At 43.0% G+C, this 71582-nt stretch overlaps 5 protein-coding genes across 7 annotated transcripts in view; 3 read left to right on the top strand and 2 right to left on the bottom strand.

Moving 5' to 3' along the window:
* Positions 1 to 17813: 17813 nt before the first annotated feature.
* On the top strand, positions 17814 to 23302 carry ccdc137 (coiled-coil domain containing 137). Of its 3 annotated transcripts, none has more exons than XM_076982123.1 (6): positions 17814 to 17972; positions 19530 to 19666; positions 21185 to 21407; positions 21517 to 21599; positions 21706 to 21785; positions 22083 to 23302. In XM_076982123.1, exons 1-6 carry the CDS (start codon positions 17905 to 17907, stop codon positions 22281 to 22283), a joined length of 792 nt encoding a protein of 263 aa, XP_076838238.1. In that variant the 5' UTR covers positions 17814 to 17904; the 3' UTR covers positions 22284 to 23302. The 3 variants fall into 3 exon arrangements, with proteins under 3 accessions (XP_076838238.1, XP_076838245.1, XP_076838255.1); XM_076982130.1 differs by having other exon boundaries at positions 17849 to 17972; positions 18555 to 19666; XM_076982140.1 differs by having other exon boundaries at positions 17955 to 17972; positions 18560 to 19666.
* Positions 23303 to 39421: 16119 nt separating this feature from the next.
* btbd17b (BTB (POZ) domain containing 17b) lies at positions 39422 to 47171 on the top strand. Its single transcript, XM_076982112.1, has 3 exons — positions 39422 to 39951; positions 40987 to 41272; positions 44262 to 47171. The coding sequence occupies exons 1-3, from the start codon at positions 39891 to 39893 to the stop codon at positions 45334 to 45336; spliced, it is 1422 nt and encodes a 473-aa protein (XP_076838227.1). The 5' UTR covers positions 39422 to 39890; the 3' UTR covers positions 45337 to 47171.
* A 13148-nt stretch (positions 47172 to 60319) lies between these two features.
* Positions 60320 to 65972, top strand: kcnj2b (potassium inwardly rectifying channel subfamily J member 2b). The gene has a single exon (XM_076982101.1). The coding sequence runs from the start codon at positions 60342 to 60344 to the stop codon at positions 61239 to 61241; it is 900 nt and encodes a 299-aa protein (XP_076838216.1). The 5' UTR covers positions 60320 to 60341; the 3' UTR covers positions 61242 to 65972.
* zp3f.2 (zona pellucida glycoprotein 3f, tandem duplicate 2) lies at positions 65556 to 67962 on the bottom strand. Its single transcript, XM_076982093.1, has 10 exons — positions 67804 to 67962; positions 67477 to 67661; positions 67281 to 67384; positions 67114 to 67202; positions 66836 to 67016; positions 66631 to 66736; positions 66157 to 66245; positions 65974 to 66062; positions 65776 to 65863; positions 65556 to 65679 (listed from the first exon to the last, which is right to left on the bottom strand). The coding sequence occupies exons 1-9, from the start codon at positions 67868 to 67870 to the stop codon at positions 65778 to 65780; spliced, it is 996 nt and encodes a 331-aa protein (XP_076838208.1). The 5' UTR covers positions 67871 to 67962; the 3' UTR covers positions 65556 to 65679; positions 65776 to 65777.
* Positions 67963 to 70997: 3035 nt separating this feature from the next.
* LOC143483256 (cytochrome P450 2K1-like) overlaps positions 70998 to 71582 on the bottom strand; it is a 5306-nt gene continuing 4721 nt past the window's right edge. Inside the window, exon 9 of the mRNA XM_076982083.1 lies at positions 70998 to 71400. Coding sequence (XP_076838198.1) covers positions 71213 to 71400 — 188 coding nt within the window. The 3' untranslated portion in view covers positions 70998 to 71212. The remainder of the gene's footprint in view (positions 71401 to 71582) is intronic.

Here is a 71582-nt window from a genome sequence, read left to right as displayed (position 1 = left end):
TTTGGCATCATGGAGGCCTGTCTGAAACGGACTAACAAAACACTTTAGCACCTCAGCCCAGCAATGCAGTGCTGGTTTTGGCTGAAAAGCCTGGTTTTGCTCTCTTTCACATGCGTACACTGGCTCTGTCCCTGGAACCAGCATGGACATGTACCGGTGTCGGTACAGTAACGAGAACGTGAGGCCGGCGGCTGGACGACTGGACGGCTGGACGACTGGACGGCTGGACGGCTGGACGACTGGACGACTGGACGGCTGGACGGCTGGACGACTGGACGGCTGGACGGCTGGACGACTGCCAACTCCAGCCCTCCTGAGATCCATGTGTCGTGGCTGAACGCCACCAGACGTCTCTTATCATCCAACGTATATCCCAACGAAACATAATTAAATAACACAGAACACCTTTAGTGATAATGGGCACTTTAAAACCGAAAATCTGAATTTACATATTTAAGTGTTCGGGGTTCACACTGGATGAAGACAACATGAGATGGGGATAATAGTTCACAGACCGAACCCAGTTCTCGTCTCGGTTGCAGCTCAACTGCCAAAGACCTAAAATCATTTCATGGCAGTAGTGTGTGCCGCTGAACCCAAAGCCCTGTGGGGATGGCTCTTTACCCAGAGGACTTGGAGTGCATCTTTGGCATAATGCCCAGACACTTGAATACATCAAATTCCTGCTTTCAGGGGCAGGCTTCCCAAGTCACTGTTCAAAGAAGCCCAGCTTTGGAGAACCCTGGCCATGGCCACATCACACTACAGACAGCCTCTTTCTTCTGAACAGACCTGCCTGAACAAGCACTCCAGCCACAAGCTGATCTCAGTCCACCTCTCCTGCCCCAGTTAACGAGAGGAAGAGAAGTGGTTTAAGAAAGAATGACGGCAGATAAAATGGAGAGAACAGGAAACTATGTGGGATTTTCCCATTTTATTGGCTGCACAATTGGAGAGTAGCCAGTGGAAAATTCTGCTGGAAAAACTCAAGTCAACTTTACAATTAGTTTACAACTTTATAATTGGTTTATTGTGAAAGTGGTAGGTATGTAATGTCTGAATTCACAGTGATTAAGTTTAATTGAATCTAAATAGCTTAGTAGGCATTTGTATGCCTTTGTGAGTGTTTCTTCACTCTCTCTCACTCTCTCACACTCTCTCACTGTCCTACTCTCTCACACACACTCTCTCTCACACTCTCTCTCTTACTCTCTCACACACTCTCCCTCTCTTACTCTCTTTCATGTCAGGGACTGACCAGTTGCACTGTTTCCGGAGCTTTTCTAATACCACCATTGTTTCACTCCATGTCATTCTCGGGACAGAAACTCCAAAACTTCATTATGAGTCTGGGCCACTCTGGTCAGCCCATACTCCACAACCATAAGCCTGGCACATGGGCTGTTTTAGGCTGTGGTTGTTGGCTGCTGGTTAATTCTTGCAATAGCCTGTAATGATATGTGGAATGGAACATTATTAGGCAAGGTTTCTAAATTACTGTACATTAATTCTAGCTCATCTCCTAACTATTTGAGACCAGTCAGTACTCAGTAGCTCAGCTATACCAGAGGCTCTCTAAGTCCAGTCCAGAAGTCCATGCTCCAGGGATTTTGGGTCTCTCATCCCGCCCCTCCCTGGCCCAGCCCACAGATAATTACCCACACCTGTAGCTCATTCACGGACTCGTTCATGCACATACGCTGACAGGTTGCCAGAGTGTGGTGAAGTCTTACTTATGTGTCATGGCATCTCAGCCTGCAGCTTCTCTGTCGTTATGACAACACACTGCACATAGGGCTGTAGATAGGGGACACCTAGTGCCAAGGTCAGCTGACCTTTCACCCTGTCAAACAGCCACACAAATAGGAAGCAAGAAATATATAAAATATGCTGGTTGGCACGCCTTTAACAGGCCCTGTCTGTCTGCAGATGAACTCTGAAAAGGTGAAGGAATATTGGCACTGTGTACACAAACGTCTCATCAGCGAAACAAGGGCATGTCTTGTTTCAAGAGTACAAAAATGTAAATGAAATGTGTGATATGTTCTGAGTTCCAGCTGTAAGGAGCGGAGTGTGTTCGTTTAGAGAGAGAGGAGTGTGTTTGTTTAGAGAGAGAGGAGTGTGATTGTTTAGAGAGAGGAGTGTGTTCGTTTAGAGAGAGAGGAGTGTGATTGTTTAGAGAGAGAGGAGTGTGATTGTTTAGAGAGCGGAGTGTGTTCGTTTAGAGAGAGAAGTGTGTTCGTTTAGAGAGAGAGGAGTGTGTTCGTTTAGAGAGAGAGGAGTGTGTTCGTTTAGAGAGAGAGGAGTGTGTTCGTTTAGAGAGAGGAGTGTGTTCGTTTAGAGAGAAGAGTGTGTTCGTTTAGAGCAGGGATAATCAATTAAATCTTTCCGCGGTCCATTTTTGGCAGATAGCTCAGACCTTAGGTCCGGGTCCGCGGTGGCGAACGAAAGTTGTTGAGCGGGGGGGGGGGGGGGGGGGGGGGGGGGGGGGGGCGCGAACGAAAGTTGTTTGGGGGGGGGGGGGGGGGGGGGGGGGGGGCGGCGAACGTAACACTCAAATGGGTGGTGAACGTAACACGTAAATTCTCCGGTTTAAAATATAGTCTCCCGTTACATTTTTTTTGGCATTTTGGTCTGTATCCAGTTAATCAGGAATGTGATTGGGTCCGGACAGGACGGCGTTCGGGTCCGGATCCGGACCGCGGTCCGCCATTTGGTGATACCTGGTTTAGAGAGAGGAGTGTGATTGTTTAGAGAGAGGAGTGTGTTTGTTTAGAGAGAGGAGTGTGTTTGTTTAGAAAGAGTAGTGTATTCATTTAGAGGGGAGTGTGTTTGTTTAGAAAAAGAATATGTTTGTTTAGAAAGAGGAGTGTGTTTGTTTATAGAGAGGAGTGTGTTCATTTAGAGAGAGCGGAGTGTGTTCGTTTAGAGAGCGGAGTGTGTTCGTTTAGAGAGCGGAGTATGTTCGTTTAGAGAGAGGAGTGTATTCATTTAGAGAGAGGAGTGTGTTTGTTTAGAGAGAGGAGTGTATTTGTTTAGAAAGGGATGTTTGTTTAGAAAGAGGAGTCTATTCATTTAGAGAGGAGTGTGTTTGTTTAGAAAGAGAACATGTTTGTTTAGAGAGCGGAGTGTGTTCGTTTAGAGAGCAGAGTGTGTTTGTTTAGAGAGAGGAGTGTATTCATTTAGAGAGATGAGTGTTTGTTTAGAGAGAGGAGTGTGTTTGTTTAGAGAGAGGACTGTGTTTGTTTAGAAAAAGGAGTGTCATGCTTTTCATATTTTGTGTATGAAATACACATGCATGCAGCAATAATCTACTTACAAGTGACGGTTGTTTGACAGTCATAAAGAATTCATACCAAAAGCAGTATGGGTAATACTCATGCCCCTAACACTGGACAGTATGGGTAATACTCATGCCCATAACACTGGGCAGTATGGGTAATACTCATGCCCCTAACACTGGACAGTATGGGTAATACTCATGCCCCTAACACTGGACAGTATGGGTAATACTCATGCCCCTAACACTGGACAGTATGGGTAATACTCATGCCCCTAACACTGGACAGTATGGGTAATACTCATGCTCCTAACACTGGGCAGTATGGGTAATACTCATGCCCCTAACACTGGGCAGTATGGGTAATACTCATGCCCCTAACACTGGACAGTATGGGTAATACTCATGCCCATAACACTGGACAGTATGGGTAATACTCATGCCCCTAACACTGGGCAGTATGGGTAATACTCATGCCCCTAACACTGGGCAGTATGGGTAAGACTCATGCCCTTAACACTGGGCAGTATGGGTAATACTCATGCCCTTAACACTGGGCAGTATGGGTAATACTCATGCCCTTAACACTGGGCAGTATGGGTAATACTCATGCCCATAACACTGGGCAGTATGGGTAATACTCATGCCCCTAACACTGGGCAGTATGGGTAATACTCATGCCCATAACACTGGACAGTATGGGTAATACTCATGCCCATAACACTGGGCAGTATGGGTAATACTCATGCCCATAACACTGGACAGTATGGGTAATACTCATGCCCCTAACACTGGGCAGTATGGGTAATACTCATGCCCCTAACACTGGGCAGTATGGGTAATACTCATGCCCATAACACTGGACAGTATGGGTAATACTCATGCCCCTAACACTGGACAGTATGGGTAATACTCATGCCCATAACACTGGGCAGTATGGGTAATACTCATGCCCATAACACTGGACAGTATGGGTAATACTCATGCCCCTAACACTGGGCAGTATGGGTAATACTCATGCCCCTAACACTGGGCAGTATGGGTAATACTCATGCCCATAACACTGGACAGTATGGGTAATACTCATGCCCCTAACACTGGACAGTATGGGTAATACTCATGCCCATAACACTGGGCAGTATGGGTAATACTCATGCCCATAACACTGGACAGTATGGGTAATACTCATGCCCCTAACACTGGGCAGTATGGGTAATACTCATGCCCCTAACACTGGGCAGTATGGGTAATACTCATGCCCATAACACTGGGAAGCACGCCAGTGTGGCCAAGGTTGCTGCCTGGACTAACAGGGACACCCAGGCCAGTAGTCAGCTCATTAGCAAAGGTGTTCCTTAAACCATTACCTTTACATTTACCCTTACAGCGTTTAACATGCGCTCTTACCTGGACTGACTTACAAATGTGCTTTGTCGTCTACTAAAGGAATGTGTCATGACCAATTAGTGTCCAAGATCCCATTGAAGTAGGTTAAAGATGTACAAAGATCAATGAGCACAAATTCCTGGGAAGAAGAAACTCGGTAGTGCAGTTCAGAACGTTTCAATAAGAGCAGAGTTAGTGGATGTTTACATCACACACAGATGAGTCTTTCACTCGGCTCTGAGATGTTCATCATCCTGAAACCAAGAGGGAGAACTGTCTTCATGCTCGTCGTCCATGAGACTTGAAGAATGAAGTCCAAAGTGCTCGACTGGAGGGGCTTGCTGGCTCGATGTATGACGTTTCGCGCTGGGTCCCGTGTGTCCTGAGGACACAGCAGAGACAAGGTCGTGAAGGTCAAAAGGACTGACTCTGTAGGACACAGAAAATGAAAGTTGCTCATCAGAGTGACTGTGAGAAGAGGGAGGAAGAAGTCTCCTGTGTCACTGCTAAGATTAGAAAGCCGAGGCTGTGGACATGTACGACAGGAAGGAGTGATGGCCTCAGGACTGAGACACTTCAGTCACGCTAGTGTCAATTAACAGGGTCCACGCTGATTTGCCAGACTGGAATGTTCAGTTTACCTTTACTTCCAACTTTCTTTTCTCTTAAAGCACAGATTTGTGGTGAGTGTTTACCTTGAGTCAAGTACATGTGCTCATCAAACTTCGATGAGTTTGAACTTTTCGAGTTTTCAAATCATTGCTCCTTTACTTGTATGTTTGTGAGGAAAGGAATCTACATTTTAGCTTCATTCAGACATTTTCATGTAGTTCCTAAACGTTTTTGTTTTCTTTGTCTTTTACCAACACCACCCAGGCTGCTTTAGCACTTGCTCATTCCTCTCACATTCAAGTTTTATCATTTTATATGCCAAAAACATCACAATGACAAACTTTAAAAAGGCATGTTCTACTACTAGATAGGCTGCATTAATATGGCACCGTGCGATTCTACAGAATTGTAGAATTGTTCCTCTATAGTATTGAAGTAGATTTTTAAATTTAGTTCAGTTTTACTCGGTCTGCTAGCTCGAGTGAGTCAGTATTATGTAATACCTATGAGAGCTGCTGGACACACATCTCACCACTGCTCTTTGGCCTGTTAAGGAGGATTTGGTTGTTTGTGATCCAGTGGGATTTGGCCTAATGCAGGGCTCCGATAACATCTGACCAAGCGCTACTTAGCTAGCATATCAGCAGGGGCCGTACGAGCAGCTGATTCCTGCCAACCAAAATGGTCCAGCACTAAAGCTTTGCTTAATCTCATTCCACGACTTCTTCTGCTGGGGCACAAGAAGGCAGCAATTACATCTTACTTCAAAGGTGCGGCTTAGTAAAAGAGAGTATTCATGCCTCCACCTCAGCCACGTTCATCTTCCACCTCCACCCGCCTCCGTCCATAACCTCCACGTTTACTTAGATGAACGAAACAAGTGTAAAGTGCGAATAATGTTTTGCTTGGCGTGTTTCATGACTCTATTGACACGGAATGGACCGAAATATCGCATCAAATGTATTTTTATAGCCTGGTTTTGGGAAAATTGTTGGGGGTGTGTTGGGGGGGGGGGGGTGGGGGTGTAGGACTCATATGAGTAAGGACTGTAGTTCTACTGAGTGTGCATACCACTGAATCTGCAAAATGGGCCTCTAGACCAGTCCCAAAATAAACCCAATGAGAGATGCCCTGCTCTGAGTTATCTGATGTATGCTAACTATTAGATGTTCAATTAACAGAGTAACCGATAGTTTGCCATGTCAACAGTAAGCCGTGTCATCAGGCTGTGCGTACGCTTCTCTCTGTGCAGGCCTCTGTAACCACAGAGCAGTCTCGGGTCAACTGCTGAAGACAAATTTAGTGAAGTGTATATGCTTAGACATTTTAGTTCTGTTTTATGAGGTCCGTTTGATCTTCCAGTAGAATAAGAATATTGTATAAGTTATGATATTTGAAAAAAATAGCAATCTTATTTTAGGATAAATCTCCAGCGTCTAATGTCCTGGGAAATGTTCTGGGGAAACTGCGGTGTACAGTTTTGAATGAACATCTGTTGTAATTTTCCTTTACAGTTTGTTCTAACAGTATTGCATGGACATTAAATGATCATATTTCTGGACAGGCATGCTTTCCCCATCTGCTAAAGAGGGTTCACTGTCTGGTGAGCCCTCAGCTTTAAATCCAACCCAAAATACAGACTTGCCATCACCACTCTTGTAACTTCATCAGGCCTTCAGTTACCAAGGAACTCGGGCTATAAACAGTTTGTGTGTGAGTGTGTGGTAGAATTAATAGTGTGTATAGAAGTACGTCCAAGTGTGTTTTTGGAGCGAACCTGACACTTCACGGCCCTACACTACCACACACACACACACACACACACAGCTCCATAGTCTAGAATCAGAAGTGTCCCAGTGGAAGCGACAGAGGCAGGCAGCACCGTGACTAATTCCGCAGGTTATGTCGGTACTCTCTGCAGTACTGGTGTTACAGTGTATCTCAGGTGTCTCCAGCCATTTCATCCTACATGGCACAGACGGTGCCACCCCCACAAGAGCAAACAGTCTCAGACCCACAGCAAGCACCACCCCTACACGCCCCAACACTCCCCAACACGCCCCAACACGCCCCAACACTCCCCAACACTCCCCAACACGCCCCAACACGCCCCAACACGCCCCAACACTCCCCAACACTCCCCAACACGCCCCAACACTCCCCTACACTCCCCTACACGCCCCAACACTCCCCAACACTCCCCTACACGCCCCAACACTCCCCAACACTCCCCAGGGTCCTGCAGATTACACTGGGTGGCTGTGAATTCTTCCCCTCGTTAAATATGAGAATACATCACTAAATCACGCTTGTGCTGCCCATGGACTCTTCCTTTCTCTCCCTTTGTCTTTCTCTCTCTCTCTCTCACACACACACACACACACACACACACACACACATAAAACACAAACACACCTGCCAAAACATTTCTGAATATAAAGCTGTCACTTGTATGTACAGATGGTTGAGAGTATGAAATTGTTAAAGCATCTATTTCACATTTAGCTATGTTGTGAAATTCTTGCTTACAGTATAATTCATTCCAGTATATAAAAGACATTCCTCTGTTGTAGTCACAGGTTCACTAACCGATGTGTCCACAGGACAATATTCAGATGGTAGTGTACTGAGTCCACGGTCAGGCTCACTGAGCTGCTTTCATAAGCTCACAGAGAATAATCACAGGGAAGAATCACAGAGGACAATCACAGGGGACAACCACAGGGGAGAATCACAGGGGACAAACACAGGGGACAGCCACAGAGAATAATCACAGGGGACAAACACAGGGGACAACCACAGGGAAGAATCACAGGGGACAACCACAGAGGAGAATCACAGGGGACAGCCACAGAGAATAATCACAGGGGACAGCCACAGAGAATAATCACAGGGGACAAACACAGGGGACAGCCACAGGGAAGAATCACAGAGGACAACCACAGGGGACAACCACAGGGGAGAATCACAGGGGACAGCCACAGGGAAGAATCACAGAGGACAACCACAGGGGAGAATCACAGGGGACAGCCACAGAGAATAATCACAGGGGACAATCACAGGGGACAGCCACAGAGAATAATCACAGGGGAAAAACACAGGGGACAGCCACAGGGAAGAATCACAGGGGACAACCACAGGGGAGAATCACAGGGGACAGCCACAGGGAAGAATCACAGAGGACAACCACGGGGGACAATCACAGAGAATAATCACAGGGGACAATCACAGGGGACAACCACAGGGGACAACCACAGGGGACAACCACAGGGGACAACCACAGGGAAGAATCACAGGGGACAATCACAGGGGACAATCACAGGGGACAACCACAGAGAATAATCACAGGGGATAGTCACAGAGGATAAATAATTTTGCTGTGGAATAAAGTGTACACACACATGTTCTCTTATATTCGAAAATATACTTTAATTGCTGAACAATTGTCTATAGAAAACAATCGTAAATGTCAATTCTGGTGTAGTTCCCCTGTGCCTTCCTGACTGTACAGGGTAAACACTGCACTGTCCCTGAAGATCTCAGAGACTTTACACAAGACACATTACTCTGATAATCACAAATTAATGTGTTTTCTGTTTACTGACTACTAATGCTGCTAAATCCACCAGTTTGATCATTATAATAATTTTATAATTAGATAATAATTGTGTTGTCCTGGAAATATGTGTAGAGTAACTCAACCAATGTCCATCCAGAGGACACAACATCGTCTTTCCACAGGACTTTTCCAGCCTTCAAATGATGTTGGAGAAGTGTAGCGCTAACCTGCACCTGCCACAGGGGAAGATCTTCCTGTGATGAGCAGTACCAGACACCAATCAGCACTGGCCAACCGCAACAGAGAGGAAGTGTTCACCTCATAGGGGGTTGGATTAACGAGTGCCCTCCCCCTTCCCTTGACCCACCTCTCCCATTCCATTCTGATAGTGAGGGCACACTTGTGCACGCCATGACATAACATTCTCTCCTTCTCTATGAGTCATGCCCAAGTGGTGACACGTAGCACCCATGTGGTTAGTGGGCGGAGCATGGTAGACAAGAACCAGTGAGTCCAGGGCGGCGAAAGGAAGATGCGTGAATGTGGCCCCAGAAAGGACTGATTCACAGGCCCCTGTGCCCTTTGACTGTGTTCACATGCCCCTGTGCCATTTGACTGTGTTCACAGGCCCCTGTGCCCTTTGACTGTGTTCACAGGCCCCTGTGCCCTTTAGTTGTGTTCACATGCCCTTGTGTCCTTTGACTGTGTTCACATGCCCCTGTGCCCTTTGACTGTGTTCACAGGCCCCTGTGCCCTTTGACTGTGTTCACAGGCCCCTGTACCCTTTGACTGTGTTCACAGGCCCATGTGCCCTTTGACTGTGTTCACATGCCCCTGTGCCCTTTAACTCTGTTCACATGCCCCTGTGCCCTTTGACTGTGTTCACAGGCCCATGTGCCCTTTGACTGTGTTCACATGCCCCTGTGCCCTTTGACTGTGTTCACAGGCCCCTGTGCCCTTTGACTGTGTTCACAGGCCCCTGTACCCTTTGACTGTGTTCACAGGCCCCTGTGCCCTTTGACTGTGTTCACTGGCCCCTGTACACTTTGACTGTGTTCACAGGCCCCTGTGCCCTTTGACTGTGTTCACATGCCCCTGTGCCCCCACAACCAGGATGTGAACACCACCAGCCACTGTAAACCCACTGTAGACCACACTCAACCTCCTTCATTTGTTCAGAACAAAACAAAAATAAAACTGCACTTAAAAAGTAAAAAAAAATTATCTGTTTAACTGTGATGAAGAAACAGAAGAACAAACACAGAAGCCATCTGTGTATTATTGTCATCAATGCCTCTTTATGGATTTGTAAACGTGTGTATTCGTATGCATTAGCCTGGGCCCCAGATAAGGAAAGACTTAATGTTGCAGATAAATGTGAAGCAGTATTTGCCCTTCGAAGGTCAGTTTATAAATATATCTGTGGAGAGAGAGAGAGAGAAAGGAGTGAGTGAGGGGGGGCAAAAGAGAGGAGCAAGAAGAAAGGTAAACCTGGGAAACGCTGGTGAGGATGACTGCTGAGTTCTGTCAGAGCCCGTTGTCCTCTGTGGGCCTGGGTTTGGCTTTCTCATTCACTCTTTACCCCCTCTGTGTTTCGCGTTTACACTCTCTTACCACAAGTTCCTCGCTTTAGTGCATGTCAATATTAGCTCAGGATTATTTTAAGGATGACCAGGGGACAAAATCCTGTTATGGCCTCTATGCAAATACCAAGTGATCCACCCAATCAAAGCAGAAAACCACTAATGAATATTTATTATTTGCACAGAAATTGAGGATGATTCACTTCAGGCATTTCTGGGGACTTCTAAACATGGAGCGTTTTGCTAACCCTTAGTCTGGAATAGCAGGACAGTGGCTCAGTGAGAAAGTCGCTGACATTTCCATATTCAGAAGAGAAACAGATGCACAGATATCTGGGGGAAACCTCAAAGAATCAGAAGGTGTGGTTTGGCAAAGATCTGAGGAAAAAGCTGTTACATCACCTTCTGGCTAAGGGGCAGAAGAGGAGATGATGGACATTTGGAGACTCAGATGTTCAGGCACTAGCCTCTAAAACAGGTTACACTTTGTAGTGTAGGAAGTGTCTTGCCCCAGAAATGTCCTCTTTTCTGTTTGATCTTTGAATGTTGGCAACGGGTTAGTATGAATAATAGACCGGCAGCAAAAATATCCGAATTTAAATTGTGCCACCTGCTGGCTGACATGCATAAAAGAATTAAGTCTCAGCTGATACTCACTGCGCCCAGATTCACCTAAACCAGAATAATGAAGGGACAGGATAGAAAAACAGGAAATGAGTCTCAATGTAGATGTTTAGAAGAAGAGACAGGAGCCATGGTTCCACCACACAGTCCAGACAGAGCAGAACAGAAGTGTTTACAGCAATCTGCCCACTGCAAATACAGAAAACACATCTCCACACCCAATTGCAAACACAATCCAAAATGAAATGAAAAACGCTGCTTCCTCTGAATGTTTGCCCAGGGGGCTGGCATTGGCCCTCTGGCTTCTTTGGGTCTCTCAGAACACGGGGGGGGGGGTGTTGGGCCTATCACTCACCTCGCCAGGTCCACTCAGTAATCCCGCATGGCCGTCAGCTGATCTGTAGCGCCTTCCTGGTCATCTGGGGTTTTGATAATGGAGCTAGCAAACTGTTTTTGAGTGGGAAGTCAAGATCTTCTGGGAAAATATGGCATTAGATTATGCTTGTAAAGAGATGCTATTGTTAGATTAAGGTTGTTCTCCTTTGGCTCAGTGTTCCTGATCTGTGAGGCTACGATTACGACACCTCCAACCCTGACATGCTTGGGTACACACGGCCCATCACAGATCATCTGATCATCTGAATTGAATGGTGTTGGGAATTGTCTTCTACCAAAAACACGTTTGCTTACTTCCTGTGCTTATATGGCAAAGCAGGTGCCATTGATGGAAAGAGTCAAATTCCTGGAAAGCTGGGAGAGTTCGTACCTGTGCAGGTACTTCCTGGATGTTGTCCAGCTGACCTCTCAAGTGCTGGACCATGTGGCTGACCCAGACTGTCAAATGTGGCTGGTCTGTGAGGCAACGTTAAGTGATAAACCAGTCAATCAAAGCAAACAATCTGACCAAATACATTCACTCAGACGTACCTCCGAAAGGTGGCCTCTGAGTGTAGCCATGGCTACGAAGATAAACATTGACAATCTGTATGTTTACCTAAGTGACCGAGTTTATTTAGATACACTATATTGCCAAACGTATTCGCTCACCCATCCAAATTATCGGAATCAGGTGTTCCAAACATTTCCATGGCCAAAGATGTATAAAATTAACAAACATTAGTGAAAGAACGGGTCACTCTCAGGAGCTCAGTGAATTCCAGCATGGAACTGTGATGCCATCTGTGCAACAAATCCAGTCGTGAAATTTCCTCACTCCTAAATATTCCAGTCAGCTGTATTATAAGAAAGTGGAAGTGTTTGGAAACAACAGCATCTCAGCCATGAAGTGGTAGGACACGCAAACTGACAAAACGGGGTCAGTGGATTCTGAAGCTCATAGTCCTAAGATGTCACCAATTTTCTGCAGTCAATCACTACAGACATCCAAACTTCATGTGGCCTTCAGCTTAGCTCATGTGGCCTTCGGATAATACTGTATTCAAATAAAGACAGACAAGGCATCACTAGTTTCAGTACACAGGATTCATGTCTTGTTGCACTATAGCAGCTATATTACACTTTAAGGAATAGTCACATAGTTGTAGCTGTATAATGTAATGTAATGTAATTGTGTAACACTGTAATGTGAAAAAACGTATAATTTCATAACGACAATGAAAAACTCTTTAATTAACATAAGACATCTTGTCATTCAAATATGATTAAATTGACTGAAATTCAAATACCATTTGATACATGAGGCTCTAGAATCCATTCCGCCCCTTGTCTTCACAGCATCAATGAGTGAAGCAAGAAATGTTCCGCCATGCTTGACCAATGAGAGGCCGTTGTTCAGATCAGGGGCGGTTCATTCTCGCCTTCCCACCAATCAGCATCCTTATCCCCCAAGGCCCAGTGCAATCGCTTCCCCCTCAAAGCAGGCAGGAACCAGCACACGTCTGACAGCAGCTGGTGGAACAACTGTGTAGTGCCACTTCACTGGAGCAAAACCCTGCAGTCCCACCAGCCCACTGAGGATAAGAGTCCCTGCCTCTGCTTAATCCTGCAAAAAAGGATGAAAAAATGAAATTTGTTTCATTTGTCCATAAGCACTACAACCACAACTTTATAAACAACTTGACCTGTCTATTTTAGATGCTTTTTAAGTGGTCTGTATGAGGTTATGAACTTTCTCCTGATTCCAGTGTGTTAACACTTGACACAATGACGCCTTCAGACTTCTTCTCACATGTTCTCTTTGCCTGAGAGTGTTTTTCTCTCAGTTATTGATGTATTTGAGCTCAGCTGTTCGCTGTGGCACTGACTCTTAACGATTTTGTCACATTTCATAGTTTTTTTCCCCATCAACCAAATGGCCTGCTTTAGTGGTTCTGAAATATCTTCCGTCCTTATGTTAGGCAGCCACTGCAACAGATCCTAGTTGAAAATGCAGAATCTAGAACCAGCTGAGAAGGAGACCTCTAAATTCAGCTCTAGAACATTTGTTAACGCTCCTTCCCGACATAATCACTTAACACCAGACAGCTTGTGATAGAACAACTGAGCCACTCACTTTATAATAATTTTGTTTGTTTATTTACATATTTATTTATAGACAGCTTAAAGTCAGCAGACTATGTACAAAAGGGGCAGTACATGGTTCCACTGACACGGGCACACAAGGCCTCAAAATAAAACTGGCAGTCTACACTACAGAGTCATTGTTACATTTCAAAGCCCATGTCCTGGAGAAGAAACCAATGTCCTGGGAAAGTGATTGCACCAAATTTATTCTAACCCCTTGCCTCTCTGCCCCTGTGGAAAATGCCCTACCTACTCCTCAGGGATCAACGTCTCCGTTCATCGGCACAAATGACCCCACCTCCAGCTTCCAGCCTCTCTTAGAAAAGCAGACGGGTTGAGAGGGGGGTTTGCTTGTGTGAACACTGCTGTGGTCCACAGCCCATATTTCCTTGAGTGGAAAAACCCTACACAGTAGCAGTCAGTGTACCTAGCTAGAACTCTCCCACACTGTTTCCAAGAGTGTCCACCTCCACCTGACCAGTCTTCCATAGACACTCCACCTACACCCAAACTGCTTGCTTTCCATTCAGGGCTTTTCTTAATCCCCCATGGAATAACCTCCACAGTTTATGGCATCAAATAGTTCAACTCTGTAATAATCTTGTTTGCACACTGGGCATGACAGACAGTTTTAGGAATTAAGATACCATCCATCCTCATTAGCCACAAATCAAAAGTCAACACAGCAACCCATTAACAATATTACATTAAGTGGTATTATGCAAAATATCTGCTTAAAGATTGACAGTCTGGTTATGACTCTGGCTTTCATTCAGTTTCATTCGGGTTCGCGCGTCTGGTGCTTTTTTAACCATAGACAATGTCACAAACCAGCCTCGCTGAAATCCCCTACCACAAGGTCGCCAAAGGCAACAGCGGCGAAGAAAACTCCCTAAGACAACATGAGGAGGAAACCTTGAGCGAAGCCAAGACTTGATGGGGAAACCTCTCCTCATCTGGGAGGCACCACATTATAAATCACACAGAAACTTCGCAAAAGCTGGAGAAAACGTCTCATGGACCTCACAACTCTCACAGAGCCTCCGCAAGAGACAGCGGGCAGCCTTCAGGAATATATCTATCGGTGTCAAAACACTGAAGATTACCAGTGGGCTGTTTCTGAGCACAGGACTACTGTTGTGGAAGAAAAGTCATGTCAGGAGAGGCGAAGCAAGCACACCACGGGCCTAGACCACATCTCCTCTCTCATGTACAGTTAGGGAGGGAGGCCTGTGGAAGGGGTCAGATCCAAAAGACACGGTGATGTCACTTCATTACTGGCACCTCTTCGTCTGAGGCCCAAGTGGGTGCAGTAGGTTTTTGGCATCATTCGGTTTATTTATAATATGCAAAGGATAATGAAACTTCCTGGGCCGTTCCATTCCTGGTCTCGCAGGGGAGGAGACCGAGAATTAAAATAGACGACTGCAGGTGTCACTGGAGACTGACAAACTTAAGAATTTATTGGGCTTCCACACTGCTGACCAAATGTGACTTGGATGGCAGACGGTGTGGTGGTAGCAGCGTGGTCCTGGGGGACGGGGTCCTGTATCAGGTGCAGCAGTATCTCTGGAGCCACCGCTAACACGAGGTTGTTTCCCACCCAAAAGCAGCGGGCCTGCGGTCAGAAACCCACCACTGATGCAGAGTTGAAGGATGGCCACCATAAACTGCCCATGGCAAGGAACGGAGTATCCTCCCTAGCTGGGCACCTACGAGGTGATTCTGTTAAATAAGTGTTTCTAATAAAGTTGGTGAGTGTACAGTGTGTTCTTTGTGGGACAAATTAATGACCCACCTTTACCCATCAGTTCCTGCCCATCCCAGTCAGATATTAAATTTGATACAGGAGAGCCATAAATGCACAAATGAGGCCATATAAGGCCAAATCCATAAATCATTTGTGCTGAACTGAGCTGCCATGGCCTGAATGAAAAATTATAGATGGATTTCAAGGTAAGGCTTTAAGTTTTTTTGTTTTTTATTCTGAGCTCATCTAAGTATCCTCAGAGAGACATGAGAATAGGGAATGACTCAGAGGGCCAGAAGTGGAGCGCTGTATGAGACCGATTAGGACACCAGGAGGGATCAGGGAGACAAAAGAAAATGTGTCCACGTGTCTGAAAATGAGCCGGAATAGGAGGTGAGACTCGTGGAGACACACAGGAAGAGGACTGTCAGGACAGTTTCAAAACTTTGAAGCACCAAAATAATAATAATAATAATATTATTATGGAGCATAGTTTAAATGTAGAAATTACAACCAACTACAAAGGTAGAAACGGCAACTCAGATATTGAGGGACAGTGCGATATCTTTGAATATTCATGAAAGAATATTCATGAAGGAGTATTCATGAATACAGTCTCATATAGTGTCATATATAGGAATATGTATTGTACAGAAGTCACTTTGTAAGACAGGTTTTTCCTCACTGTGACCAGTGGCAGTGACAGTACAGATTCCTCTTATGGTGCCTTTTAAATGGAAACAGAAAAATCTAAAGAGCAGCCAGAACTTTAGGTGCATATTAATGTTAGTTATGAATGTTAATGATATGAATGTTAATGTTACACGTGGACCCCCGGAACCAGGTTTAAAGCGTTTGGCGTAGTGGATTTTGCAGAAACAATAAACAGAATACGAATTCCACCCCTTCCTTCATGTATCATTTGTAGGAAAACAGTCATAATCCTCCTTCCTTTCATAAAATAAGGAATTCATACAATTCTCAATTCTACTGGCACTGAAATGCTGAGTCACTTGGCCCCAGAAATGTCCAGTAATTTACAGACTCTCCACGTGCAGTCTAAATGAAGGAGCCCGGCTGGACCCACCCTGTCCTGCTGAGCCCAGGATCTTGGATCAACCTTTCCTCGGGCTTCGGCAGGTTCTGTGCTGAAATGCGTCTACTCAGACATGGTCTAAAAATTCCAGCAACACTTCTGAGCATTATGACCCATACAAATACGGGCAAAATGGTGACACAGAAAGTTAAACATGTCACAGAGGGGATGGTGTGGTGACCGAGGCCACCCCTGCTCGTTTGGGAGTGCAACTCAGTCTGGACCTCATGAGTCAGGCCTCTCTCACAGCCTCAATGGCCGGCCTGTCTGCCAGCTACAAACCCCTTGTTGTTCCCCGAACTGGCGCACAATCATTATCTGGGTGTCCCTCTCCGGCCAGCTGGGTCATGGAAACGTTTGGCCAGCTGTTGTAGAGGGACCTGCTGGAGTCAACCAGGCCACAGGGGACATGACAGCGTCTATTTTCTTATTTGATTTTCATCTATCTGGCCTTGTGCACTACGCTGAACTTTAATAATTGCACAAGTCTTTTGTTTTGCCCCTCTAATGTTATATTAATAAAACTTTAATCTTTTGTTTTTCACTCTAACATGTTCTGGAAGGAGGGAGATGGTGTCTATGTCTATGACTGGTCTCTCATTGGTGTTTCTTCACTTTAAGATCCCAAATCTACTTTAGCCAATTCACAGCCGTTTGTTCTCTTGTTCTTGTTTAACAATTTTAAAAGATTTCTACACTAACTCCGAATGAATCATATGATTTAATTGCTAATAGATTAATAATTGTAACAGTGCAAGATCAGTTTGGAGCTGCTGTCAGGTAGTTAATTAAACATAATTCAATAGGCAGACACAAAGAATTTGAAGCTGTTATTACTGAGCATTTACATTTACGTTTTTTAATTGTTTTAGGTTTAACCACAATCATGCCACTAGGTGGTGCAGTTTAACCTCGCAGCGCTGTCCTAAGGGAAGGTCCCGTAACTAAAGTTGTGGATGGTATGTCAAACATATCTTCCCCTCTGTTGCTCACATCGGCCCTACAACGTTTGCTTCAATTATAAGACCTAAAAGTTGACTAAAACTAATGATTTTCAACATTTCAACATTTCTGTGCTAACTAAACTGTTAGGCCACTGGTTATGTGTTCGTGAATGGTATAGTCTTAAGGATTGGACCCTAGTGGCTGGAAGCTTATTGAATCTGCACTGTAGATATAAAAATAGATTTGTAGAAAAGACAGTACAAACTAAATGTATTTTCAGTAGTTGATAGGGTCTACGATTATATATATTTATTTGGTTTATTTATTAACAATATACATTTTCTCTAGTCAAAGTCACTTTCTCTTTGACCTTACTGACTGCTTTGCGTAGCTCGACGATTAAGGCCGTTTGTGCTTCGCACACACCACCGCTAGATGGCAGTACCGTCCCCGTGGCGCTAATCTGACATTTTGTTTGAATACCTAAAGAAGAGGCAGCATGTTTTGGCACATGGTATTGGGAAGGAAGTGAAATTAAAGGCAAACATGGGCAAAACGACTCAGAATAAAGCCTCCGAATCTTCTGATAAACACAAGAAGGAAAAGATTAAAAGGTAATTAGAGGCTATTATAATCCATGAATAAATGTTCAGCGACTTGAAAGCACAGAGCAGAAATAAAAATGGCTCGATTCATACACCGGTCAAAGCAGAATATATTTAAATGATTTACTAATAACAGAAAGACACTAGCCTAATACTCAGGTAAGTGAGAGAAATCTTGATATTGTGTATACCAGTCCAATTAGTATTCTGGCTGGGTCTGTTAATACAGGAGAATGCACTAAGAAGCATTGAAGCTTCTGCTGTGTAACTTTAGTTTGATCATTTCTGTACTGAAATGAGACTTTGTTTATTTCACTAAACCATTTGTAATTTGTTTTTGACACTGACATGACGATATTGAAGCTGAGTCAGATGAGATGCTTATTTTTAATGTATTGCTTTATTTTTATTAGCAAAATTTGTTACTGTTAAGATATATGAAGGGTATATTGCGTCTACACAAAAGCAACAAAGAGCACAGCATATTATTATTGTTGTTGATATGGTGATGCTACAATAGTTGTGGTAACTTGGGCACGATGGTTATTAGTTTTTAATGGTTTTTGTTTTGGTACATAATAATTGTTGAAGAGAAGGAGTATGGGAGACCAGGATTAATTTGTGAGAGTCACCAATCGAAACGGACCAAACCAAGACAGACAACGGCTTTCCTAATCAAAGTGTTACAGGCTGAAAAGAGGAGGCCAGAGGGATCTGGTGGACTCTGGGGGAGTTTTAGGAGAAGATGGAGTGGCAAGAGAGAAAAGGACCCAAAAAGCACCCTGTGAGGGCTCTAGCCAAAAATAGGTGATGATCACAGGGGATCCTGCTCACTGCTTTCACTCAGCCAGGAGGACATGCAGATGATTGTCCAATTACCTCAGAGCCACTCTGAAGATGGCCAATCAGATGGTCTGGCCCAGGAGGGTTACAGGTGTACTCTCTGTTATTGGCAGATAAGCATACTTTGACGCACACTTGAGTATGCAGAAAATCAACCCTGCCCATTTTGTGGTCATGGGACTGTCCTGGAGGAGGTTAAGTATATCCTGATTTTGCTCACCTGGTAAAGCAGGTAAAGCAAGAAGCTGGCACCAATGTCCTGGGTTTGATTCCATGAGGCCACACATACTGTGACTCTGATGATTATATGTAATTGAAAGAGCCCATCCTGTGGTCACAAGATCTGGATAGTGACTGAGAGGAGCTCCTCAGTCCTGCGAGGAACTCGCTGCTTATCAAGACTGCGGGGAGTCTGAGGTGATTTGGCATCTCCTCTTGTGAGCTGGTCGACTCCCACCGCAGCTGTTCCAGACACATTTCTCAGTGTCGTGGTCCAGAAGTAGACCCAGAACTTCCTGGAGGGAGTATGTTCCACGTCCGATCATCTGGGTGTTCCACAAGAGGAGCTGAAGTCTCTCGTGTGGAAGATCTGGGCTGTATTTCTCAGCCTGTTCCCACCACAACTCTCCTCAGGGAAGTGGGATAATGATGTGTGTTGTGTATATTTGTACATGTATTTTTATTGTTACTGACTTCCAGTTTTTAATTTATTGCATTCCTTAGTAAAAAGGAGCTAAACAAACATGCGAGACCTCAACCAATGGAACACCTGGAGCACATACCTTTTCGTCTGCGGGAAATTATGAAAAGCAAAGAGAAAATGAAAATGGGCTCCAGGAAACTGAAGAAGCTAAGGAGAGGTATGAATTTACAGCGCTTCACTCAGGAGTGCAAGACGCTGTCTGCACATCTTTCATTTTAAGGCAAATGCCCAAGATAGTGATTTTATTTCGGGGTATCTGTGGTCATGTGTTCAGGCTTCACGTGTTGGGTGATACTATACAGGTATTATTATTATTAGTACTAGTGCATGTGAAGTTCAGAACCTGTGCCAAGTGCTAAACAGAAAGCCCAGAGATAGACACTGGCGGGCTTAGAGGGACCCGTTGACATGCAGGTGAGGGGTGACAGCTGTTCGTCCCCAGTGGGAGCCAGACGTGCGTAGGGTGCCACCACGTGGCCACACGGGGCACCCACAGTCCCAGTTGCCCCAGTTTACCCCCTAGATTCCGGGCACTCAGACCCACCGTCTCAGATTATTTAGTTTATAATGTACTGCCTAGTACAAATGTTGGTCTTGCACTTCTGAAACTGTGCCAAGAACACATCCTAAAATCCATATTCTAAAAACACATCCTAAAATCCATATTCTAAAAACACATCCTAAAATCCATATTCTAAGAGCTCAGGAATTTTTGTAGGTTTTTTTTTATTACTGTTTAAAATGTACCATTTATCATTTGTTATACTAAACTTTAACATTAAATGTTTTTTTTTGCCATCCAGACATCTAGACGGACTAGACAGTTGAAGAATCAGGTTTATTATTGTCATAACATGGGCATAATCCAAAACAATAAAGTGTAAATGTATTAATCAAACATTTTTACAACTAATTTCTATTTACTAACCCTGGAGCATTTGGTTCAGTACAATAGTCCATCATTTCAAAGTGTTGCTAAAACCCATAGCGTGTCTTCCACACCAACACGCCCAACACTACACGGCCACCTCAGCTGAGCTCTGTTAAACACATTTAACTAGTTGGTAAAAAATAAACGGCACATAATTTCCTGCTCTTTGTGAGGTAAGGTGGTTTATGAAGCGGATTAATGGAGGTGACGTATCATTAAATATCATTTTACCATGTCACGTAGTAACATTTGTGAGTGATGTTTATAAATAAAATATTCGTACACGAATGTTTTCCTGGGACACATCGGCTGCTCTGATACCTGGAGATGGATGTTTGAACATCATAGCTGCCCAGGTTCATACTTTCGTGGCACCTATAATCCCTCTAGCAGGAGGAGTCTGAGCAGACTATGGACTCTGCCACAAGGGTCGCGTAGTCATGGCTTGGGTGCAGGAACATGACCGTGATTTTCTCCTGCTTCCCAGTCCCCAGATCTTACATCTATCATATAGGGCATCTCTGGGATCAGGTAGAACAGGATGTTCAGAGCATGTCACTTCCTCCCATCTCATTTGCGGTATATGCGAGATTCCTGCAGAAAGGTTTATAGCACCTAGTGAAATGTATACCACAACAAAGTCCTGTTGTCCCCCCCACAAACGCCTCCCCCCCCCAAAGCTGTTGGGACAATCGCACTTCGGTTGCAATATCTCTCAAGCATATTTCTCATTCATTTCTTCAGCTGCCGAGTCCAACCCAAAGGCGCCGGCCCACGACCCGGACGACATCCCAGTTCCGCACTTCCGCAGAGGAAAGCAGGAGTCCGCGTCGGCTTACCTGCGCCGCATGGAGACAGAAACGGAGCACGTTATGTTCCTCACCAAGAACCAGAAAGACAGACAGCCGGAGCTCCAGCTGACGGACAGCGACCCCGCGTCACACAAGGACAAGGAGAAGAAGAAAACGTTTGTGTTTTTGCTATTTACTTCTAATAACTACGAACTGTTGTGGTGTTCCTGCCAGTGCAGCGTTCTGCTCTGTGGGCGTTTGCTCATTGCCATATTTTCTGCGTAGGTCCAACCAAACCAGACTGCAACGGCTCCTCAAGAAGAAGATTGAGAAGCGCCAGGAGAGAGCGGAGAAGGAGATGTTTGTAGGCATGTGCTCTTTCACAGGCTTTCATGTCTGAATGTCATCCTTTATCTCCACACTGGGTTCTTGTAATCTGATGTTCCTTTTAACTTTTGGTTTCTCTTCCTGAAGATGAAGTACAGTTTGGGGAGGTTGCCATGGCACCTCCCTCACTCACTGCCAAGCCAAAGAAGGCCACCGTGAAGTCGCAGGTAAACCGTCGTTATCTGTAAAGAGATGTTTTTTGATTGTGTTTTGGCATGGCTGTTGCATTTAGGACTTCGTTTAGATGACGAAACATTGAATGCGAGTCTGTAGGAATCCTCATTTAGAGCAATATTTCAGCTACCTTAAACACTAATGTTGCTAGTAATGAATTAAAACAGGTACAAGTTATTCTAAAGCACTGTCATCCAAACTCAATATGCGTCTTTCGTTCAAATATTGACTGTAGTATCTTGACGTGTTGGCCATGCATCGCTATATGTGTGTATTGTGAATTCCTCTAGGGGGCGTCCAAGGGTCTTCTTCTGACTTCTTTACTTGGTCACACGGCTGTTTCAACAACCAAGCCTTCTATGGCGAGGCAGAGGATGATGGAGGAAGAGCGTGAGAGGGTGGTGCAGGCCTACCGCCACCTGAAGAAGCAGAGACAAGAACAGCAGGAGCAGCAGAAGACGGTCTTAACCAGACTCCTGCATCCCCAGTGATCTCCTCAACACCTCCCAACGCTCTACTGCACGCACGACATGGCAAAGCAGAGGAGATCTTTATCTTTTCATACTGTCTGGATTTAAGATGATGGGAGATCTGTGATCTGTCAGGATGCCTGAAGGCTCTGGATTTAAGATGATGGGAGATCACTGATTAGAGAAGATAACTAGCCCACATGCCTGGGAGGTGGGTGTTTGAGCAGAGAGGACTGCATAACTTGAAGACTTAACATTTTTGTTCATGGAGAAGGAAAGGTGTAAAATTAATAATACTAAAAATAACCCACACATCTGCGCAACCGGAGGTCAATAACCTTTACACTGAAATGAACCCTCATAAAGGCTCAAAATATCAATAAAAATAAAATGTTTTTATTTTTTATTTATCACAGCTAATTAAAAAGGTTATGCTGACAAAGTTTTACAATGATATCAAACATGTTGATCACAGTGAGACGTAACTGAAGTGTTCATCTAGTTCTATTCTTGAGGAAAGCAGGCGTGTTGGGCTGTGTTCAGTAATGTTCTTACACATCTGAAACTGGAATAATAAGATATTGCATGAATCAAAGAGAATTGTAGTTAATATGCAGACTGACTTTGCATAGTCATGGGAATATCTGAAAATGTGAATACACCACGGAGGAACTAGTAGTTAAAGTGTGTGTTATGGGGGGAGAGCCTGTACCATAAGCTGGATAATCTAGAGGGTTTGACAGTTTCTTGTTTCCCTTATTACAAAAGACATAGGAGCAATCACAGGCAGGTGTTCAGGTGACAGGAGCATTCACAGGCAGGTGTTCAGGTGACAGGAGCATTCACAGGCAGGTGTTCAGGTGACAGGAGCATTCACAGGCAGGTGTTCAGGTGACAGGAGCAATCACAGGCAGGTGTTCAATTAGTGGAAATTCACCTCATAACAAGTAATTTGTTCCTGTTCCTCCATTTTTTTAGTCCTGCAGGTTATGATTCCAAATTGAATGCATAATCCCCAATAAATCAAGTGTGTGTTATTACCTGAGAACAAGGGTTTCATTTATGTCAAATATCTATTTTATATTATTTCTAAGCATATTTCATTATTTGAAACTTGGCAAATTTAAGGTTAGGTAACAAATTTCTGAAAAATACCAGTATACCAAATACCAAACATGTACCAAAATTAGCTTGCAACATTTTCCACCACATAAATAATTCTCAATGGGTTAAAATTATTAGCATTAAAAGGGGTGGGGGTGGGGTAATTTGCCAGTAATTTTAGCCCCCTGTCCACCCCTTGGAGGCACCAGTGCTCTGTAGGCTCTGATGACCCTTCTATGACGGAGGGTTGGCAGTGGGTTGTCAGACCTTATGCCAGAATACAGGTTAGTAGAAAAATATTCAAAGACTAAAGGTGATTAGTGCTGTGATTAGTGCTCCATATCACTGGTCTGCACGTGTACACCAGCAGTAGTGACACAGGCAGGTAGGAGAGCAGCTAAAGCTTCTTCTAAATATGGAACCATCCTTTCCACTGTAGAGCTGCACGGTGCTGTGTGGAGGGAGAACTTCTAATATGACATTGAAGAAGCTCCATGTCAGATATAACCAAGCTCAGTAGAGCACAACCATTCAAAATGGCTTCATGATGTATGCATTCATATTTTCACATGATGCTTTTACATTTACAAGTGGCAAATATGGTAGTGAACAAAGCAAACAGTAAAGACAGACAGACAGAGAAACCGCTATGCTGTAGCTATGGTCACCATCCTGCTTGGTAGGTGACAGCACATTCTTGCAGGAAGTACACGTCTTTTCTAAAACAAGCACGAATGTTGAGTATGTGATGAACATCCCTTAGCAGTGTTTTCTTCCGATAGCTGCACTGTTTCCTGTACCAAAGTACTGGTGAAAATTCGGTAGGTGCAGATTAAAACTGGATAATACACAGGTAGTCTTACCAACCTTTCTCATTAATAACTACTTTGTCTCAGTCTTTTTAATGCAGTTTCCATTTGTGTGCATTGTCAGTAGTGGTATATTGACTAAGTAGCATGCGCTGTGAGGAATTGAGAGACTAAACCTCTTACCTGCTTTACATTTCTTCATATGTGTGGACACTGGCTATTGGCTTGGCAACAGTTACCTTACCGATGCCCATTTTTGGGTAATAATGGGATTTGTGGTTAAGCAGTGGGCAGAATGGTATTAGTGGTTTACTTGTCTGTATCTAACCCAAATACACTGATGTGTGTCAGAAGACATTACTACCTGAAATGAGTATGTTTGACTTTGGGAAACAAAGCACAGCAAACCTAGCTTCATAAACACGTGGATGTAGTAACGGTATATTTTGATTAATTATTCAAAACTATTTTTCACCACAGGTGGTTCATCTGCAGCTGTGCCTTAAAATCGTAGAATGTACGCATGGCTTGACATGGCTGAACTCACACATGATTGTAAGGGAATTGGTGATTCACTGTCTGTGACCCTCAGTCAGACATTTGGTTCACTGCCTTATCTGTGTGTGTGCTCCTCAGTTAGAACTTCTCTTTCTCTCTCTCTCTCCCTGTCTCACTGTACTTTTGCACTACCCCCACACCCAGTCCACTGTACCTCCTCTCCTGATAAGAACACCAATCATACATACATTATATTGCCAAAAGTATTCGCTCACCCATCCAAAAGATCAGAATCAGGTGTTCCAATCACTTCCAAAAAATTCTTCTTCTTCTTCTTTCTCTTCTTTCAAATTTGTGGCAGCACGCTGGCTTGGTGGTTAGCACGTTTGCTTCTCAGCACTGGGGTCTTGGGTTCAAGTCCCTATCTGAGTGGAGTTTCCATGTTCTCCCTGTGTTTGCGTGGGTTTCCTCCAGGGTCTCCGATTTCCGCCCACAGTCCAAAAACATGGTGGTTAGGTAAATTGGCAGTCCCAGACAAATTCTCCCTAGTGGGATCAAACTCTCCAGCGGATCAAACTCCTCCATCTGGCCCTGTCCTGAGTGTCCGCCACTGATACACCAGCCACTCTCATATCCTCTACCACTGCATCCATAAACCTTCTCTTAGGCCTACCTCTCCTCCTCTTGCCTGGAAGTTCCATCCTCAAGACCCTCCTACCAATATACCTCTCCTCCCTCCTCTGTACATGTCCAAACCATCTCAATCTCGCTTCTCTTACTTTATCTCCAAAACCTGCTAAATATGCTAATCCTCTAATAAACTAATTTCTGATCCTATCCTTCCTTGTCACTCCAAATGAGAATCTCAACATCTTCAACTCAGACACCTCCATCTCCCTCACCTGTCTCTTTGTCAGTGGCACTGTTTCCAGTCCATACAACATAGCAGGTCTCACTACTGTCCTATAGATCTTTCCTTTCATTCTAGCCGACACCCTTCTATCACAGATCACCCCAGACACTTTATGCCATCCACCCCACCCTGCCTCGTCAACCTTCACCAAATCAACTCCTTGTAACTGGACCTGTCCACCGTCTGCCCTCTCATTCACACACACTCTGTTTTACTCCTGCTCACTTTCATTCCCCTGCTCCCCAAAGCATATCTCCATCTTTCCAAGCTCACCTCCACCTGCTCCCTACTCTCACTACAGATCACAATGTCATCAGCAAACGTCATAGTCCAAGGGGACTCCTGCCTAACCTTGTCCATCAGTCTGTCCATGACATTTGCAAACAGGAAGGGACTCAGGGCTGATCCCTGATGTAGTCCTACCCCCACTTTAAACTCGTCTGTCATTCCTATCGCACATCTCACTGCTGTCACACCGTTCTCATACATATCCTGCACTACCCTCACATACTTTTCTGCTACTCCTGACTCGGTACTCTATCATAAGCTTTCTCTAAGTCAACAAACACACTATGTAACTCCTTCTGTCCTTCCCTATACTTCTCCATTAACACTCTCAAAGCAAACATAGCATCTGTGGTGCACTTAGCTGGCATGAAACCATACTGCTGCTCACAGATCCCTACCTCTCCTCTAAGCCTAGCTTCCACTACTCTTTCCCAGGTTTTCAGGCTGTGACTGATCAACTTTATTCCCCTGTAATTACTACAGCTCTTAACGTCACCCTTATTCTTGAAAATTGGCACAATTATGCTTCGTCTCCACTCCTCAGGCATCTTCTGACCTTCCAAGATTCTGTTAAATAACCCGTCAAAAACTCCACTGCTGTCTCTCCCAAACATTTCCATGCCTCGACTGGAATATCATCCGGTCCAACTGCCTTACCACACTTCATTCTCCGAATTGTAGCCCTTACTTCCTCCTTGCTCACCTGGGGCACTTCCTGATTCACAACCTCTACCTCTTCTAACCTTCTTTCCCTTTCATTCTCTTGATTCATCAGTTCCTCAAAATACTCCTTCCACCTTCCCAAGACACTCTCCTCACCAGACAACACATTTCCATCTTTATCCTTTATCATCCTAACCTGCTGCACATCCTACCCATCACGGTTTCTCTGTCTGGCTAATCTGTACAGATCCTTTTCCCCTTCCTTAGTGTCCAACTTCTCATACAGCTTGCTATATGCCTTCTCTTCAGCTTCTGCCACTACTCTCTCTGCCTTACGACACATCTCCTTGTACCTCTGTCTACTTTCCTCATCTCGCTGAAAATCCCAATTCTTTTTAGCCAATCGATTTCCTCTCAAGCTTCCCTGAACTTCCTCATTCCACCACCACGACTCCTTGTCTATCTTCCTCTGTCCTGAGGCTCTGTCCAAGTACCTTCCTAGCCACATCCCTCACTGCATTTGAAGTCTCATCCCAGGTATCCAGAACACCACCACCATTACCCAGTACCTGCCTCACCTCATCCCTGAATTTTACACCACAGTCCTCATCCTTTAACTTCCACCACCTGATCTTAGGTTCCGCTCTCACTCTCTTCCTCTTCTTCACCTCCAAAACCATCCTACATATCACCATCCTATGCTGTTTAGCTACACTCTCCCCTGGTAACACCTTGCAATCACTAACCTCTTTCAGGTTTTGTCTCCTCCAGAGGATATAGTCGACCTGTGTGCATCTTCCCCCACTCTTATGTTACCTTGTGCTCTTCCTTTTTCTTAAAGTAGGTGTTAACTACAGCCATCTTTATCCTTTTAGCAAAATCTACCATCATTTGTCCTTCTGTATTCCTTTCATTAACACCATATCTACCCAACACTCCTCATCACCACTGTTCCCTCCAACAACATGTCCATTTAAATCTGCTCCAATAACCACTCTCTCTTCTTTAGGAACCTGCAAAACTACTTCATCTAACTCTCTCCAGAATTCTTCTTTCTCCTCCACATCACAACCTACCTGAGGAGCATAAGCACTGATGACATTCATCATCACCCCATCAATCGCTAACTTTACACAGATCACCCTGTCACTTACTCTCTTTACCTCCACTACACTCTTACTAAACTCATCCTTCAGGATTACCCCTACTCCATTTCTCTTCCTGCCTACACTATGATAGAAGAGTTTGAAGCCACCACCAATGCTCCTGGCCTTGCTCCCCTTCCACTTGGTCTCCTGTACACACAGTATATCTATCTTCCTCCTCTCCATCGCATCAGCTAGCTCTCTCCCTTTACCTGTTATAGAGCCCACATTCAACGTACCAACTCTAACCTCCACCTTCCTGCTCTGCCTCCTCTCCTTCATCTTCAGAACCCTCTTCCCCCCCTCCTCCTCCTCCTTGTCCCAACAGTAGTGCAATTTCCACTAATGCCCTGTTGGACAACAGCACCAGTGGTGGTCGTTGTTAACCTGGGCCTCGACCGATCCGGTATGGAATTTCTGTTTTTGATCCGCATCATTCGATTTGGCGCAGTTTTTACACCGGAAGCCCTTCCTGACGCAACCCTCCCTGTTTATCCGGGCTTGGGACCGGCACTAAAATACACTGGTGTGTGCACCCTAGTGGCTAGGTTGAGCTCAAAATTTAAATTCAAATGCAATAATTCCATTTATATTTGCAATGTGATAGATGTCTATTCATATTTCATTTACAAATACATTTTAATGCTTTATTTGTGCCTTTATTGAAATGAAAATGTATTTCCTGATTTGAATTCATGGGCCCCTATCTCGGGATGAACCCATTCCAGGGTGCCCTGCCCTTCACAAAGAAAAGAGTTCATGTGATCATGCAAAGGTTGTATCAAAATTGTAATTAAAATGTTATTCGCTTAATATGCTTTGCATTTCGTGATAACGCGTTTGAAATGTAATTTTCAACCTCACCACCACGCTAAAAAGATGTCAATATTCAATTGTTAATGGAGAAATAGCGCCACCCCTGTTTGCAATAACATTACGATACCAACAGCGCTCAAACTGTGTCAAAATGCATTTTGAAAATGCAATCCGAGCAGAATGCATTTTCATTTCCATGGTCTTCCACTATATTCAAATTATAGTCAAATTAGATCCCATCAGCCTTCCACTTTATTCAGCCAATCGGGTTCCACAGCTTTCCCCCTCAGGCAGCCAATCAGGACGGGACTACAGCATGCTCAGCAGTACAGTACAGGGGAGTTTTTTAAACATGGCCGCAGAAGCGCTCATTAGATTAATTCAAAGGGTAGCAGACGAGTCCTTATGATGAATTTGCACACGATTATTATAAAAGGTTAATCGGTCAAGTGTAGGGCTGCACGATTAATCGTATTTTTATCGTTATCGCGATGTGAAGTTTCACGATAAACACATCGAAAGAGCCACGATAACTCCTTGAATAACAGCAAACTCAAATTGCATTATCCTCGTCCAGCAATAGAGGGAGCTATTCACGCTGCAGACTATGATCACGTGACGTAAGTAGGCAAGAGGCAGAGTTGCCAGGTTTGCGGTTTTCACGCCAAATTGGGCTTGTTTGAAAATCCTGCCGCGGGTAAAAATTCTGGGGCCGCGGGGTGCGGTTTTTTGGGCTACTTTTGAGTTGGGCTACTGCGGAAGTTACAAGTCAACACTAAGAATCAATCGCGATATAATACTTAATTTGTCTCCATTTCACACTCGCCACCCCCCGCCGACAACTTACACTTGCAGATATTGTGCGGGATATTTTTGTAGGACCTGGCAACCCTGGAGTGAGGCGAACACGCGCAGCAGACACGCGATTTGGATTAAGCCTGGTTTACACTTGATGCGGCGCGAGGGTCCGCGAGGCGAAAATAACGTTATCGCAGTGGCTTCGCCCGTGCGCAATGGCCTCGCACGCTGTCGATTCGCGGTCGTGCACCTCTCGAATTTTGTAAGTTCGCGCGCGCCGCGTCTCAGCGCAATGAGAACAGTCATGTTTGCAGGGTTCATACACTTATACAAGGTGGAATTCAAGCACTTGTACGTCACTTTCAAGGTCCATTTCAATAATTCCCAGCACGTTAAACTTAATTGAATTAAATATTTATACATATACTCTAAATGATTCGAAATAATTTGCTTTTTTTAATCACATTATTTAATGGATGTTTATTTTCAAAACGCCCAATCATGTTCTCTCATGTTTCGTCCTGGAATTACAAGAGGCTCGTATTTGTTAACGTAACAAGAGAACTGTTCAGTCAGACAGATATTTGTTGTGAAACGAAGTAGTTACAATTTCAAGCATTTTCAAGTAATTTAGCCTAAATTCCAGCACTTTCAAACCTGAAACACAAAGCAACATTAAAATTGGTCAGGTAAATGTTCATTCCCCTGTATTTGAAGGGTGTTTTTTTTTATACTACTAGGCCTACATATCGTTTCGGACAACACTGCAAAGAATGTGACATGGCAAGAATAAACGCTTCCGCCTTTCGCGGAGGTTCACGAGGTGTGCGGAGTCGCGCTACGGTCACTCGTGAAAGTATAAACCTAGATTGAATCTATTGTTGAATAAACCTGCAAAATATTTGGAATTATTCTGGATTCATTACACAGTAAAAAACAAAACAAATTAACGTGCTGCTGTTCAGAGAGACACCACATTTCTGTATTTTAATCTTAATTTATCGTGGTTCACATCGATATCGGGATATCCAACAATGTTATCGCACATCGCAATTCTAGTCCATATCGTGCACCCCTATCATGAAGTATGCGTCCTGAATCGAAGGTGCTACTTGGTTATCGTCTTTGGTTCTCTGAAAGACTGAGCATCCTAGGTGGTCAGCCTCACACATGGATGCCTCCTCTAAGCATGCTGGCAGGTGTTTGCTGGTTGAGAGTCCGCCATAATTTTCCTTCACGTGAAACACGTTTGGACATCGTCGGAAGAGAGAGGGGCGTCCAAGTTCAGAGGTAGCAGTGAAGAATGTACAAACTGCTGGTGGTTTGTGTACATTGCCCAGGCATACGTTGCCCACTACCACCCACCCCAAGTCCAACTTCTGTGCGTAAGGCGCATTGTGAGTGCCATTAACCTGTTTACAGACCTTGTGAACACGAAGTATGTTGCGGCCTAGGAGAAGCATGATTGGGGCATTTGGATCGACCTCTGGGATAAGATGTGCCAATGACTTCAAATGAGGATGGTGGAGCGCTACATCGGGAGTTGGAATCTCGTCCCTATTGTTCGGGATGTCGTTACATTCTATAAGGCTTGGTAATGAGAGACGAACAGTTCCATCTAGAGATTCCACTTCATAGCCTGTAGCTCTTCTTCCTGATACTTGCTTCACTCCACTGCATGTTCTTAAAGTATACGGAGAACTCAAACTTGAGTCGCTGAAGACATCAAAGAAATGTGAGGTGACTAGAGATCTGTTGCTCTGATCGTCTAGTATGGCATAGACTCTCTTTGCCTTATTCCTTAACCCAGAAGGATAAACCTTTACGAGGCTTATTTTAGAGCATGATCTGTTAGAGAGATCTCCCCCACAAACTTGAGTACACTGAGTGTTGACCTGTGACTGAAGGGAGAGTTCGCTCTCCCCGCCGTGCTCCTATGGAGGATCTACCTCTGCTGCCCAAGGTGCTGGCTCAGGGTGTAGTACTGTAGGATGCCTTTCGCTATTGCATTCAGCGCACTGAATTTTGGCTGAGCAGTTCCTTGCTACATGCAGTGTGGAGGCGCAACATTTAAAGCAAACATGGTTCTCCTTCAAGAAGCTCTTACGATCTTCGATAGGCTTCTCCCTAAATGCTCGGCATTTGCGCAGTGGGTGTGGCTTTTTGTGAAGAAGACACATTTTGTTGAAGTCGTCGGGCATTGAGAACAGCTCATTCGTTTTGGGACTCATTTTTGAGATAACCTCGGTTTTATGTGTGGAAACCTCTTTATGTCTGTGCGACTTCCAAGCTGCCCTTTCATCTCTTGGGTCACTCTCCTCTCGAGTGCTGAGATTGAAACTTGGATCGTTCCGAATGCTTGCCTCTTGACTGATGAAATACACAAAGTAGCCAAATGGTGGATATGAAACCTGATATCTTTGTTTGTATGCTGAACCTACTGAGGCCCATTTGTCCTGTAGGTTACAGGGAAGTTTCCGCAAGACCGGATTGATGCCTCTTGCCGTGTCGAGGAAGGCAAGGCCAGGTAAGTCTCCTTCATCCTTGGCAGCCAGGAGTTCACTCAGTAGATCACTCAACTTGATCAACTTAGAATAGTCTTGGTGTGTTATTTTGGGAAAGGTCTCTATCCTTTTGAAGAGGGCATCTTCTATAATTTCAGCAGCGCCATACATTTGGTCAAGCCGGTTCCAAATCATTGCCAGTCCTGCATCTGGGCGGTTTATGTGGATTGCTCTAATTCGTTCCACATGTTCAGCCGAATCTTTGCCTAGCCACTTAAGTAGTAGGTCCATCTCCTCACTGGATGTCAGACATAAACCGTGTATGGCAGACTCAAATGACCGTTTCCAAGCTCTATAGTTTTGAGGTTTGTCATTAAACCTGAGTAAACCTGTAGATACAAGCTCCCGTCGAGCCAGATATCTCATGAAGTCATTCACACTTACATCGTCGACTTTAGGACTTGAATATGATGATGGAGGGGGATGAACACCTCTGCTCACTTGTGGCATGGCGGGTTGTGTTGGAGCTAGAGGGTCATGCTCGAACCGGACTGCGTTTTTTTTCTGAATATGCTCTTGCCAGTCGTGAGGCAGCTGTGAGTTCTGGCGAAGGGGCTGAGCTATGCGATCATCTTGATTTGGAATTAGTGGCTTAGCATCTGGCATGAGGCTCATAGGTGTAGCGTCGGTGTCTTGCTGTGCATTTGAAGGGAGAGTGATTGGTGATATTCTTCATCCAACTGTTGTCCTTGGTTGAAAACGTACTCTGTTGTTCGATTGATGGCTTCTAAGGGAGCTATTTCTCTATTATACTGGTCATTGGGTAGGTTTATTAAATCAGTCACTGATTCCAATGCTTCAGCTTCAGCAACAGCTGCAGCGGTTTCTTTTTTGACATTGAGAATTTCAATCGACACTTCTAATTTGGCCATTTTAAGTTTTAAATCAGCTTCCTGTTCGACGAAGGCGAGGCGTGCTTTCGCTGCTTCCGCCTTTGCTCTTGCTTTCGCGGCAGCAGACCCTGTACTCGAGGCTCTTGATCGCACAGAGGAGCATGAAACTTGAGATCGTGTCTCCCATGTTGCTGATTTCTCTGTCATTATTGCCAATTATGTTATAATGACTTAGAGGGATGGATGTTATACTGAAATGTCTATGAGCTAGATGTAAGGATGTGTATTTATGTCGTCCAGCTTATTCCGCAATGTCTAGCCCGTTGAGAAGCTGTGGTTTTACTGTACTGCCCTCTGTGCATGCAGCAATGCATCTAGACAGTCAGTTAACTCTTCTTGAATATCAAGACTCTGAGGAATGTTGTCTTCTTATCCACAGGTTTATTGACATCAAGGAAGTGTAAAACTAAACACACAAAAAGATATATCACTTATTCAGTGTAAGATTAATCAAAGTAAATTAAATGATACTGCACATGACTCTCAACTGTTACAGTTTTAACACAATTCAACTCAACCCAGTGACATGTAATATTTAAAGTATATTTATAACCATACTCTTAACTAGTTTATTACAGTAGCTTGGTCTGATTATGAATCAGCGGTAAACTAATACCTTAATCTTGCATAGGAACATTAGAAATGATCTAAGTCAACTTAACAAACTAGAAATACTGTGAACATAATACTCTATAATGAAATTAAACATAACATACCCACGATACCACATTTAGAGCGAAGATGAATGCAGATGTGACTGGATTAACTGGGCACATTGATAACACTCAAACCCTCATTCTCCACCTAGCTTCCTGGTTAGTCACATGACATAGTGTGGCTGTATCTCTTAAAGGTACAGTCACCATATTCAAGTACATTTACTAAACACTCGACAACACATATAGGTAACCAAAATTTCTACTTAAGTAACAAAGTATTTGTACATCGTTATTTGACAGACCCTCCAGAATTTCGCAATGTTGCGATTTGCAACTTCAACGCAAATTCAAGCAAACCCCGCAAATTCAGGGCTGTGTTGCAACTTCAGCCAATCACTGCAACTTTCCCGCAAATTTGACCAATCATTGATGTCGTCTTGATGTGACGTTGACAAACTCCCACCTTACTTCCGTATATACGTTCAAGAGGAGCAGACTGAAAGCAGCATGGGTGAGGCGAACGTTTCACACTTGCCGACAAAAATAACGGCAAAAGTTCGGGAAAAGCAGTATCCCGGTACACTACATGAAAGCGGGGGTAAACTGTTTTTTTTTTGTTTTCAGCGTTTTATTGTTTCACAACGATGGGTTCGTACATGTATTTCCAACAAGTTTAACATTTCTAGTACCAGCCCATCCACTCCAAGTGATTTTTCATAGTCTTTTAAGAGACGGAAAGTCCATTTCTGCCACCGAGCTGTTGCACTTCGAGGGATCATTTCAAGAAAGTGAGAGGGATTATTGTGCATTCTTCGTCCCAATACCTGTGTTTCAGGGGGCGGGGCATACAAAAACTTAAGAGGGATCATTCCTACCCAAACTATTTAATACCACATAGAGTAAGAGAAATAAAATCATTGCTTGAAGTGTTAAAACCAGGGATAAAACACAGGATAAGAAGCATAATACCCATAGGGAGATCTAAATAAAAAATAAATAGAAAATAAGTACATGGGTAAATAAATAGGTAAATAGATAATTAAAATGGATTACTAAATAGAGGAAACCATATGACATTTACTCCCTATTGCAATGTAATCACAAAAAAAGCAAAAACACACTGCAACTTTCATCGCAAAAAAACACCCGCAACATCAAACATTTTAGCACGCAACAATCACAAAAAAGGCCCGCAAAATCCTGGTGGGACTGATTTGATACCTCTGCCAGACACCCACTGATGTCCCCCTCCTTCACCCCAACTCCGCTGATGTCCCCCTCCTTCACCCCAACTCTACTGATGTCCCCCTCCTTCACCCCAACTCTACTGATGTCCCCCTCCTTCACCCCAACTCCACTGATGTCCCCCTCCTTCACCCCAACTCCACTGATGTCCCCCTCCTTCACCCCAACTCTACTGATGTCCCCCTCCTTCACCTCAACTCTACTGATGTCCCCCTCCTTCACCTCAACTCTACTGATGTCCCCCTCCTTCACCCCAACTCCACTGATGTCCCCCTCCTTCACCTCAACCCTACTGATGTCCCCCTCCTTCACCCCAACTCCACAGATGTCCCCCTCCTTCACCCCAACTCCACAGATGTCCCCCTCCTTCACCCCAACTCTACTGATGTCCCCCTCCTTCACTCCAACTCCACTGATGTCCCCCTCCTTCACCCCAACTCCGCTGATGTCCCCCTCCTTCACCCCAACTCTGCTGATGTCCCCCTCCTTCACCCCAACTCTGCTGATGTCCCCCTCCTTCACCCCAACTCTGCTGATGTCCCCCTCCTTCACCTCAACTCCGCTGATGTCCCCCTCCTTCACCTCAACTCCGCTGATGTCCCCCTCCTTCACCTCAACTCCGCTGATGTCCCCCTCCTTCACCCCAACTCCGCTGATGTCCCCCTCCTTCACCCCAACTCCGCTGATGTCCCCCTCCTTCACCCCAACTCCGCTGATGTCCCCCTCCTTCACCCCAACTCCGCTGATGTCCCCCTCCTTCACCTCAACTCCGCTGATGTCCCCCTCATTCACCCCAACTCTACTGATGTCCCCCTCCTTCACCCCAACTCCACTGATGTCCCCCTCCTTCACCTCAACTCCGCTGATGTCCCCCTCCTTCACCTCAACTCCGCTGATGTCCCCCTCCTTCACCTCAACTCCGCTGATGTCCCCCTCCTTCACCTCAACTCCGCTGATGTCCCCCTCCTTCACCTCAACTCCGCTGATGTCCCCCTCCCTCACCTCAACTCCACTGATGTCCCCCTCCTTCACCCCAACTCCGCTGATGTCCCCCTCCTTCACCCCAACTCCGCTGATGTCCCCCTCATTCACCCCAACTCCGCTGATGTCCCCCTCCTTCACCCCAACTCCGCTGATGTCCCCCTCCTTCACCCCAACTCCACTGATGTCCCCCTCCTTCACCCCAACTCCGCTGATGTCCCCCTCCTTCACCTCAACTCCACTGATGTCCCCCTCCTTCACCCCAACTCTACTGATGTCCCCCTCCTTCACCCCAACTCTACTGATGTCCCCCTCCTTCACTCCAACTCCACTGATGTCCCCCTCCTTCACCTCAACTCCGCTGATGTCCCCCTCCCTCACCTCAACTCCGCTGATGTCCCCCTCCTTCACTCCAACTCCACTGATGTCCCCCTCCTTCACCCCAACTCCACAGATGTCCCCCTCCTTCACCTCAACTCTACTGATGCCCCCCTCCTTCACTCCAACTCCACTGATGTCCCCCTCCTTCACCCCAACTCCACAGATGTCCCCCTCCTTCACCCCAACTCCGCTGATGTCCCCCTCCTTCACCCCAACTCCACAGATGTCCCCCTCCTTCACCCCAACTCCGCTGATGTCCCCCTCCTTCACCCCAACTCCGCTGATGTCCCCCTCCTTCACCCCAACTCCGCTGATGTCCCCCTCCTTCACCCCAACTCCGCTGATGTCCCCCTCCTTCACCCCAACTCTACTGATGTCCCCCTCCTTCACCTCAACTCTACTGATGTCCCCCTCCTTCACCTCAACTCTACTGATGCCCCCCTCCTTCACTCCAACTCCACTGATGTCCCCCTCCTTCACCCCAACTCTACTGATGTCCCCCTCCTTCACCTCAACTCTACTGATGTCCCCCTCCTTCACCTCAACTCTACTGATGTCCCCCTCCTTCACCTCAACTCTACTGATGTCCCCCTCTTTCACCTCAACTCCACTGATGTCCCCCTCCTTCACCTCAACTACGCTGATGTCCCCCTCCTTCACTCCAACTCCGCTGATGTCCCCCTCCTTCACCCCAACTCTACTGATGTCCCCCTCCTTCACCTCAACTCTACTGATGTCCCCCTCCTTCACCCCAACTCTACTGATGTCCCCCTCCTTCACCTCAACTCTACTGATGTCCCCCTCCTTCACCTCAACTCTACTGATGTCCCCCTCCTTCACCTCAACTCTACTGATGTCCCCCTCCTTCACCTCAACTCTACTGATGTCCCCCTCCTTCACCCCAACTCCACTGCACTGGGCGTCCTGTGCCAGATATGTTTTAGACATACATTCACAGAGCAAACCATGATTAGGATTTTTAGAAAACAAGGATGCACATTCTTTTGTTTCTTTTTGTTTTTTCCTTACTTGTGTTGGCTTTTTACATCTTTATTATTGTCATGTCCATCATCGACTAGAAAAGGATGGGTCTTGGTTCCTCTATGGAGTTTTCGTTGCCACTGTTGCCTTGGGCTTGCTCATTGGGGTTTCTTCTTTGTGACACCTGCATTTGTCAAAAGTGCTATAGAAGTAAATTTGACTTTATAGCCTTCCGTTCTGCAGGAAGTAGGGATGACTGAGGATGTTCTCCACATGGTGGGGACCACTGTTGACTCATTTGCTGGCTTAGTGATTGTTATCATATCTCTGTCTCATCAGTATGATAACGGCGGAGTGTGAAGGGATTTGTTATTCGCTGTCTGTAACCCTCAGTCAGACCACTCTGACATTATACTCAGTTAGAACTTCTGTCTTTCTCTCTCTCTCTATCTATCTCTCTCTATCTATCTCTCTCTCTCTGTACTTTTCCACTACCACCTTATCCAGTATACTGTACGTCCTCTCCTGATAAGATCAACAATCATACATATGTTTTATTATTCTTACCCAATTGTCTTAAGACACATATTTGTCCTGTATTTAATTAGATGTATTATTATTAAACTTTGGAACTCTTTCCTGTTAATATCTTCTCCTGGTGCCAGCAATGGGCTGAGGGCTGAACAAATGTATAATGTTGTTTAAGAACCTTGATGGTTATGATCTACGTCTAGAGACTGTAAAAAAAAGAACAATTTGGGGGCTCATCCGGGATCTTTCTAGGTAAGCTTTTTTTTGTTTATCTGTGAATGATTGTTTAGCACTGTGTTTTCCCCTGTAATTTTGTTTTTCCTCAAACTTCCTGAGTGAGTGTTGTTTCTGCACTGCTTTGTTGGAATACTAGTGCCCCAATTGGGATATTCTTACCTGATTTACCTGCACTGAACATCAATAGCTGTATGTTCATTGATATTTGAGCCTTGTGTGTCCTGTATTGTTTTTACTATTGTTATTAAATCTATTTTACTCTGGGTTTTTCTTTTTCAGGTTAATATCATTCATAGTGTTTCTTTTTCAGGCAGCCTGGATGTGTTAGCCGGCGAATACACGTCTCCTCATATAAAAACATAATGGTTTAAATGTTAATGTGCCTTGTTCTTTGCCTCTGCCTGCAGATAAATGATGTCTCAGAGATCCCTCATGTCTGTGCTATCTTATAGCTCCACCATTCTGGCTGTGCTGCCATAGCTAGATCTTCTGGACCCCATCTTTGCACACTATAGTCCATTAATTTACAATTCTCTGTACTAAGACATGTCTATTATAATCTTGTATCTGCTCTTGCTGAGGTAAACCTACTCCTGACATCATGCTGCTACTGAGGCTCAACCTGTTTCAGCCATTCGGGTGTGCCCCAATTCCACTGATGTCCCCCTCCAAATGTGCTATAGAAGAAAATTATCATATTTTACTTTGTTTTGTTTTACTGTTATCATGTCTTATCAATATGGTAACGGGGGAGTGTAAGGGAATTTGTTATTCGCTGTCTGTATCCCTTAGTCAGAACACTCTGACATTCAGTTCACTCCCTTATCTGCCTGCTCCTCAGTTAGAACTCCTGTCTCTCTCTCCCTCTCTCTCCCTCTCTCTCCCTCTCTCTCTCTCTCTCTCTCTCTCTCCCCCCCCTCCCCCTGTATCACTGTACTTTTCCACTACCCCACATCCAGTCCACTGTACCTCCTCTCCTGATAAGGAGAACACCGATCATACATATAAGTTTTATTATTCTTACCTAATTAAGACACATATTTGTTCTGAATTTAATTAGATTAAATTGCTGTATTGTTGTCTATATTGTGATTACTTGTATAAATAGGGTGCCAATGAGTAGTATATGTTTATGAAAAAGTTAAAATATATTAAATAACTGAATCGCACAGCAACCTGCTTAAAGTGGCCATACAAATGCAAGCTTTATGATGGGCCTTTTGATCATTTAACCTTCAAAATGTTTGGTAGAATTCGCAAGTAACATAGATAACATCACTTGACAGGGATCGCGACGTGAACGCTTCTACCTTGATCCCCAGCTGAGTCAAAGACAAATGATGATATAATTTAACCTTAACCAGGATATTTCCAGTGGTGTTTCTCCAAACACAATATCGCATGAATAGAGGGTTCAGACCTTCTTCTAGTCTTCTGCTGACAATGTACTGCATGAAGAGGAGGCCAAATACACAGGATGCTTCAGAATGATGCAGAATGATTTCTTTAATTTTAGTGGCTTCTCACTTAGAACTGATTACAGTAATTGAGATTATATATATATGAACCCAGTAAGACTGATATGGTAAGACAAATTTTTGAACACCATGAACCACTTATTTAAACACTAATACACATTCTAGAATAGATACCAAGACTTGTATGGGGATTTATTTTGTTAGTTCTAAAAAATGTAAAAAACCCATTGGTTGGCTGTCATTTGCTGATGTGATCCACCCACTCTATTCCAAAATATATTCAGTCTCTTGGCTGGCTGGGTGCCACGGATCGATGCATGTAACACTCGGAGAAGGAGAAAGTCAAAATCAAAGCTGTTGTCATAGCAACGGCCCAGCCAGATTCCACCAATCAATGGTCCCCGTGAGGTTATGGGAAGGGCCACTGTCCTACATAAGGAGTGTGGGACAGGGAGACTGGGCACCGTACAAACGTACCCTACACCTGCCCCACTGCCTCATCACATGCACACAGGGAGAAGGGAAGGAGAAACAGGTGAGACGGTAAAGGCAGAAGGAGGAGAAACGAGAGACATAAGCGAGAAATAAGGAGAGGCTATAGCAGCAGTGCCACGTGCCACCCAACTGGAGAGAAAATTCCAACCATGGTCTGTCTAGCTGCCCTGTGTGCAGTGCTTGCTGTCCAGATGGTGTCAGTAGGAGGAGGTAAGACAACAGATTTTACTTGTCTTGTTATTAATCGTGCAGATGGCACTGGAGCGTATGCTGCATTAGAAGCAGTAGTAATGCACAACAGAAACAGTGTTCTCTCTTGTGCAATATCAGGTCACTGGATTCTGAATAATTGAATAAGCGGGATGTCTCGTGTGATTTCAACACTGCTCTCCCACTCACAGATTTTGGACTGTACATTAATAATTCAAGCTGCGGAATGGGGTGGTGAGAAGTGTCCTCAAAACATTGTTCAGCATGTCCGCAACAGATCGGAGAACATGCCTAAGAAGACTTTGTTTACAACGATTCATATTCTCCCTTAAAAATTTGATCTGGGGCAAAATATCTCACATCCACCAGCATGAGATACAGAATCCTCTCAGTGTGCGTGAAAAGAATATGAATATTTGATTTAAAATGAGGATTTGCACTTGACCTTGTTTCCATGGAACGAAGCTTCTTTTATCATCACTTCCTCCTGCCCCCCAAATGACTTTTGATTGAGTTTTATTCATGGTTTGTTTTCTTTCATCTATAGCACTTGCTATAGCACAAGCTGAAATTCATCACCTTATCACTATAGCAATTATCTCATGGAGAATATTACAACTCTTCGGTTATAATTGGTTACCCAGATACTAATTAATCAGTCTGTGATGAATCATTATCTGAGTGGACATTCACAGATACATTACCATCCTCGTATTAGCCTGAAATGGATGTCAGCATGTAGTTTTTCCATTAGTTTCTCATAATATTTAAAACTAAGGACCTTTTGTTTGTATGAATTCTTAATGAGATCTCCATTTGACTTCATTAACTTTTATGACTCTTATATTAGAATATTCATATTTTAAAAGGTCTTTTGATGTTAAGTATGTTAAATTTGCCAAGCTCTACAAGTAGCATCCAGGAAAATTGAGCGTCAATTATACAATAATATTTCTGCATAATATGCAGGGGTCCTTGTAACGATAATGTGCGTCACCAACCAAACCCCACTCCATCTCGCCCCGCTTTCCGCAGCCGCCCTGAAACTGGAGGGCTCGGTGGAGAATGGAGCTACCGTCCTGAACCACTCGATGGCGCTGGTGCAGCGTCTGGACGCACTGCTGGCTCAAGGGAACGGCAGTGACGTGACCCTGCGTGTCGTGACCCTCGGCACGGAGGAGCTGAAGGTGATCCAGGGTCACTCGCTGGTGCTCGGCCTACAGAGCGACGTTCTAGCCGAGCTCCTACACACGGCCAACTCCAGCAGCCTCGTCCTCAGAGAGAGTGCTGACTCTACTGCCATCTTTGACAAGTTCATTAGGTGAGTGTTTCAGAGGTAAAGGTGTAAACACTGACATAAGGTTTACAGTTTATTCACCGACATGCACAGTACTTTGCAGAACTCTTAGGCAGCATAAGAAAGTTAGATTTAAAGCTATTTATCATGGTTTAAAGAATTTATTTGCTGCAGAAAGAAAACTGGTCCCAACATGGCTTCTCATATAATAATAATCTTTATTTGTATAGCACCTTTCATACATACATGTAACTCAAAGTGCTTTACAGTATAAATAAAAGAAACATTAAAAGGAGATAAGACAAAAAGACAAAAGGAAAATGTTAAAAGAAATTAAAGATAAAAATATTAAAATAACAAAAAGTAAAAAAGTAAAGTAAATAAGATAAAACTATTAAGATAGAGTTTCTTAACTAAAAGCGGATCTAAACAGGAAATTGAATTGATATTAGCTGCTTTTTGTCATGTTCTGTGTCTTAGTGTTTTTGCTGAGGATGGAGGTTTGTCCATGTGTGGCTCTCTGCTTTGTTTCTGGTGTGTTTGATGCATTTAATGTGCTGAAACATTTAGCTCAATGAAACATGAGATATTGATAACATGAAAACAAAATACATAAAAAGTTACTTTTATCATATTAATGTTTGTCTGTTTTATAAATCAATACATACTATCTAGATAAACAGATTGCAATTCCTTATGGTGCCTAATTATAAATTATACACAGGACATGAAGTCAATTATCCTGTGCCAAACAATTATAGCTTCACAAAGGGTCCATCTCACCCCATACCAGAAACCACATCCCCACAAGCTCTTCACAGGACTGGTCAGCATGACCCTCTGTCAGTGTTTCACTGAATCACAGCACATCCTCAAGGCTCAACATTAATAGTGAAAACTGACTTTTAAACCAAACTGTGCCTATTTAAACATATACCCAATCACCATCAATGTTTGCTCAGTTCCACCAGTTCCATTATATATCCATTCAACATTATATATCTCACTTTCTCCGAGGCTTCCTATGACCAATTCTGAATTTGAAAAACCACCCACTTTTATGAGTTCCCAATGGTCTTCCTGTTTCTGAAAGCAAGGTAAACATTAGCAGGATGTGCATGGACACACACACACACACACACACACACACACACACACACACACACACACACACACACACACACATTCCAATTAGTTGAAAATTTCCTATATAAGTAATGTTTAGACATTTCCTAAACATAAGTAATGTTTAGAAATTTCCTATACCACTAATGTTTAGACATAACCAAGTATTGATTGTTTAGTACTGAGCTACTCTGTCCCATTTCCACAAGAGAACAAATATGAGTAACACAAACAGCATCTACTGGCAAAAAATATGTATTGTTAATATTTTTAAAGATAATACTAGTAACACAATCAGTGCTATTACATTTGAATAAAACCTTGAAAATAGCATATCGGATTATGGAATAGAAAACCCTGAGATATTTCAAAAAGATCTTTCCCATACCTTAATATACCAGTATAATGCATATACTCACAGATTATTAGAACAGACTGATCCTATAGCAGTGAAAGAAATATACTTCTTCACTTGACTTAAAGTAAAATAATATATTTCTGTGTAAAAACAACATCATGAAGCTACATGTTAAAGAGAAAGTATGGTCAAATCTCAAACAGTAACTGTAAAATGAATAACAGCATAATGTATGCCTAATTTCTTCAATTTTGAAGGTGAATTCACATGCATTAACTATGCATTAACTATGCATTCTCAAAAAACACAACTACTGCAATACAATCAAAATTTGAAGTATAAAGTATATAATATGCATAGTTCAACATGATTGCTCACAACAAGTGTTAATATGCAGGAGAGTGTTTACTCACATGAGTGTCACTGCAGGGTAGAGAGTGATCTGTCATGGAGAGTGTTTACTCACATGAGTGTCACTGCAGGGTAGAGAGTGATCTGTAATGGAGAGTGTTTACTCACATGAGTGTCACTGCAGGGTAGAGAGTGATCTGTAATGGAGAGTGTTTACTCACATGAGTGTCACTGCAGGGTAGAGAGTGATCTGTCATGGAGAGTGTTTACTCACATGAGTGTCACTGCAGGGTAGAGAGTGATCTGTCATGGAGAGTGTTTACTCACATGAGTGTCACTGCAGGGTAGAGAGTGATCTGTAATGGAGAGTGTTTACTCACATGAGTGTCACTGCAGGGTAGAGAGTGATCTGTAATGGAGAGTGTTTACTCACATGAGTGTCACTGCAGGGTAGAGAGTGATCTGTCATGGAGAGTGTTTACTCACATGAGTGTCACTGCAGGGTAGAGAGTGATCTGTCATGGAGAGTGTTTACTCACATGAGTGTCACTGCAGGGTAGAGAGTGATCTGTAATGGAGAGTGTTTACTCACATGAGTGTCACTGCAGGGTAGAGAGTGATCTGTAATGGAGAGTGTTTACTCACATGAGTGTCACTGCAGGGTAGAGAGTGATCTGTCATGGAGAGTGTTTACTCACATGAGTGTCACTGCAGGGTAGAGAGTGATCTGTCATGGAGAGTGTTTACTCACATGAGTGTCACTGCAGGGTAGAGAGTGATCTGTCATGCAAAACTATCCCACCAACAGTGGTCATACTGGTGAGCGTTCTTAACACCTTGAGTGCAACGTGATCGTGCTTCTTCTGCCTTTATGAGACTGAGATGCTGCTCTCATTGACGAAGTCACACCTGCTGGACATCTGCAGAACTTGCAGAGTCACGTAACGTCAGAACCACCTGCCACATCTTAAGAGTATGAGTTGGGCTCTTGTGGATTCCTGGCCACCAATGGTTCTGGAATCACTTCGAATCACGTTCTTGTGCGCTGTATGCTTGTGCGCTGAATCCCCTTACTTGGGTTTAATTGGCTGTGAGCGTTGATACTGTAGTTTTATGGTGTATTAACACCTGCATCTTAAGGTGATTTCTGTACTCTAATGTGACACCTCTCCATGGCAGGTACCTGTACTGTGGTGATATCTCCGTGCGCCTGAGCCAGGCTATCCCACTACATCGGTTAGCCAGTAAGTACCATGTTTGGCCCCTGCAGCAAGGCGTCACCCGTTACATGATGCAGCATTTGTCCAGTGATTCTCCAGCTGGACACGTGGTGACCTGGTACCAGTACGCCGTGCAGATCGGAGACATGACGCTCAGGAACAGCTGCTTGCAGTACCTCTCGTGGAACCTGTCGTCAGTGATCCAGAGTGCGGAGTGGCGCTCGGTGAGCGAGGACCTCCTGATGTCTCTGATGCAGCGCTCCGACCTGGTACTGCACAACGAGCTGGAGCTCTACGAGGCTCTGGAGGCCTGGATCAGCCACAACCAGCCTGCAGACGCGGTGGCAGAGAACGCCTTGCAGGCCGTGCGCTACAGCATGATACCGCCACAACACCTCTTCCGCCTGCAGAAACAATCGCCGCTGATGATGAAGTACCGCGAGTCTGTCCGCGACCTTCTCTTCTTGACCTTCCAGTTCCATTCTGCCTCCCCCATTCAGCTAGGCAAGTACTTTGCCCTCAACTGCAGCCTCTTCATGCCGCGTAACTACCTATCGCCGGCCTGGGGCTCGTCGTGGGTGATCAATAACCCCACGCGCGACGACCGGAGTTTCAGCTTCCAGACGCAGCTGGGCCCCAGCGGCCACGACGTGTCCAAACGCGTGACGTGGAACGCTCTCTTCTCCCCGCGCTGGCTCCCTCTCGGCATGCGCTCCAGCTACTCCGACCACGGGGCCCTGCAGCCCACACGCACAGACGGCGGACAGCCGCGCGTGATCATCACCCCGGCCTCGTCCAGCCAGGACTTCGCCGGCGTTAGCTTCCAGAAGACGGTGATCGTGTTAGCTCGGCACCAGGGGAAGGTTCTGGTGCGCCATGTTTACAACTTTCACCAAAGTACAGAGGAGACCGGCGACTTTCTCGTGGATGCAGACCTGCAGCGCCGGGCATCGGAGTACCTTATTGACAGCTCGTTATACCTGCATGTTATAGTCAAGCCCATCTATCAAAACCTTGTGACAACCAGAAAGTAAGGTCTAAAACAGGCTCATTCTCCAACATGGAACTCTGAGGTCTCTGAGGTCATGTAGTCGGTTTGTTTGTGTTTTTTTCATTTTGATTTAGTATCATTAGGCCGTCTTTATTTTTAATGTTAGGTTTCCAGCCACATGTTTAACCTTAAAAGTACAAACTCATGATGAAATTCATACCATTTTCTGGAAGCATTCATGTATGACTCAATGTTTAATTGTATATTATCTGTACCAACCAAAGTCATGTCTTTGTATATTACTAAGTTTATGGAATGAGTACTTTTCAGCCATTTAAATGCTATTAAAGTAGTAACACTTACAATTAAGGTAAAGCATGCCTTTTAATGGGCAAACAGCTGCACTATCATTTTTTGTGCTAACCAAAGTTTAATGTTTTGTCAATTTATTAATCTGCAATATAAAGTGTAATGTAATTGTGAGCTTATACACCAGGGAGCCCAGTGTGTCTGGCCTGATCCTGGAGTAACACCAGGACTGTTCGCCCTTAGCTTTGGTCTTCAAAAAAGAAATAATGTGAAAAAAAGACTTTGTAATAAACGTTGAAGTTTATGAAATTTTGCAGTCATCTTGAAACTATGATAATATAAAAAACTTCCTGTAATAACAATGGCTATTGTGTACACCAATATCTCCTAAATGAATGAGCTAAGTGACCTGTTTGTAGACTGGCATGACTCAAGACTGACTATTGCTAACAAAATCACACCAGTCATCACAGTCACTCTGCTGTGCTACAGAAACCAAAATAGGAAATGAACCCAAGGTATAATTTTCGTGAACCGTGGAAATAATTTTAGCTACTTAGATAAGATAGGGTTAGATTAAATGAATACATTGTTAATTCATGCATGACTGTGCAAATGTGTATTATTTATTTATTTATTTAAGGATTCACACAGCTGTTATGTCTGGTGCATCAGTTTGATTCTGAATACAGAATCCTCATTTGAACCCTATCTTACACAAGTCATTTAATTGCCATCTGTGGATGAAGTCTTTGTGGCTTCTATAGCAGTAACGTGCATGCAGCATGTAAACCATTCTCAAATGATTCAGACTCACAGAACATCTGGGATCTTTAAAAACACACAACAGCTTGTACATGCCAATGTGCAATATGTCTTCTCTAATGGTATGACATTGAAGGACATTGTCTGAGCTTTTCATGTCGGCAATTATGCTTTGAATATCTTGGCTATATTTATGCTGTGTTTTTGTTTTTTTGTTTGTGTGTTTGTTTGTTTGTTTGTTTGTTTTCATTCTCACCTGAGAGTTGTGGGTTTTGGCACTGATGAGTGTGTGTTGCTGTTCCTGATGGCAGTTCACTGCCCACCACATTCCCCTCACACATCACTGTTTCTGCATTGGATTCAATTTGTATTTGTAAATGTTTTATTAGCAGTGGTCTTACATGCGGCTCAAGCAGAGGACCAGTGGGCGGGGCCTAATAATCCCTCCCAGCTGTTTACCCATAAAGCACCACCCTGGGGAATGTGCTGAGCACGTCAGCAACTCTTCAGCTCCAAATACAACTTCAACCTCTTGTTTTTCCTTTTTAATGTTTGAGTTCAATCCTTGCTTTTATTCTTACAGGCTAAAATATAATTTGTATTATTGAGTAACTTCTAAAGTATGATATTTTCTCTACATATAAGCTTTACCGGAGAACATGTCATTGTACTGATTTCCTCTCCATCATAGATAATGTCACAAAGCATTTTCATGAGCAGTGCAGAGTAGGCTGAACAGGTGATGGGCAGGTGTGGGTGGGTGTGCAGCTGCAATATCCAATCAGATGAACTCCTGTCATTCACTTTAAAAGCAGAGCATGAGCCAGCAACACAGCGAATTTCATCATAGCTGCTGCAGATGAGGAAACAGACATAGGCCTACAATAATATTAGTAATGCCTTTCTTAATAATTATTATTTACAAGGACAGCAAAAATTATAATTCCTATTATCATTATTGTTGTTCACTGTGGTGAGAGTAAAATAAATATTCACATACTGTAATTGCTTATACATAATATATAATTTATTCATACAAGATATATAATTATATAGATCATATTAACTAAAATACATGAATTAAATTATTAATATATTTAATTAAATGAATTAAATGTGTTTAAATAAATTTTGCAATCCTCTTTCCATCCTATTGCTATGGCCACTAATATTCAGTCACTGTCACTGACACTCCCACTACCGTCTCCTGTGCCATTGGGGAATTTGACACCTATATGCATAATACGATGCACGATATGCTTCATTTTTAAATATTACATTACGTACAGTCCATTTCAATCAATATTGTATATCACTCCAATTTTTGCCGTGACTTTATCACACCCCAATGGGCGCCATCGCGGGTAGAGAGGTGGAGGGGGGGTCTCATAACAGAATTCCTGGCTTTAGTTTTTTGGCAGGTGCGGAGATTCTCGGTGGGTACCTGAGGCATTTCTAGTGATGATCGAGGTCAAAGTCCCATTGTGAAAATACTCGCCTTTGCGATAAGTGCAGGTCCTCAGAGGTTTTAGCGGCGTTATTACGGCACGGGACGCAGGCGGATGTTAGACGTCACAGCCCTTGTTGCGTCACTGCACCCACCTCGTCATCAGCGCGCTTATTTCTACCCACCAAACTGCAATAAAATGGGAATAAACGCGCGCGTGTCCTACTAAACTATATAGGAACACGCGCCTTTAACGCCTTTGCACAGTCACGAAATTAGAGCCCTCAGACTGAGTCAACCCAGATGTCTGGAACTACTTCGTGATAGTATGTATAAAATGTTACACAAATAAAACTGAACCTCGTTAATTTACTGAAATTCGCGAAGAAGTTGCAGACCTATATTCCTTCCTATAAAGGAAGACCTCATGCTTCACTGCGATAAAACGAAACAAGAAGCATTACAAGTATGCTGCATGACTGACATGTCCTCCGCCCTTTACATACGCCCACCGGTGTTCCGTCAGCATGTCTCTTCTCCATTACCCATCTCCAACATTGGGCCGCACTGCTCCATCTGACGGCACAGGGCGACCCGTCCGGTGGGCGGAGATGGACGCACGGTGCTGTTTCGACTCGGGCCACACGTTCAGGTTACACAGAGGAGGGGACATGGACGCAGAGGCCCTTGCTGCCGATGCGCTGTCAGAGCCATTCTTATTTACTACGAAGGTAATGAATTACACCAGTGAATATTTGTTTCGTCTTTCACAACCCAACAGGTGAGGCTAGTTTACGGAGTAACGTTCTCTGGACGATCTGCATGTTAAGGTATATAAAGTTGCGTATGAATGACAAAATTATGAACAAATGCAAATCACCCGAACACGGTGGGTCGGCTAGTTTGTTTTGTTTTGCATTTGTAGATATAATATGATAATGCCTAATACGAGCATTTGTTGGAAATATGATTCAAATGTTGTGACGTCGGTGTTTATCACTCATTTTATTTATTTTGATAACTTGCTAAATATATTCTTTTGTCATATCAGTTTCCCTCAGAAAAGTAATTAAAACTTATTTGTAGCTGTGCGTGATGCAGAACTTCGTAGAATTCGTAGAATAACAAACAGAACAACGTAGAATAACAGAACTTCGTAGAATAACAAACAGAACAACGTAGAATAACAGAACTTCGCAGAATAACAAACAGAACAACGTAGAATAACAGAACTTCGTAGAATAACAAACAGAACAACGTAGAATAACAGAACTTCGTAGAATAACAAACAGAACAACGTAGAATAACAGAACTTCGCAGAATAACAAACAGAACAACGTAGAATAACAGAACTTCGTAGAATAACAAACAGAACAACGTAGAATAACAGAACTTCGTAGAATAACAAACAGAACAACGTAGAATAACAGAACTTCGTAGAATAACAAAGCCAGTATCTTTTCTGGGCGATAATTTCCGCCGTTGTTGTATATTGTGTTGGTCTTCCTGAAATCGGTTTATTTGTGATTTCAGTTGTAGTCAGTTTCTTATCAAACCTTTGAGTGGCTTTTCATTATTATCGTGATTAGATTTTTTAAGGTGTGTTTGTACTTTCCCATTTGCCTGCATTGTGTGTGAATCAGTTGCGCTCAATCAAATCAGTTTAGGCTAGAATCTGGATCTGTAGGTGTTGACATATGCCTATAAAAGTTAATTATTTGCCAATGGTATTGCCATCTAAAGTAATAAACATGAATGTTATTCTAGGAGGTTGGAGGTCTTTGTCATTTCAGTTTTATTTTACATTGCTTGATCTGTTTAAAATCAAATAATGATTTGAGCTAAATTATAGATTATATTTAGATTATCAGTCCAATAATCTAAAATCTCATATAAGTGAACAGGTGTGAAGCTGGGAGCAGGAACAGAGTGGACTGGCAGGACAGGTCACAGTCTTGCTCTTTATTGAAACAATGCAGTGTGTTTTTCTGTTTATTCATTTGAAAATAATAGACATCTGTTTGTAATGGCGGCTGAGTCAGACATGCACAGATCTTATGATGTCAAGGAATTTAACAGAGAAGGCTGGTGCTACTACATCAACTTCCCAGTGTGCTGATATTGCTCCACCTGTTCCACCCACTAACCATTCCCAGACTTCCTCTGTGTGTGTTACCGAGCAATAAATAAATCACCGTCTGCATTATTTACTGGATCCACCACACCACAGTCAGTCTAGCGTGTGTACATGTGCTCTCTCAGCACAGCTGGGTTTAAGAGAGAGAAAGTGGATTATACCATTTGCTTGAGCACCCCTACAAAGGCCTAGACACGCCTATGAGTGTGTCCATAATATAGAGGAAAACTATGAGTCACTTCAGGTGAAATGTGAGTGATCTGAGTCCTTGTGGTGGACTCACACAGAAATTGGAATTGGAGTCTGCAACAGCTTCACATCACACCTGGTTCGATGATACTCCAGCTCACATTAGGAACAAGAGGACAACTCAAGATTAGGGCGAAGCCCTGAAAAAAAAGCAAAGATGAACTTTTTTATACAAAGGTCATAGTGTTAGAATATTCCCTGATTACAGCTCTCCTGCAGACAGCCTGCGTTAGAAATGGTCGACGTAGTTTCAGAGAGGAGGTTTACGCTCCTTTACACTGCCAGACTTCGGGTGATGAGGATCTTTTAAACTGCGTCACAGTATTTTTGCAATGAACAAGCAACTCGCCAACCAGGTTAGACTCTGGTTTCAGTGTTGACCATCTGTGATGTATTGGACTTTTTCAGAATTAGACATTGTCCATTTGCAACTTGAGTATTAGGGTTATATTCATATAGCAATTGTCCACATACACATGCAGATGCAAACACACCCAAGACACATTACTTAAGGATACGATCTGAGAAGCATTGTAACAAGATTTTATGGTAGTGTAAACGGATATGCTTCTCTAAACCACATTCAGCAACCCAAACTCCCCCTTATACAGTACATTGATTTGCTGACTATAGTAGTGTTTGATTTGTGGACTATAGTGGTGTTTGATTTGTGGACTGTTGTGGTGTTTGATCTGTGGACTATAGTAGTGTTTGATTTGTGGACTATAGTGGTTTTGATTTGTGGACTATAGTGGTGTTTGATTTGTGGGCTTTAGTGGTGTTTGATCTGTGGAGTATAGTGGTGTTTGATCTGTGGACTATAGTGGTGTTTGGTCTGTGGACTATAGTGGTGTTTGATCTATGAACTATAGTGGTGTTTGATTTGTGGACTGTAGTGTTTGATCTGTGGACTATAGTAGTATTTGATTTGTGGACTATAGTGGTGTTTGATTTGTGGACTATTGTGGTGTTTGATTTGTGGTCTATAGTGGTGTTTGATCTGTGGACTATGGTGGTGTTTGATTTGTGGACTATAGTGGTGTTTGATTTGTGTGCTACAGTGGTGTTTGCTTTGTGAACTGTAGTGGTGTTTGATTTGTGGACTGTAGTGGTGTTTGATCTGTGAACTATAGTGGTGTTTGCTACAGCTGCAGTTACATTCACTGCTGTATTAATTAAGCGAAATTATCTTTTTTATCATTAACATGAGAATATTTAAATTAGGGGTGCACGATATGGACTAGAATTGCGATGTGCGATAACATTGTTGGATATCCCGATATCGATGTGAACCACGATAAATTAAGATTAAAATACAGAAATGTGGTGTCTCTCTGAACAGCAGCACGTTAATTTGTTTTGTTTTTTACTGTGTAATGAATCCAGAATAATTCCAAATATTTTGCAGGTTTATTCAACAATAGATTCAATCTAGGTTTATACTTTCACGAGTGACCGTAGCGCGACTCCGCACACCTCGTGAACCTCCGCGAAAGGCGGAAGCGTTTATTCTTGCCATGTCACATTCTTTGCAGTGTTGTCCGAAACGATATGTAGGCCTAGTAGTATAAAAAACACCCTTCAAATACAGGGGAATGAACATTTACCTGACCAATTTTAATGTTGCTTTGTGTTTCAGGTTTGAAAGTGCTGGAATTTAGGCTAAATTACTTGAAAATGCTTGAAATTGTAACTACTTCGTTTCACAACAAATATCTGTCTGACTGAACAGTTCTCTTGTATTACGTTAACAAATACGAGCCTCTTGTAATTCCAGGACGAAACATGAGAGAACATGATTGGGCGTTTTGAAAATAAACATCCATTAAATAATGTGATTAAAAAAAGCAAATTATTTCGAATCATTTAGAGTATATGTATAAATATTTAATTCAATTAAGTTTAACGTGCTGGGAATTATTGAAATGGACCTTGAAAGTGACGTACAAGTGCTTGAATTCCACCTTGTATAAGTGTATGAACCCTGCAAACATGACTGTTCTCATTGCGCTGAGACGCGGCGCGCGCGAACTTACAAAATTCGAGAGGTGCAAGACCGCGAATCGACAGCGTGCGAGGCCATTGCGCACGGGCGAAGCCACTGCGATAACGTTATTTTCGCCTCGCGGACCCTCGCGCCGCATCAAGTGTAAACCAGGCTTAATCCAAATCGCGTGTCTGCTGCGCGTGTTTGCCTCACTCCAGGGTTGCCAGGTCCTACAAAAATATCCCGCACAATATCTGCAAGTGTAAGTTGTCGGCGGGGGGTGGCGAGTGTGAAATGGAGACAAATTAAGTATTATATCGCGATTGATTCTTAGTGTTGACTTGTAACTTCCGCAGTAGCCCAACTCAAAAGTAGCCCAAAAAACCGCACCCCGCGGCCCCAGAATTTTTACCCGCGGCAGGATTTTCAAACAAGCCCAATTTGGCGTGAAAACCGCAAACCTGGCAACTCTGCCTCTTGCCTACTTACGTCACGTGATCATAGTCTGCAGCGTGAATAGCTCCCTCTATTGCTGGACGAGGATAATGCAATTTGAGTTTGCTGTTATTCAAGGAGTTATCGTGGCTCTTTCGATGTGTTTATCGTGAAACTTCACATCGCGATAACGATAAAAATACGATTAATCGTGCAGCCCTAATTTAAATGTTTTGTTTTTCACTTGAAACTTCTAGTCATCTTAACTTTTGTTATTTCCGTCTTGATTGCCATGGGATACTGGTGGGTGCCATGGGAAATCAGTTCTGGAGTTTATTATTTTGGAGCAACAGTTGTTTATGTTGTTTCATTTATGACTTTGGGTTCTATTTTTGTGAACACAAATAAGTCATTACACACACGAAACAGCACAGGCACATTTAGGCATGATTGAAATGTTGTTTGCTATTTTCATTACTGCAACAAATGCAGTAACCTGTTACAGACAGGTACAATTATAAGAAACGAGGTATTGTTAGACAGGATACATAATCAACATGCGTGGTTAGAAGTATCCAATCAGATGAACTCCTCTCATCCCCTTTAAGAGCGAAGCATGAGCTGGTGCCACAGCAAAGTGACAATTTTGTCTTGGCAGCAAATGTGCGGAAATGGTGTTGTGCCAAATTCCGACAACTCAGCAAAATGTTACTCCCCTGGACAATCTGACTTTTATTTCCCTTTTAATGAGATATTGGACAAATATTTCCTAATGATCTCTAATTATCTAGTTAGGACAAATTTAGTGAGTGCTCAATGAATTCACAGTATTGCAATCTTCACAGTCAGGAGGAGTGCATAAAAGCTGCCAAAATTATGCTCCCCATGAATCTGTGGGAGTTATACCATATAAAACATGTGTCTCTAAATGTATCAGGAGGGATTTTATTAGGTGGAATATAATTTTAGCAATGCTATCACAACATCTTGCAAAATATACTCCCCCAGTGATCTCAGGATTGCAGTGTCTGGTTAACATCTCCTTTATTTTGGTGACTTCTCTTGATGTGTAGGTTATACCTAATAAAGCACATGTCTCTAAGTTCAGTGGGGGGGGGGGAGTATAATTTTGGCTGACAGACACTCACATATAATAAGAGTATATTGTATCATATAAATCTACTCTGATTGCACTGATGCACCCAGCCAAAGGGACACTGACACACATACACACAAAAACACACACACACACACGCACGCACACACACACACACACACACACACACACACACACACACACACACACACACACACCTGAAGTGCTGAGACGCAGATGAGCTGCAGCTGTACAGGTGCACATTACTGGGCTTAAAGGTGGGGAGAGCAGACAGGAAACGTACAGGTCACATGGGCACGTAGTCTATAATCAGGTGACTGGAAGTGGGCGTGCGGGCGCGTGTGCGTCAGCGTCATCACAGTATATTTATATCATACAGTAAAGTTCAATTCTATATATTTTTTCATAATGTGGTAGCTCAAGTATTTATGAAGTAGTGAAATATGAAATATCTGATGAAGTCATCATCCCGTTAGCACCATGACTAAAACAGCCTGTCTTCTTCTTTGTGACTGTACATCTGTGAGACAGTCAGCTCGGAGATAACATGGAGTATAATTTCAGCAGACATCATCATAACACTGCCAAACACCCCCCCCCCCCCCCCCCCCCCCCCCGCTGAAGTTAGTCATGTGCTTTATATGGTATAACTTACACATCAAGACAAGTCACCAAAATAAAGGAGATGTTAACCACACACTGCAGTTCTGAGATCACTGGGGGAGTGTGGGGGTACTGTGATCAATTTAGTTAATTCACTAAGATAGTGTTAATTCACAAAAGATAAGATAAGATAAGATAATCCTTTATTAATCCCTCAGCGGGGAAATTTGTGAAGTAAAAGTCAAAGTGAAGTAAAAGTCAGGTTGTTTAGTAACAAGGAACAAAGTAACACTGTAAAGTCACATGGTCAGAAGTGAACTTTGTTATATCAAGTATGTTATCGCTCCAGACCTGAGAATTAAACATATATGTAAAGTGTTCTCATAATCAGGGTACCCGCGGGTCCTTAAAAAGTCTTAAAATGTCTTAAATTTAGTTTTCCATATTCAAGGCCTAAAAATGTCTTAAAATGTCTGGAATTTTATGAGGGGAAGCCTTAAATTATTATAAGTGTGTGTTGTTCAGTTGTTCTGGCGCGATGTGAACTTTGCCGAATCTAGCGCTAGGACCATGCAGAAAATAACCGCTCCAGGGTCCTAGTGCTAGATTCCTAGCGCTGGAGTATACGGCCTCAACAACGTGTGGAACACACCTGCATCCCCAGTAATAGTATTATTTTTTCTGGTGAGAGGTATTAAAAAGGTCTTAAAAGTCATTGAATGTGCAGATACCCTGATAATATTTATGGCATTCAACCCCCTGCATGCCATGTAATCAACCAAAGTCTTTGGTTCATTACATTTTTTAAAAATTGACATTATAAAATTATTGACATAATTCTGCACGTGAGGGGGGTATAATTCTGTCGAGGAGTTGGAATTTGGCACAACACTGGCAATACCCACAAAAATGTGCAGCTCAGTAACTAGACATACATGTGAGGGATGTATAGAGTCACCAGGCCAAAATATATGGTAATGTAAGCATAATTGTTATTGTTGTTCACTGTGATGAGTGATGTGATAATCCATCCATTCTCCGCTTATCCGGGTTTGTTGGGCAGCAGTCTAAGCAAAGAGACACAGGCTTCCTTCTCCCCATCCACCTAATTTCTGGAGGGATACCAAGACATTCCCAGGACAGCCAAGATATATAATCTCTCTGGCGTGTCCTGGGTCTTCCCCGGGGTCTCCTCCCTGTTGGACATGCCCGGAGCACCTCACCAGGGAGGCACCCAGGTGGCATCTGGACCAGATGCCCGAACCACCTCGACTGGCTCCTGTGTACATGGAGGAGCAGTGACTCTACTCCGAGTCTCTCACGGATGACCGTACTACACACCCTACACACCACAACCTGTGGAGGAAACTCGTTTCAGCCTCTTGTATCCAATATAAGATATAAGAGCTGTATCAAATGCTCTTCTATTACTGCATCAATAAACTTGTTGATCTACTGGGGCTGGTGACAGTAGGTGCATTTGATAAAGGTTAAATCGAAGAAAGGTGACAAGACTGTAGAGACGTATGCATTCTTAAACCCAGGTACCACCACTACTTTTTGCATGGAAGATCAGATGCACAGGCTTAATGTCCGAGGTAAGAAGACCGAGTTCTTGCTGTGTACCATGGGACAAGAGAGGAAGGCTCAAGGACGGATGTCTTAACAGATTTGGAAGTGTGTGCACTAGAAGGAAACACGTACATTGATTTGCCAAGAGTGTTGATGCAGCAACATATTCTTGTGAAGAAAGAACATTCCTAAGAAACAGGATCTAAGTAAGTGGCCTTATCTGTGTGAAGTTCGTCTGCCACACATTGAAGGAGATGTTGGACTGTTGATAGGTGTGAATGCATATAAGGCCATGTAACCATGGAAAGTGCTCAACAGTAGAGAAAATGGACCATACGCAGTGCAGACAGTGCTTGCCTGGATCGTGAATGGCACGAAACAAGAAAACACACGTGTGAATCCTGACACTCTCCAAAACTGCATAGCGAATCGCATATCAGTGGAGACCATTGAGGACTTGCTGGTTCAGCAGTTCAACGCAGATTCTCCTGAAATGCAATATGATGATAAGGCAGAAATGCCTCAAGAAGATCATCGATTCATGCAATCAGTGACTAATTCAGTACAGTCCAAAGATGGTCATTACCATATCAGATTGCCTTTAAGAAATGAAAAGATTTTGGTCCCAAACAAAAAATGCATAGCAAAGCAGAGACTGGTGGTTCTGAAAGGGAAGCTCGTAAGCAATCCTCAGTTACACAGTGAATACTGTTTTTATGGACGGCATACTTGATAAAGGATATGCTGAACAAGTACCAGAGGATGACTTGCAAACAGACAGAGGCGTGTGGTATATGCCCCACCACGGGGTCTACCACCCCAAAAAGAATCAATTACAAGTGGTGTTTGACTGCAATGCATCTTACCAAGGGTTTTCTCTGAATGAACAGTTACTTCAAGGACCCAACCTCACAAATACTCTTCTTGGAGTGTTGAACAGGTTTCGCAGACAGTAGTTATCATGGCTGACATTGAATCAATGTTTTATCAGGTCTGAGGTCAAGAGAAGGATGCAGACCTTCATAGCCTGAAGGCTGTCAATGAGGAGTCAGTTGATTAGCGAATGTGTGTCCACATATTTGGTGCTACCTCATTGCCAAGCTGCTCGTGCTTTGCTCTTTGAAGAATAGTGGAGGATTTACAGGATGAGACGACAGACAAGGCAGCTCAGACACTCCTGACTAGTTTTTATGTTGATGATTGCTCAACTTTGGTGGAAATCAAGAAGCAATCATGCTAGCCAGGGACCTAAAACCTCTCTGTAGCAAGGGTGGAATTCACTTGAAGTGGATGAGTAATTCAAGAGCCTTTCTCTCATCGGTTCCTGAGCAGGATCGACCCCCAGAAGTCAAGGCTCTTGGATAGTGAATTATTACCTAAAGAACGAGCCGTACTTGGTGTACTGAAACTGACACATTTTCCTTCAACATCGATGTGCACAACAAACCTCCTACAAGAATAGGAATCTTATCAGTCGTTGGCTCTGTATATGATCCCCATGGGTTTTAGTCACCATTTGTATTACCAGTGAAACTGCTTCTGAGATACCTCTGTAAAGGTCAGATAGGGTGGGATGAGGAGATCACAGACAACCACCTGAAACAATGGACAAGATGGACCGTTGATCTGCAAAGCTTTAAAAGTTTAGAATCAAAAGATGTTTTAAGCCTGCAAGCTTTGGACTTGTCAAGACAGCACTGTTGCATAATTGTTCAGACGCCAGCAATTGCTGTTATGGGACAGTGACCTACCTACCTTGTGTTCATGATCAGAAGTCCTGTTCATTAGTAATGGTCAGGTCCAGAGTTGCACCACTCAAACAGATCACTGTACCCAGAATGTAACTTACAGCTGCAACTGGAAATCAAGATGGAACGAATGTTCAGTCAGAAATTGAACATGCAGATGGAGGAGTCATTGTTTTGGACGGACAGTGTGACTGTCTTGAGATACATCTAAAAATTCTAAAGCTCGATATAAGACATTTGCAGCAAACCGAATGTCCTTGATAAGAGAGGCCTCTAAGCCATGGAGGTTTGTGAATTCATCAGAGAATCTCCAGATCATGTCTCAAGAGATTTGACGGCAGAAGGTCTTATGAGATGTGAGAATTGGATTGAAAAACCTTCATTCTTGCTAAGACCATGCAAAGATTGACCCAAGATTGACATATTGTCTGTGAGTGTAATACAAATTCTTGCACCCTGCATTTCATATTTAGAGTTCTGCCAGTATCACTCTTCTCGAGGCCCTGAGTGGTGGACAGAATTGTCTTTGCTCTCTTCTTGACTTGGAGAACAATTCTTCTTGGGTAGAAATCTGCCACCTCGCCCTCACATGCTCTGGCTGATGGGTGGCATGTTTTTCCTGAGCATTGAGAAGATTAAATTTAGTCTGAGAGGAACTGTGGATACGTTTTACCATGTCTGGCAACTTTATCATTAATTTAAACATTTGCCTTATTTAACCATTGAATAGAGGATCTTTTAATGTAATTTTTTGCTTTATTCCTTTATTATTTACTTTATCCTTTTAGGCTTTGGAACAGTCAGATACTTGAAATGATTCAGAGATTGGTGTGAGAAGTATAGATGCTTAAAGGCATTAGGAAATGGATGAAAAATGTCAACAAAGTTGAAAAGAATACACCTTTAATGTGGCACTCGCTGGAATGACATTGCTTAAATCTGCTGTTTATTCAAACACATTAAACAGTAACATTAAGTAGCTACAAAATTGAGTTATGGAGTAGTGGAAGTTTAAAAGAAAGATCACATCTGAAACTATATCCCTTCTCTGCCCTGCCTATATCACCAAAACATTGCCTCTGTAATGAAATTTCATACTGCACCCCCTCCCAGAAAACTCAGATTTAGCATATATCTCTCTCTCTCTCTCTCTCTCTCTCTCTCTCTCTCTCTCTCTCTCTCTCTCTCTCTCTCTCTCTCTCTCTCTCTCTCTCTCTCTCTCTCTCTCTCTCTATTTCTCCATCATTCTTCCTGTTCAGAGGCTACTACCCACAGAGGCTGCTCAAACCAGCTCAAAGATATTTGAGTTCTCCTCACTCCTATAGATAAATTGTCACCTCTGTCCCAACCACGGCTGAAGCCATGTTCTGCATGCTCCTATATAAAATGTATAAATAAAATTATCTAACCTTCACTGATTAAAAATACACTGACACAACAGACAAAGTGTTTATATCTGCCACCAAAATGATCGTACATTTTACAGTTGTTACTGAAAATTCACTCAAAGGGGTTCAGAAAGTTCAGCGAAAAGAGTTCAGAGTTTATACTATCAATCACTGTGGAAATGTCCACTACCTAAAGTTACCCAGACGATTTAAATGCTGACAGAAGAGAAGCAGAACTTATAGTTTCAAGTTTAGAATAGTGACTAAACATAGAGGGCCATAGTAGTTATGTTATGCTATGCTATGTTTTTAGATATGCCTGTTCTTTACAAAAGTAACTTAAGTAAAGTAACTTAATATAACAGTTCAACACAGAGCACACAGTATTACGGTTATTAGTATAAGGGCTGTTTCAGGCAAAACTGCAAAAATCAATCATGGTTGAACTAATTCAGTTGATTTAATTATTTCATAGTAATTTATTATGTACTTTGACTGACTCTAATTCTGACTCTAACCAGAATTATTTATAACACTGCCTGATCATAGTAATTCAATAAGTAAATTTCTTTTAGTGGTAGTAATGTTTTTATTTAAGCAGGCACTTGTATTGCAATAATTTATTGTTTCTATTTAATATACACAAATTTGCAAAATGTGTTACATGTGCAATTCTTAAACTGTGTTTTTCACTCTCGTGTAATATCCACAGACCTCTCCACGTATGTCTATCCAAGATCTGGATGCACCGTACCAAAGTGTCGTCTCGGCGGTGAAGCTCAGTAACACCATCGCTGGCTGCCATCTTCCCAGGATTTTCATCCATCTTCCCAGGAGTTTCTTCCCAGGAGTTGGTCTCCCTACGAGTTAAAAACGAGCTTTTCCAACACATTTACCAGAATCTCAGATAGTTCTCCAAAGCACATGTGGTCCAGTCATCCTGGCTGGCAGTGATGGGGAGTGCACGAGCCCACCGTTACAGCCTCGTGTCCTCGGAGGACGGGATGATGCTGGCCCCTAGCGACCTGCCGTATAGCTACAGTAATGGAAGTGCTGTGGCCGAAGGGTCGACGCGTCGTCACACCCAGAGACGTCTCGTTGACAAAAACGGCCGCTGCAACGTGCAGTTTGTGAATATGTTGGAGAAGGGCCAGCGCTACCTGGCCGACATCTTCACCACGTGGGTGGACGTCCGCTGGCACTGGATGCTGACCATCTTCTGTCTGGCTTGTCTCCTCTCCTGGGCCTTTTTTGGTTCCTCTCCTGGGCCTTTTTTGGTTTTCTGTTTTGGATGGTGGCACTGTCATATGGAGACCTAGAAAACGAAGAGCAGTTGTGCGTTGCAAACCTTAACAGCTTCTCAACAGCCTTCAGGTTCTCTATGGAGACACAGACTACCATTGGCTACGGTAACTACTACGTAACACCGGAATGTCCCATCGCTGTTTTCATGGTGGTCTTCCAGAGCATTGTGGGATGTATTATTGATGCCTTTGTCACCGGGGCGGTCATGGTGAAGGCGGCCTCACCCAAGAATAGGAGTGAGACTCTGATGTTTAGCCACTACGCCATAATCACCATGAGAGATCATAAACTCTGTCTGATGTGGAGGGTGGGAAACCTGCGAAAGAGCCATCTGGTGGAAGCTCACGTTCGAGCACAGCTCATCAAGTCGCGCACCACTGCTGAGGGGGAGTATTTACCCCTGGAACTGACAGACATTGACATTGGACTTGATTCTGGCATTGACCGAATACTCTTGGTCTTCCCCATCACCGTGATCCACGAGATCGACGAAGACAGTCCATTCTACGGCATGAGCAAGCAGGAGTTGGAGAGCTCTGAATTCGAGATAGTGGTGATCTTAGAAGGGATGGTGGAGGCCACATCCATGACCACGCAGTGCCGCAGCTCTTATATAGCTAGCGAGATTTTATGGGGCCACCGGTTTGAGCCCCTACTTTCTGAGGTTAAAAGCCACTACATAGTGGACTACTCGAAATTTAACAACACGTATGTGGTTCCCAACACGCCACACTGCAGTGCCAAGGAACTGGAAGAGGAAAAGAACAGCATGTCTGGATCCAACTCTGTAAGCTATGAGAATGAAGTAGCCCTCATCAATATTGAGTACTGCAGTGACATTTTGGGTGAGAATGTTGGAGGAGTCAGACAGTACGCTCAGAAATAGTGTCCAGTCAGGGATCTGTTCGTCTGGAACCTAAGTCATCGAGAATCTGAAAATAGGATATAACAATATGAATTTACAGCCAAACTCAAGTCTGTCTAATTTGGTGAAAAGGCCCACCCTACCCAGTCTAATGCATTTTCACCATGAAGCAGGAGCAGAGAGGGGCCTAAAGGGGATACAAAAGCAAAAGAAAAAACATTCGTAATAAAAACCTGCTTGATCGGTTACTATGATAGAGAGAACAACCACCTCCAAATGATACTTGATATTGGCATGACTCTTTTGGCAGTTTTTTTTTTCGTTATAGCTGATAAGCAAATGTCTGTCCTGCTTTCTCCCCATTTTTCTTTACACCTGTAAAGCTATATGAAGGTTTTTAGAGGTACAAGGTGTTCAGCTCGTCTTGTTGATGGGAGATCAAACTGCTTTTTCACTCAACAAAGGGAAGATGACAATATCCAAAACTGCCAGACATCACCTACATCATATGATTTAAGAAGAGGATGGATTGCATGCTGATTTAGACATAGAGAATAAGGTGGTGCATTCTCAGGCTTGGATTATGAGAAAGTAGAGTGGTGAAGAACATAGGTTTATCTCAGTTTGATACATAAATATTGGCCAGGGTGGCCCAGAAGCGCAAACAGGTGCCACACCACAAAAGCCATAGTGCCATATAGGGTGACCATCTACACTCACTATGGTTTGTTGTTATTATCCTCTTTGACAGTATGTCCCTTCACATTTACGATACAGCAAATGATACACGGTTGCCGCCTCGTATGGTGTAGGCTGCTGTACAGCGTGTCTCATGGGTCAGTAGAGTCTTCTCTCTTTATTCGCTTTTCATAGCTGAATGAATTTCAGAGGCTCTGTCAATTTGGTGAGTGATACTCCACAAATAGAATTCCAAAACAAATGTTCTAAGAGTTTGCAGCAGTGACAAATGTTGAAAGGAAACCTTGGATATCAAATTATCCAGAGATCAAATAAGTGGTGGTCATAGTAGCTTCATGCCAGGTCTAGTAGGAGGTTTCTGAGTAGACGAAGTTAAACCAGCATTGAAGGTGAAGTATAAATATAGAAATATTGCAAGATGGAATTCCAGTCAACCCTTCAAGCCCTTAAAAGGAACATGTGGTGTTAATGCATTTAAATGCAGTGATCCTGTTAATGACGCTGAATCTCTTATGCTCACCACAGCAAGCATATGTAAATTAGGAATTGATTATGCAGAAGAATCCGGTTATAGGGAGATCTTAACTTAAGAGTTCCTTGTTCCTGTGTATTTATGATGACTGCAAAAGTGCCATCATACACAACAGATTGGACTTGTCAGGATTCTATCAGATGTATGAGTACTAATTTTAGTGGAATTATTTCAGTTCAACAAATTTTTATTATTTTGCAAAACATAATTAGCAATCATCAAAAGAGATTACTGTTATATGCTTTCACTTTTTTGTGAAATAAAATCACTTCAGAATAAACATTTTGTTCTGCAGAAATGAAGTATCCATTGCCCAGTAGTAGAACTTGCACAAAAATAGCACAAGATATTCTGTTGTCAACTATCACTTTTAGAGAGCTGTGATGAATATCACAGATCCTCTAAATCTTTTTCATGGAACCAAAGCTGAGCTACAGTGCAAATAACTCGCTGTTCAGCCATTACAAACTAGTATCTCACAAAGACACCACTCATTAATTAAGCCCTCTGTGTTTAGTGTGTTCTAGGCTGGGTGTTGTAGATCACTAGATGGCAGTAAAGGACTTTAGCTAGAGGTTTGGTGGAGGGGGCTTGGAACATAAGATACGCAAAACTTTATTTTCAAGATATTGATTAAGAATTGCATTTATTATTTTATTTTTGCTTCTTGTGGTGTTCCTTGCATGAATGCTATATTAACTGGACTTGTACATCAGAACATTTATGAGGGTGGTGCTGACTTTTAAAGCAGATGGGCACAGTAGGGTTGTGGTCATTTTGTGTTTTATTTTTACGAAATGTGCTACTTTAAACACATCTGCTATTCAGAGTGTCACCTTTTTCATTTCTTATTGTGAAATGTGCTATGTGAATGTTTATTAATGTTAATAGCAAACCAAGGAAAATTACAAACAGTTTTAACCCTGTAATCTCGAATACAGCAACTTGAAAATACATATGTTTTTTGTGTTTATGTATTGGATTGATTGAGAGTTAATCCACAGTAGAGGATGCAGGATCATGCTGGTGAAGTTCAAGATTATGATAATGATGTTGATGATGCTTCCTTGATCTGGCTGCAAGACCAATCTTCATAGTATATTATCTTTGTAAGGGCTACTGTACCATGTCATCCATACTGACTACATATCATTTTCATTATTCTTCCCATGCAAGTTCTGCCCTTTAAGTGTTTGATCCAAAGTGTGTTTGAACTGTTCAGTAAAGGTTTTTGAACGTTGTGTTTTTCTGTGAGGAGCCGAGGTGTCCTTTGAGTTTAAATGTATTCACAGTGGTAATAAGTGAAGTGTTTTAGTAGCTGCAGTAAATCTCTACCTTTTGGGCTTAATTGGCTTTGCATTTTAATTCTTTTTTAAAAACAAATATTGAGTTTGTTTAATCTTGCTGCTTTTTCAAAATTAAGCTATGATTCTTATTTTTGGTTTAATTCATCTTTCACATGCAGATTCAAATGAGATCTTGATTTATTTTTATCTTACCTATGAATGTCATTTTAACCAAGGTTATCTTTTGTGCTTTTATGTATGTTGTTTATTCTTGTTGGTCTATTAATATGTATGTATGGGCAATGAATTGAGAAAAGTTGGAGTGACAGACGTGAAATACTGAAAAACTGTAATGCTAAAAGAAGCTAAAAGACTATCAACAAGAGGACAATCAACAGGACAGCAGCCCAGGTGCTCCCTCTCTGGGAGAAAGCAGGCAGCGCGAAGGCTTTGGAACGGAAGAGACAGAACATTGACCAGCCAATGACCTGAGAGGGGTCAGCGGTTGGTGCCCAGACGCAAGCTATGTGATGACGGCACCATTTAAGACTCCAGCTGGCTTCTTTGCCTTAATTAGCAGAGATGACGCCTCCTTGTTTGGACTTTCTGGATAGGGTCCAGGGTGGGGTTACAACTAGGATTTATATAGCAAATTTAAACAAGATTGATAACATCCAGATGGCCAGTGAGGGATAGTTGGAATGGAAATCCATGTTAATCTGCCTATAGTCCTGGGTATTCATGCCAACAAGACCAGGTCTGACACACTAGGCCCTGAAGGACTGAGGACCTGGAAGTTTTTGTAGTTCATCTTAAGTATTAAAAAAACTGCCAATAAAGTGGAAATGCACAAGTATGAAAGGAAACAACTTAGTTTTTGATAAAACGGTGGACAGTTTTCTCAAGAAATGTCAGTGTGTCCACCCCCCCCCCCCCCCCCCCGAGTTTCCAAGGTCAATGAGTCATTGCTCTCTTCAGACAACAGTTTCCAAACAAAAATGAAGTGTGTGCATTTAGTACAGAAAGTTTTAAACAAATCCAGTATTTTGCTAGAACCATTTTGAATTTGAAATGTAATTGAATAAGACTCTGTGCTCCTTTGGTCAGAACATGTTTGCTGTGATAGTTGGGTCTAATACATGGTGTTGAAGTAGAGTTTCACTCAAACCACGTGCAGTCCTGGTATTCCAAACATCCATGAAGAAACCAATTAGGTGAACTAGGAGTATTACATTTGAGGTTTGGAGATGCCAAGTAGGGAGACCAAATGTAATCTTTACCCAGACGTCCTCTTTTGGAGATCTACAATACTGGGCCAGGCAGGATTTAATTCCTAAAAGTTGTCCAGGGTGTCATTTTGTTATGTAGAATGGGTAAGCATACGAACTGCCTCCATAGAGGAACTCTACCATCTTGGAATGTGCAAGATACCTTGATGAAGCAGGAAAATAAGCAGTAAGCAAGTGTTCAGAAGAGTAGTTTAATTTGATTGAAAGTCATAAATTTCCCTTTATAACACATCACTGACTACCAGTCTCTGCCGCCTTTATTTTTCATTTGAAAGCCAAAATGATCATTCTAACATTAGGAACAGTGCACAAGGGTTCACAATGCATTATGTAGTGGCAGTGTTTATCCAGCCAAACATCCTAGCCAGATCAACCCAAGAGTCTTAAAATTCAACTTTGTGCATCCAACCACTTTCAGATGAACACTAACCAAATTAGGTTGACATTAAGACGAATGACAATTCTACGCAAATGGATCAGAGCAAACGGTAGCAGAGGTGACCTATTGGCAAGAAACACCACAAGAGGAGACTAGTTACCAATGTTTAATTGTTCCCAAAAGGGAGGGGGGGGGGGTGTGAAGAGGTCAATGGGGATTTGAACAGAAACAAACCCACTACAACATTCCTGACGTCACTTCTGTAGTGTCAAGTCTGCAAAAGATGGACAAGAGGTGAAAATCAAAGACATTAGTCCTGCCGTGTTTGCATAACCACCAGAATACACCAATCCATCAAGATGGTCCTTACATTTAGAACATGCTTTGGTCACGGTTTGAAGAGCCAGAGGTTATAACCAGCGGCCCCAGCACATGTCTTTCAACACGTTCTTTGGCCTCTGTCACCAGGAAACATTACAAGCATTACAGTTATATGGGCAGAATATAGACTGAATAAAATCATGAAGCGTTACCAGAATGTAGACTGAATAAAATCATGAAGCGTTACCAGAGTGGAAACTCTGCTTCCTCTTTCTGCACCCGTAATCACAGCAGCGGCACAGGTCATTATGGGAAGGGTCATCTAGAAGTTCCCATCTGTCAATAGAATTTGGGCTTGAAGTTCAGAACCTGTTAGTTTATAGGTTCATTCAATAAAATAAGGGCATAAAGGAAAACGGAGTACATTTACCCTCCAAGGTCTCTGTTGAAGTTACAAGACTTCTTTTCTTCATTTAGATTCTCTGGGTCCCATACCGTTAGTTTGCAATGGAAGTATACCTAGCATCAAGAACAAAAGCATTTGTGGCCTGCAACTCAAGAGGATGCATACCTCACATACCATTTAGTGAGATTCAGGTTTCTATATCTATATTTTAGGATTCAATTGCTGTGACCACCTCATAACAGATTTGCAGACTTTCGGGTCTATGTAGATGTCCACATTTGCCAAGATCAGTTTAACAGTTAAACAAACAATACATGCCTAGCATGGTGCTCAAGCTCTAGGTCACAAATCAAGCACTTTCGCCAAATGTTTTAGTAGGAAAGCTATTTTTTTTCCTTCAGCATGGACATCCCTGAAGAGGATTTAAAATTTGCCCCATGTCCATTTTTATGACCAGACAAACTTGATCAAATATCCAAATTGACTACAGCCACTTACTTCCGTGTTCAATGCAAATGTGAAGGCTTGAAGGCGAAGCACCAGCGAAGAGGGATCAGATCTGGCCAAGAACCTCGAGTGTCCACTCTTACCATCTACAAGACATCTAGAGGGGGGGGGGGGGGGGGGGGGGGGGGGGTGTGCCAGTTTAAGCATTTTAAAAGCACTCCAAGCATTGTGCATCCCAACCATAATTAACACACACCCTTTGTTAGTGATGACAGGATAAATCTGTGACTCTGGTCCAAGTGCTGCCGTGTTGGTGGCTACACACTCGTCCATATGCAGCATTAGAGGTTGGTGATTCTGCTGTTCCACTGCAGCCCAAATGTAAATGAAGGACCCCAGCGTAAAGATGCGCGAGAGTGCTGGGCCGCTTAAGTCATCTGTGTGGGGATAGTTTCAAGGACAGACAATGATCAAGAGAGACACTAGATAAAGTCATGCCTAGGGTCATGAAGTCCTGAGGTGCAAGACATTTACCATTTAGCAAGCCCATGTGAAAGACCAGCTTTCCATGACCTTGCAAAGCACCAAAGGCAGGTTCCACATAGGGGTGTATCCATGCAGGCCTGGAATTTGCATCACACTCCAGTGAAAACGTTTAAAAAGGTCTCGTGCATCTCTGTACACATCAGCACCAACCTTACCTTTCATACACACACTCAATGGGGTAGTTGGTCGTAGTGGTAGACGGCCCTGTCAGTGGCCGGAAGGCCAGCACATTTTTATAGACAAGATGCTTTTTTGTTTTCTGAGGAATAATAAAAAAAAAATCAAATCAAGTTCCACAAGATCCCCACAAAATTATTCAGCCTTTAAATAAATATTAACAGGGTCATATACCATTTGTCTGAAACGGCACTCAGATAACCGATAGTGAAAAATTGCTATGCCTCCTCCATCAGCTGTACGCGAAAATTTGGAAGGAAAACAATTGCCCAAAAGAAGCCGGGAGGGTTTATCCACTAGGGCTTGGTCAACCTTCCATGTGACTTTAACGGAGTCCTTTCGGCATTCTAGTTGAACATCTGCAAATCAAAATTAACAAAATCCAAATATGCATGTGTGGAGCATTCAGTGAGCCGACTCAATGCCGGAGAACATTTAAGGTTACAACATACCAAATGCCACAACTGCAACCAAAATTGTATTTGTATTAAACAAACTTACTTGGGTCAATAGACAAAACTAATGTGGGAGCAGCCAAAACAAGCAAAACGTGCCACAAGAAAACCATGTTGGAGCAGATAGAGGAGCGGAACGGGCTGTGCTTTGAAATAGTAGTAAGCGAACAGCTGGCGGTAGTTGTGTCTAGTTATCCAATGAGCTATAAAACAATTAACACCTGGACAGAACTAATCAGTTCAGAAAAATGAATAAGAACTCAGGAAATTGCGTTTGAAACGTATTTTAAGGTGCGTATATAGCGATTGAGTTAAAAAATGCTCCGAGATGGCATCTGAAACCAATTACACAAATTGGCGTGTTTATAGAACAAAACGTATGTAGCCTACACTAACTACACTTACGTAGACAATATACTAAAGAGCTATTGCTTTAATGCGATTTCTTTAATGCGCTTCTGAAAGGGAAAAACGGGAAGACGGAAGGAAGTGTTAATAATGCTTGAGTGAAATTATGACTTGTGTTAGAAGATGCACAACCAGAAAAAGATATAGGCCTACTGTTGAAATCCATAGGACTGTTTAGGCACATACTCATTTTGTTCCCAAACATCACTTTCAGAAGATATATGGAAGATTGAGAATACAGGGCCCGTATTTATCAAACTTCTTAGAGTGAAATTTTGGACTTAAATGCTGGAAAATTCTTAGATTTGCTCCTACTCACAGAGTTAAGTGTAAGTGCCAGTTATCAAAACTCTCAAGTATAAGAATTACTCTTACTCTCCCGAAAAGTTAAGACTGCTCCAGAGGACTCATAAGTTGTTAAGAGTTGCCACTAGGGGGCTGAGATGGCACTGAGAAGACAGAGACGCGTGCGAACCTTCACACATTTCAATTTTATAGATATATAAATATGCACATAAATATGCACAATGCACAATAATTAGGCATTAGGATAAGCATGGGATTACATGTTTTTGTTCTTCCTTTCATTTTTTTTCGTGCAAGAGTGTAATATTCATGCTGCGATTTTAATACTTGTAATTTTAAGCTTTGACGTCTGCCTTGTCAGTTCTTGTATGTCACTTGTGAGTGAGTCCTCTGCCTTCAGACGCCCACTCTTCCTCCGGCCATTCATGACTGGAGGTGTTTGGAAGCGCTGTCAGAGAGGGAGGGGCAGATGGAGAATCTGCGCTCAAGCCAGCAGGGTCGGGAGCACGAGCAGCTTCTTTATTACTGACTGATGCAATAATTGAAGTGACAATTAGCATATCAGTGTTTGTGTGCAACTCTAAATAAATGATAAAAACCTTGTATTTGAGATATGTTTTAGAATTTCATTAATGCAGGATACTGAACCCCCTCCACTCCACAGATCACCACAGTGTCTCCCCCATGATACGCTGCACCACCTCACAAACTGCGCTAAGAGGCTTGCCCGGTGGTCGTCCGCCTGAATGTGATTCGGTTAGAATGTATGCAGTAACCAAAATAAATCTGAGAAAATATATGAATAACAAAAGAAAGAAGGGAAAATTATACATACCAGTGCATGTCACATACTTAAAGGTAGATATGAAATATTTTTATTATTATTTTTATTTATTATTTATTAACTATGTAAATACGCTGTGTAATTTCACAAAAATTATGATTGCAACATTATTAAGTTAAATGTGAAGGTATGTCAACATTTTCTGAATTTTATCTTGACATTTCACAGGAAATGTTATTGAACATGAAATCCGATCCAGTGATTGGTTCTTGCAGGGGGTTTTGAAACGACGTCATCCAGGATCAGCTTTGAGCTGATTTACGACACCTGGCTGTGCCGCAAAGATGATCCTGGACGACGTCGTTTCAAAACCCCCTGCAAGAACCAATCACTGGATCGGATTTCGTGTTCAATAATATTTCCTGAGAAATGTCAAGATAAAATTCAGAAAATGTCGAAATACCTTCATATTTAACTTAATAATGTTGCAGTCATATTTTTTGTGAAATAACACAGCGTATTTACATAGTTAATAAATAATCCATTAAAAAATATTTCATATCTATCACATATCTTAAGTATGTGACACGCACTGGTATGTATAATTTTCCCTTCTTTCTTTTGTTATTCATATATTTTCTCTGATTTATTTTGGATACTGCATACATTCTAACCGAATCACATTCAGGCGGACGACCACCGGGCAAGCCTCTTAGCGCAGTTTGTGAGGTGGTGCAGCGTATCATTGGGGAAGGTGATCTGTGGAGTGGAGGGGGGTCAGGATCCTGCATTAATGAAATTCGAATACTTATCTCAAAGACAAGGTTTTTATCATTTATTTAGATTTGCGCACAAACACTGTGATGCTAATTGTCACTTCAAAATAATTGCATCCGTCAGTAATAAAGAAGCTGCTCGTGCTCCCGACCCTGCTGGCTTGAGCGCAGATTCTCCATCTGCCCCTCACTCTCTGACAGCGCTTCCAAACACCTCCAGTCATGAATGGCTGGAGGAAAAGTGAGCGTCTGAAGGAAGTCTGGCAGAGGACTCACTCCCAAATGACATACAATAACTGACAAGGCAGACGTCAAAGCTTAAAATTAAAGTATTACAATCGCAACATGAATATTACACTCTTGCACGAAAAAAAATTTAAACCCATGCTTATCTTAATGCATAATTATTGTGCATATTTGTGCATTGTGCATATTTATGTACATATTTATATATCTATAAAATTGAAATGTGTACCTAAAATGAAGGTTCACACGCGTCTCTGTCTTCTCAGTGCCATCTCAGCCCCCTGGTGGCAACTCTTAACAACTTATGAGTCCTCTGGAGCAGTCTTATCTTTTCGGGAGAGTAAGAGTGATTCTTATACTTGAGAGTTTTGATAACTGGCACTTACACTTAACTCTGTGAGTAGGAGCAAATATAAGAATTTTTCAGCACTTAAGTCCAAAATTCCACTCTAAGAAGTTTGATAAATACGGGCCCAGATTATATTTTAACCATGCAGTTCAGCATGGAGGCAACTCATCAGTGTATAGGCCTATCTGCAATGAAGCTCTAGTTGTGGTAGCACAAGATAATATAGGCATCATTTTAAATACTCACGGTCACAGATGGGACTTAACATAAATAATTTTTAAAAGAGAGAGAAATATCAAAAACTTTTTATTAGAAATACTTGTAACCATTTATTTCAGGACATTAAAAAATATTTCTAGTCATTTTTGTCTGTTTCCCTTATATAAAATTTAACACTGCTTTGCAAAAAACAATAGTGTATTTATCATAACATCTGTACACTCAGATTTTATTGAATTTGTTCCCCTTCTGTTGACAAGTTCATAACGTGAATGAATTCCAGAATAGGAGGGTGGTGACACTTAACATTTTATCTTCGGTCACAGTGTGTAGGTAGAATGATTCTGAGCATTTGACTGCCCTTAGATTAGGTTCGTCTGACCGCACACAGTTTGTGCGGAAGAGGGTTCAGTGTGATCCCAAGCACTGGTGTGAGGTCCAGCTGGTCCTCCGTCACCCCTGGAGGAGGAGTGAAGCGGAAGTGCTGCAGGAGAGATGTGAAGAAGAGGAAGAGCTCCATCCTGGCCAGACCTTCTCCCAGACACATCCGTCTCCCTGACAACACAGAGTTCTTACATTTCAGACTAGTTTCTTTTTGAAGACCTACATGTCCGTCATACAGAAGTTTCATCAGATTGCCTACAATGGACATACAGTTGCTGTCTCAGTTGGCATCGACACAACACCACCCCATTTATACCAAACTAATGCTTACCTGTAACAGTTTACGGACTGTA

Source organism: Brachyhypopomus gauderio, chromosome 2, assembly GCF_052324685.1.
Source record: "Brachyhypopomus gauderio isolate BG-103 chromosome 2, BGAUD_0.2, whole genome shotgun sequence".
Lineage (NCBI taxonomy): Eukaryota > Metazoa > Chordata > Actinopteri > Gymnotiformes > Hypopomidae > Brachyhypopomus > Brachyhypopomus gauderio.
Note: the sequence above shows the minus strand (reverse complement) of the source record. Positions and strands in the feature narration are given on the sequence as shown.

Excerpts from the sequence above, each read along its gene's own strand:
- zp3f.2 (XM_076982093.1), bottom strand. The coding sequence starts at position 67,870 with ATGGTTTTCTTGTGGCACGTTTTGCTTGTTTTGGCTGCTCCCACATTA. Across the intron at positions 67,017-67,113 it reads TCACATGGGCTTGCTAAATG|ATGACTTAAGCGGCCCAGCA; the intron begins GTAAATGTCTTG and ends ATCCCCACACAG. Across the intron at positions 66,246-66,630 it reads CATTTGCATTGAACACGGAA|GTATACTTCCATTGCAAACT; the intron begins GTAAGTGGCTGT and ends TCTTGATGCTAG.
- kcnj2b (XM_076982101.1), top strand. The coding sequence starts at position 60,342 with ATGGTGGCACTGTCATATGGAGACCTAGAAAACGAAGAGCAGTTGTGC.
- btbd17b (XM_076982112.1), top strand. The coding sequence starts at position 39,891 with ATGGTCTGTCTAGCTGCCCTGTGTGCAGTGCTTGCTGTCCAGATGGTG. Across the intron at positions 39,952-40,986 it reads GATGGTGTCAGTAGGAGGAG|CCGCCCTGAAACTGGAGGGC; the intron begins GTAAGACAACAG and ends CGCTTTCCGCAG. Across the intron at positions 41,273-44,261 it reads ATCTTTGACAAGTTCATTAG|GTACCTGTACTGTGGTGATA; the intron begins GTGAGTGTTTCA and ends TCTCCATGGCAG.
- ccdc137 (XM_076982123.1), top strand. The coding sequence starts at position 17,905 with ATGGGCAAAACGACTCAGAATAAAGCCTCCGAATCTTCTGATAAACAC. Across the intron at positions 19,667-21,184 it reads ACTGAAGAAGCTAAGGAGAG|CTGCCGAGTCCAACCCAAAG; the intron begins GTATGAATTTAC and ends TCATTTCTTCAG. Across the intron at positions 21,786-22,082 it reads AGGCCACCGTGAAGTCGCAG|GGGGCGTCCAAGGGTCTTCT; the intron begins GTAAACCGTCGT and ends GAATTCCTCTAG.